This window comes from Pseudochaenichthys georgianus, chromosome 12, assembly GCF_902827115.2.
Source record: "Pseudochaenichthys georgianus chromosome 12, fPseGeo1.2, whole genome shotgun sequence".
In the NCBI taxonomy this organism is placed as follows: Eukaryota; Metazoa; Chordata; class Actinopteri; order Perciformes; family Channichthyidae; genus Pseudochaenichthys; species Pseudochaenichthys georgianus.
This window is the reverse complement of record NC_047514.1, coordinates 2,406,839-2,467,786: the sequence shown is the minus strand read 5'-3', so window position 1 is coordinate 2,467,786 and position 60,948 is coordinate 2,406,839. Positions and strand designations below refer to the sequence as shown.

At 40.3% G+C, this 60,948-nt stretch overlaps 1 protein-coding gene across 2 annotated transcripts; it reads right to left on the bottom strand.

Moving 5' to 3' along the window:
- Positions 1-2,746: 2,746 nt before the first annotated feature.
- Positions 2,747-50,339, bottom strand: LOC117456430 (cingulin-like protein 1). Of its 2 annotated transcripts, XM_034096316.2 has the most exons (23): positions 50,245-50,339; positions 46,275-46,382; positions 41,676-41,806; positions 31,258-31,375; positions 30,426-30,616; positions 29,462-29,540; positions 19,649-20,149; positions 18,092-18,385; positions 17,367-17,465; positions 16,231-16,386; positions 13,238-13,384; positions 13,086-13,144; positions 11,800-11,947; positions 11,610-11,714; positions 10,623-10,775; positions 10,020-10,187; positions 9,105-9,278; positions 8,074-8,163; positions 7,883-7,966; positions 6,642-6,760; positions 6,074-6,182; positions 5,403-5,566; positions 2,747-4,736 (listed from the first exon to the last, which is right to left on the bottom strand). In XM_034096316.2, exons 1-23 carry the CDS (start codon positions 50,272-50,274, stop codon positions 4,613-4,615), a joined length of 3,351 nt encoding a protein of 1,116 aa, XP_033952207.1. In that variant the 5' UTR covers positions 50,275-50,339; the 3' UTR covers positions 2,747-4,612. The 2 variants fall into 2 exon arrangements, with proteins under 2 accessions (XP_033952207.1, XP_033952208.1); XM_034096317.2 differs by lacking the exon at positions 19,649-20,149.
- Positions 50,340-60,948: the final 10,609 nt, after the last annotated feature.

Here is a 60,948-nt window from a genome sequence, read left to right as displayed (position 1 = left end):
TATTAATCGCTTTTCAGTTTAAAACCTCACAAAGTTACCCGATAACAGCTGATCTCAGTGCCATATCAAAAACCTAATAGTGTTGCATTTTAGTTTATCAAAATATGAATTTGCTGGCTTGCATTGTATTCACTCTAAGTTGCACACGGCATAATTGATTTCCCTGGAAAATACATCTATAGAGAAGGGTATTCTTGTTTTTGCTGATCAGCTGCTTAATTTATTTGTGGTAAAATATGTAGATTCCACCTTTAATATTTAGTCATGTAATCATAGTGTACAGTTAACATGTTTCTTAACACTTGCAAAAGCAGCTATGTGAAGTCCTCAATACAAGTACATCTTTATGAAGTTAGTTCAACAGTCATTAAGCAGGTGGTATCACAGGAGAATTGTATTTTCTCGATCTTAAAGATAGTTAAGGCTGCAGCAATTGAAATGAATAGTGAATTGTTTGAACACTGACCTTATATCACTGTAAACCAGTTTTTAAAGTTGCATTTAATGTCATTGCAGCGTTGAGTTCTTCTGAGGAATACAGTTCCGGTGTCGCTGTCCTTTTTAGCTCTGTTTTGGTCTCCACCAACTGCGCCGTTAAAACAAGAGGCTAAAAGCTCATGCTGCATAATTCTCACTGGGGTCGTGTTTCTATCAAACGGTCAATTGTTACATGAAACATATTGAATAGTGCAACGTTGAAAAGTATTATACATATATTTTAAAGGTGTGGACAGACCGAATGCGGTTGACTATTTGACGAGGCACAATTACACAAGTGAATGCTAAGGGGCGAATAGGTGGAAATGCGCAGTACAACATTTATTCTCGCCTGCAGAGGTAGAAATGATTAATTTACGAGAAATATATGCGTGAGGATGTTTATAGAAATCCAATAAGTAGAGATGTTCCTGATTGCTGAATCGGAAGTGCAGGACACACTTATCGTCACCTGTTTTCCTGAGCTAAACCCAGACATATCAATTATTATCGGTGTACCTACTGCAGAACTTCCTCTGTTGCAAGTGGTAACTGTGGAGGAAAGGAGTAGGCTACCTGTTTAGGGATTATAGGGGGAATATTTGTGAATTGCAGCCATATTCATGCAATTAACACAAGGGGAGAAAGTCGGTCCAAACTCACTTTAAAGGTCCCATGTCACGGCCATTTCTACTGGTCATAATTCCATTGTTGAGGTCTACTAGAATATATTTACATTGTTCAATGTTCCAAACTCACATTGGTTTCTCAAACAGCATCTCTGTATAGTATGTGTATTCACTCTCTGTCCTACACGGCTTGTTGGAGCTCATGCCCCCCCCTCCCTATGAGCCCAGTGGCCGTCTGTGAGACAGCGAAACCCAGCCCGAAACCAGACCGAACGTGTGTTCGGTCTGGTTTCGGGCTGGGTTTCGCTGTCCCGCAGCCTGGCTGGGAGTTTGTGTGTGCTCACACACCGACTCACAGCCACGCCGCGTCCCGCCGTCTCAGGGAGGAGAAATCGGCGGAGCTGCAGCTGAGAAAATAATGAGTGTGTGAGCTACGTAACAGCTCCGCGGATTGGTCCATTTGGGTATGGGCACGTCACCATACCCAGGAAGAAAACAATGGGAAAAGAGAAATGTCCAACGAGGCGTTCTGGGGCAGCAGACAGGTCTTCTGTGTTAGAGTTGTACTCGCTACAGGGTGCACTTTGAGGGTTTGTGACTCTGCAGACCGGTTACATGCAGAAAAAGCTTCATAACTCACAAGGGGACGGGTGATAACCGGAAAAGCATAACATGGGACCTTTAAGGTTGCCAAGTGTTGATTTAATTTAAGCAACTAATCTGGTTTGTAACTTTAAGAAATGTTAAAAATAATGAATTTATGATAGAAAAATAAATTATTTCAGGAATAAAGCAGCCTCTTTGATTCATTAACTTTAATCTATTTAGGAATATAACATTTAGATGAACTAAATGCCTCCAATCAAACGATACAAAGGCACGAATTGAAAAGGCATCAAAGCCAGGTTAACGGTAGCTTTTAAATCTATCGAGTCAAGAGTTCTAATGTGTCAAAACCTCTCGATTGTTTTTCCTAACTTTTTTGAGCCGATGCCTTTTATCGGGACAATCTTCTGAACCAAATTGTCAGCTTTTATCCGAGCCTTTCTTCTTACGTTGCTCATTTTATGTATATTTTCTGTATTTATGTTCCATTTACACTACATTCATTTTTCACTGCCTTGAATCACGCGTTTCTCGCAGCATCTCTTCCATACGTCTTTAATGGTTTTGGAGTTCACTTTGAAAGTCTACACTGTTTGAAGAGTCATGTTGTGCCTGCTATTAACTCGTCTGTCTGTAAAGTGTGTGAGATGGATTATAGATGACAAAGCAGAGGCAAAAAGAGACCAGAAGTTGTGATGATTTTGTGCCCGATTTATCAAAACAATGAATCAATCGAAGTACCTCGAAGAGCTTTTATTTTTGGAAAATCCTCTGAACTCTCTGATGCCTGCGGGTTGTAGACGTTTCTTCAGTTCTCACTGCGTGTATCAATGCCTGTGTGTTTGTTGCACCGTCAGCATGTTTGACATTATGAGAATGGAATGACCCGTGATGCGTTTAATGTTTCTGATGTCAGAGCTGCAAATAAATCGGTTTGTTTTATCCCGTGGTCGTTTTTTTCCGGATGGAACTGCGTTGGTTTCCGTTCGAGAACATGATACACATTTTAAAAGAGACACACACGACACCACATGTCACAGTGCATAGGAGTTTATTTGCATTTTGTTATAAGAAACTTCTCACCAAAAGAGAGAATGTGAAAAATAAATACCCGAGAACGGCAGAACCAGTAGAGTGTGAAGTGAAGTTACAAAAATAAGTCAATGAAATCTATTTCTTTTTACATATCTGGAGAATGTTAAACGCAAAGACATTTGAACGCACATTCAAACAGCTGGGAAACTCTTTCATGTGATTAGTGTTCCTGTTTCAACAACACATCTAAATACACCAACACATGTAAACATAACGGAGAATCCAAACTGTATGAACATTAGCCTCGTGTGTTTATCACACACGCAGGGAACACGCAGGACAGTAGGAACAGGGCTGGGTTCAATTTAATAACTCAATCGGTGAGTTATTTTCAAACTCAAGTCCCTATTGGATGCTTGTCGTTTTGTTTGGATTGAAACCAGTTCATTTCCTACTGATTTGAATTTCGCAACCCAGCCATGTTCGTCTCTGTCCGTACACGTGATTTTATTTTGAAAAGTGATTTCCTTTCAAAATAAGAGCATGCCAAACAATGAACAGACAGCGATTTATTCTTCTTCTTCCACACTTTGCATTAACACACATCTTGGATCCAAACCCTCTGTAGACATTACTTCTGAGAGCTAAAACGTCTCGGTTCCTTTCCTTTCTTTGAGTCTGCTTTGAGTGACTTGAATAAAACACATAACAAAGACGCCAAGTGTGAAACAAAAGCCCTTTTTGTATCATCATCTTTGCTGACACAACATATCTTATCCCTTAATCTTATCACCTGGACAGAAGCGTATGTAGGAGGAACATTAAGATACATCAATACAGCAGCAAACCCCCTAAAATACCATAAACTGCACTAAAATAATACATTAAATTCTCTAAAAATTATGTTTGCCCCAGAAGCAATTGCAAATACAGAATATTCAATAATCTTGGTATCATAAAAACATTAGAAACATACAAAATACGGTCAATATAAATAATTGTTGGTGAATCAAACGGCGATAATCACATGCAAAGATCACTTGTTGGAATATTTTCTAATTTAGCAGAGAAACACATGTTAAACAAAATGATAGAACATCCCTCCATATGAAAGAACTTCGCTCTAAATTGTCAAATTGACGTGGTAACCAGTTATTCTTTTCTATAAAAAATGAAATTAAAGAGGTTTTAAAGGAGTCCCCTTCCAAAGTGTCCGTTCAGGCCAAAACGCCTATTGGATGATATCGAGAAATTCACACTTCAATGTACTTCATGCTGTTTGAAGCACATTTATCAAATCCTCATCACGCCACTAGTAATATTTCCCTAATGCATCTCTTCGCACCAAGCATCTGTACATGCAAACAAGCAGATCATGAATTTATTTAATATTCCATGTAATAGACATTTTAGTTTCAACGTGTCGAAACAGGCATTCGACTTCAATGTTGACAGCCATTTGTTTTTAGGGTTTTTAATTGATAGCTGTAATTCCTAATAGTAACCACTAGAGGGCGACCGAAGAAATGAATTTGTAACTAATTCTAGAAAGAATACTGTTCACATTTCATTCAGTTAATTTGGTACAATTGCACTTAATAAAGTACATGCAATGTGTTAATTGAATTGTTTAACTTTGTCTCTAATTATTTTCTATAATTTGTTACCATATTAGATAATTTTTTCCGGGAACCTTCTAGAATATACATCAGAGATCAGTGATTATTTCAAAGTGTCAGAGCGTGGTGGACTTTTAGCTTTGATCACATGCAGCATTTATCCATCGGCAGCTTTAGAAAATGTCACCGCACCCTGAGTGCCAGTAGAGATGTGCTGTTATTGGCTAATGTGTGAAGTGGGAGGGTTCACACTTTGGTGACAGCGTTTGTTGTTTGTTCCCCCGGTGGCTGATCCTCCTCCTCATCGTCCACGCTCAGGTCCAGCCTCAGGTTATCCAGAGTCTGACGGATGGACAGAGTGTCCTTACGTCTGCGAGAGAGACACCACGTTTTAATGTGTGCTTTAATGTACCGACTTTGTGACGGACTGCAAATGATGTGTGCTTTTGATACAGAGGAAATCTGACCTGAGAGGCAAGTCAGAAAGGAACATGACTTTTTAATCAAAATGGTCGTCCATAGAACAAGTGTGATTTCTAAAAAAAAAAAAAAAGTACCTCTAACCCGTATTCGAAATGACTAAAAGTGACAGAATAGCACAGATTTAAATCAATGTAGTCGTCTGCACTTGACATTAATGTTACATAACTTGCTGACACACAATATTTATACCTTGTGTTTGGAGTGCAGTGAAAATTAAACTCTCCTTGAAGATAACAGGTTTTTAGTCATATTGAAAATGTGGGACAGTGGTGCAGCATTACAACAACAAGGTCTCGTATTTTAAAGATAACTTTTTTAAGACCCTTTAAAGGATTGTCCTGGCGTAAAAAATCTTAAATCAGTTCTCATACCCCGAAAACAGGAGAGAAAACAAAGTAGATCCGACTTATTGTTTAATATTCATGTCTATTTTTACATATTTAAATTGATGCTTCATGTTAACAAAGGATAACATGCACGCCTGTTTGTGTGTATGTTTCTATGTGTGTGTGTGTGTGTGTGTATGTTTCCGTGTGTGTGTCAGAGTGCGTACTTGTACTGCAGGCTGTGGTCCAGCGCCTGCCTCTGCAGCCGGCTGCTGGTCTCCCTCTCCTCCAGCAGCTCTCTCTGGGTGTGGCGGTACTGCCCCTCCCTCCGGCTCGCCTCCTCCTCCGTCTCGTTCAGCTGCCGCTTCAGAGAGCGCATCCTCTGGGTCATCTGGGGACCAATCACAGAGCTCGCTCAGTTTGGGCACATGGGGCGGGACCAACATGTTATAACAGCTGGGACAAGAAACCCCTCTCGGTTGTTTCAATGTGTTTAAAGAACATTTCAAACGCTATCGATTGCTGCTGTTCATTGCCACATGCTGCATGTATTCAACGGCGCCTGTGAGTCAATGACTGTCAGACACAATAATACATTTGAACATTTTTCAACAGACAAGACTGAACAAATCCAACAGAACTATCTAACAGAGTATTACATGATAGAATGTAGTATCTTTTAATATCACAAAGCACAGCCTCAAGAGCCTGTTCCCAAGTTCAAGTCAAGTGTTCCTCGTGAATACAATAGGTTCAGACATGTACCGTACTTAAGATTATTAAGTGTGTGTGTGTGTGTGTGTGTGTGTGTGTGTGTGTGTGTGTGTGTGTGTGTGTGTGTGTGTGTGTGTGTGTGTGTGTGTGTGTGTGTGTGTGTGTGTGTGTGTGTGTGTGTTACCAGGTCTTTCTGCTCATTAGCTATCCTGTGCTCCTCCTCCATCTGGTCGCTGAGCTCGTTGATCCTCCTCTCCAGTTTGCTGACGGTGTTGGTCAGAACAGATTTGTTCCTGCACACGTGAACACAATGTATTGATGTATTTAGTTACACCATGTGTACAGGTAACGTACAGCAGGGAAGCTAAGGCTGCAAGAAGCTGCAGGTTTCGTGTGAAGCACTTCTACTTGAATGAAATGACCCTGCTTAAACGTCTTTTTAATTCTCTGTTAAACGAAAGATAACATCAGGTTGTTTTTACAAAATCCTCGGCAAACAATGGGTGAACTTGTGCTCGCCTTCTTTCATATGCTTGTCCACTTGTTTTGTTACTTCGCCTTATATCTGCTCTGTGCTATCATAATGTAGAATTGTTGTAAAAGTGATTTCCAAATGATTTGCGAAGCTCCAAACCCCAGGTGTGAAAGTGACCTTATCATAAACAGAATGCCTAAGGAACAGCTTTTTAATAAACGCCTGTTCAAACATTGATACAGAATAAAGTGCTGATGGAGTAAGCGTTGTGACGGACCTCTCCTCGTTCCTCAGCGTGTTCTCCATCTCCTTGACTCGGCTCTCCGCTCTGGAGACCACATCCTCCTGAACCCTGGAGCTCTGGAGCTCCTGCACCTCCAGACGCAGCTCCCGCAGCTACGCAGAGAGAAGCTTCCATTAGATGTGATGCAACCTTTCTGCTTCACTTCAAGGTTCTTTATCGTCAAACTGACATAGCTACAGAGTAATGATGTTGTTTGAAAATCTTAGGTCACAGGCCTCTCCAACAATGCAACACAATAATACAGATAAGCAGACAATATTAAAGTATATTATATTAAGTAATACAAAAAGAAAAATAGTTTTAAAAAAGTGAAATACGAGTCTATTTACGAGTTATTGGAATGATATATTAGACAATAGATACATAATTAGTAATAAGTAGCAGATGAATGTTATGAAATTGTTTCAGCAGTTCAGTTGTTCAACAGTCTTATTGCCTGCGGGATGAAGCTGTCTCTGAATCTGGTTGTTTGTATCCAGGCGGCAGCAGACTGAACAGTTGGTGGCTGGGGTGATGGGGTCTTTTGTAATCCTGAGGGATTTCTTCCTTACTTTCTTTCATTCCCCTTCATTTACATTATTTACGTAGCCTACTTAAATGAACAGGCTTTTTCAAACCATGTTCTTGTCAGTCCATTAGCAGCTTGGCACAGATATACCTGAGTGCACTGTATATCAGCCAATAACAAGAAGTATCAGTGTAGAGATGTCCAAGAATTCCTTCTAATCAGTCTTGCCATTACAGCGTCTCTCCACCAGAGGGCACTGACGAATCCTTTATTTATTTATTAAGCTTACAAAATCGATGCTGTTTAATAAATCTTTAACAGTTTTTTCCCCTAATTTTAAATATCAGTATATCCAAATGTGATGGAGAGATAAATACTTAATTGTGCTGTAAAGCTGTGAGGAATGCTTTTACCTTTTTAATTTCTAAGTTTATATTTGGCTTTCGGATATATATATTTTCAACACAACAAAAGACTTGCAAAACATATATAAAATAAAAACCCTGTGAGTATGTGAACGTATAAGTGGTGTTTTATCTATTCGTTACACCCCTACTGTGTTAAACATATACTTGTAGAACAAGTGGACACACACACACACACACACACACACACACACACACACACACACACACACACACACACACACACACACACACACACACACACACACACACACACACACACACACACACACACACACTACCTGTCTCTCGGCGGAACCCTTCTCCATCTCCAACAGGTCGTTGAGGTCTTTCTCCTGGATCAGCTTCAGCTGCAGCTGCTCAGTCTGACAGCACACACACACACGTCTTAAACACCAGCCATAAGACTTTTGAGATCCAGTTCATGACAGAATATGTTCCGTTAGCTCACTTCCTGTTTGCGTGTGTTTACCTGTTCGATGGCTCTCTTGTGTTTGGACGCCCACCTCTGCTCGCTGTCGTGCAGCTCCTCCAGGTCGGTCTCCAGGTCGATCATCTTCTCCTGGAAACACAATCATCATGAATAAAAAGTCATGGTCCAAACTAAACTTCTGATCCTTCTTCTCATCAGCAGAAAGCATGCAGGTTATTTAGAAAGCGGCACGGATTAAGGATCCTCAGAAATAGCCACATTATGAATATCTGGGATTATGGCATTAGCACGCTGATTGCTGAACAGGATTTGCATGAATAATTCCTCATTAACCCTAAAACTCTGATGGTTTGCATGACTGATTAATTAAGTGGACATGTCTCTTTGAGTCATGAGGTCGCGTAACGCAGACACATGGATACCGTCTGATAGCTGGAAACAGAGTGTACTTCAAGGAGGTCAGGAAATATGAGCTTCTTTTTTGTATTCATCCCACAAAAAATTGTTTTTCTCCTATAAATACTTTTTCCCCTTGTTATGCGTCTAAAATAATATTCATATTTTATTGTGTTGATGCTTCTCACATATTGATTTATTGTAATGTTAAACGGATTATATTCTACATGCAGTCTTTAGAAGGAACCAATGGGCTGTCTCAGAAATATTTATTTTAGTATTGTTTGTATTTGTAGTGATATTAATTTGTATAGTATACTTGAAGTATCCCACAATGCATTGTGAAAATAAATTGACCATACAGCCAACGGTCACCAACCAAACATATATACCAGCATGCATTGTGCTGAGGGAAAGATGGCGGAGACACAATTCATTTTAGAAAATACTGCACTACACTTAGCATGATATTATGTATCACAGAAAATGCAGGATTTTTTTAATTAATGGTCCACCAACACATGTTGCCAGCCTTATCTTTTATATCAGTCATTCATTTGATATACAGAAATCTAGGGCCAAATACCTGACACTTGATCCTTTTTCTGGAGAAATGGTTTCATAATCTTAAATTGTCATTGAAAGTGAGTGAATCTGAAGAGGTGGAGCCGTACCAGGGACTGTTTGACATGTTTGGCCAGATCGTCTTTGGCCTGGTTGGTGGTCTGCAGCTCCATCGTCAGGTCCTCCACCGCCCTCTCCGCCTGCTTACACTGCAGCTGGATCTTCTCTCTCAGCTGGATCTCCTCCTCCAGAGTCTGCTCCCTGTCAATCAGCTTTCCAGAGACCTGCACACACACACAGATACACACACACGTTAAAACACAAACAGGTCCTGAGGCTCCATCCCAGCTATTATTAAACGAGACACCCGCAGGTGAACAGGGGACATTTATATGAAGCAGATAGAACCAGGAAACTATTAGGGCGATTGTTTGTTTTCCCTTTTATTATTATCTTATAAAATGTGCTGATTTTCATGCGTTATTTTGTTGATGATTCAACGGGTGTTAAAAAGGGAAATATGGATATGTTTTTGTAACTCTCTGTTGGGAAAATACTGAATGTACTCTTCCAATATCAGAGTCCACGTGATAACAAAGGTATCCCAACTGTAGCTGTGAACATGACAGGATGTGTGATGACCTAGAAGAGCATCAGGACTGTTTGAGGCAGATGATAGCTCTGTGATCAACATGATGATTCAGCCTCTATGGAGAGAGACATCAAGCATGCTCATTTCTGACGTGGCGCTAATCTGAAGTAAACATTGAATACTGCTTTCTATTCCTCCATCTTGTGACTGTGTGACTCCCTCTCTTGTATATCAGCATGTGAAGGACACTGCTCAGGAACTACTTGATGCTCTGTATGTGAGGACTACTTCCTTTCTGGAGAGGATCACAGATACATGGATCCTGAGGTTGAAGCTCAAGCCGGTGACGAGTGATATTTATACAACACACTGAATCAGAAATGACTGTTAAGTTAGTGTAAAAGAATGGTTGTACTGATCAGTGTTTGCTCACCTCCCCCTGCAGGCGGCCCACGAGGCTGTGCAGTCGCTGCTGCTCCTGCTCCTTCTCCAGCAGCTCCTCCTCCAGCTCCTCCACCCTCTGCTGCTCGTCCACACGCAGCTTCTGATGGAGGCTCAGCTCGACTGAAGCCTGCGTGGACACCAGCAGGGCCTCCGCCAGCTGGAAACACACACACACACACACACACACACACACACACACACACACACACACACACACACACACACACACACACACACACACACACACACACACACACACACACACACACACACACACACACACACACACACACACACACGTTAAGGTACGTACACACACCAGTGCTTATGGCTTCACCAGATCAACTCTAAATAAACACTTGAGGAACATCACCTCTGTAGGAGAGGAGTGATGTGATATTTAGGAATGATATTGTGTCTTTCTCTCTGGTAAACAGAGGTAGTATTCACCTAACCAAGTCTCTTTTAAACATCTCCTATTAGTTCATTGAAATGTCTCTACGTTTGTATTCGGAGCAGAGCAAGTCTTCTATTCTAATATTCAGTTTGTCGTCGAGTTTCCTCTAATGGTGGGAGGAAAGTGTCTCCGTACCTCTGTCTCCATCCTGAAGAGGTTGCTGTTGAGTTCGGTTGTCCTCTTGTCTCTGGTCTCTTTGTCCACCTCCAGCTCCTCCAGCCGTCTCTCTGTCACCCACAACTTCTCAGACAGAGACTGGGCATGCTGCGTCTGCTTCTCCAGGTTTTCCTGAACACAACACACACAGCATTGTCGTTTGGTACTCTCAAAATGTACTTAGATCAGTGTTTCTCAAACTTTTTCATACCAAGGACCACCTAACTCCACAAATATCCAAAAACACATCGTTTTTTACAAATCGCCTGAAAATGGTACAAACAAGTGGCCACATGTGTGATGAAGGTGTTTATCTGGGCTATATCATGCAATCAAAAGTTAAGCTCGCTCCATTGCGGAGATATTCCCGCGAGAGTGCGGAAAACTTAAATGTATTTATTTATTTCAAATGTGAAATTTTACCAATATACTCACGGACCACTAGGGGGCGCCCACGGACCACCAGTGGTCCGCGGACCACACTTTGAGAAGCACTGACTTAGATGATCATTTGTCTGTGAAATATTGCTATCATGAGTTAGCTAGCTAGCTGTTGTGGGTAACGTGTATTCTGCTAGACGAGAGATGTAGTTCACTGAGCGTTTTCACATAAAACTAAATGCTACTAATCAAATAAATTACAATACAATTCATTTAGCTGATACTTTTATCTCTAGCGACTTGTGGCACGCCATTGCTACTGGCGTGAAAAAAGCCTAACACTTTTTTACCGCTACATAGCTAGCTAGCTGCCTAGTTAGCTACATTGAAAGTAATCTATTAAAGTGAAAACATGTGTAGTTTAAAGCTAATTTCAAAAGGTGTCAAAGAAGTATTTGTCTCCCGATATTCACTTCTGTACGTTGTCTTCCAAATGGCACTAAATGTGAATTATCTGTCCTAACGACAAGTGCCACACACTGCAGTTGCTGTAGACATTTGGAAGTGGTAGTTGCTGCTGTGTACCTCAGCGTCCTGGATCTTGTTTTTGAGGGTCTGCTGGAGGAAATTGAAGGCGTACTCCTGAGTGTTGGCCTCCACCATCACGTCCCGGGCCTGCTTCACCTCGATCTGCACAGGGCGAGGGAACAAGAGTCAGACGTGCAAACCTTTGGATGATACAGCACCATTCCCTTGCTTCTCTTTATCCTCACACCTCCATCTCCCCGAATCTCCCGCCCAGGGATTGGTGCTCTCTGTCCATCTCGATCATCTGCTCTCTCATCCTCTTCATCTCATTGGTCAGCTGGGTGTTGGTCCTCAGCAGGTCCTCGTTGTTCACCAGCAGGCCGCGCATCTCATACCTTCACAGGGGTTTGAAATGTGTCAAACTTTAGGTTAACGCTCAATATCATAGAGGGAGGAAGCCAAAGAACGACAAGAGTAGGAACAGGAAATAGCTCTGAGGTTACACGAGCGTCGATGACAACATTGAGAATGAGGATCGGTCCATAATTTGTAAGAAGAAGTGTGTTCGGTACACTGTGACATCATGTGCTGTTGTTACACATCCAAATAAGAGAAAGTCAATAAATAGTTCCAGCTTAAACTTAGTCTAATCTCACACCCGCCATAACATGTTATATTGTACTCACGCCCCGTCTACACTACAGGCATCGAAAAATGCTTTCAATGAATGGGGTGACGTAGAAGACTTTTAATCTTCGCCGAACTGCATTGTGGGGAGCATGGCATGGCTTTGCAAGCATCGTGAGCATCAAAAGTTGAGCAATGTTCAACTTTTGATGCTCCCGATGCTTTCGAAGCTGGCATCAGCCAATCAAATCCTGTTTATGTAAATCCCGCCAGTACAAGCGCTAGCCAATCAAACCGCGTGCAAGCTGGGAGAGCCAGACTGCAGTTCATTTCCTCATATTCCAAATGAGAAATTACGGTAGAAAATCACCCGGTTCTTTACGACCAGAACTATTAACGGGATACAAACCGGAGGAGCGAGGCATGGAGGGAGGTGGCAGTGGGTGAAACTGGTAGGTTTTCGACTGTTTGGGGAGTTTATATCCAGTTTACTTCGTTTAACATTGCTATTGCTGGCGGGAGATTCCTGATTGGTTGTTGGTCGCGAGAAATCGCCAAGCCTCAGACACGCCCAGCTTCAAGATTTTTTGATGCCTGTAGTGTAGACGGGCCGTCGTCACCATACCCACTTTACATCATTTCAGCAAGGGTAACCTTAGACTTAAGTTACTCTTTAAAGAGTTTCATCAGAATGAGAATCAGACCGAAATAGAGCAACATTAGGAAAGGAAGCATAGGAAAATCTACTCTAGTGAAGAGTGCGACAATTTAAAAAAGTATATGTATATTTTAGTTGTATCTTTAATTGTACTTTAAAAGTATTTTAATATGCACTTTCAAGCTGACTATAAAAAATATTCTCTTTTGGTGATATTATGTGGTGTTGACGTGACCCTCATGTCTGACCTTATCTGGTTCCTCTCCTTCTCCATCGCCACGCTCTCTGCCTCCAGGAACTGGTTTCGCTGGAGAGGACAAAAAGAAGCGTTCTTATACTTGCTGTAACAAACCTCAGTATTAGTGTGATTGTAACCCATAATAACTAGTATAAGTTCTACCTTCTGGCAGACGTCCATCTGTTTGGTCAACTCCTCAATGTAGTCCTTTTTATTGGGCCCTCCTAAAGTGTTCGAGCGCATGCTGTAGTGGACCGGAGCCATCTGGTTCATGTGGTTCATCTGTGGCATCTGGTTCATCTGTGGCATCTGCAACAAAGACCCACATTTAAAGGTCCCCTATTATACTGGTTTTCATCAATATATTACAGGTCGCAGTTATATCCAGAACCTGTCTCTGATTGGCTCCAAACACCAAACAGATCATTGCAGCATTACCCATAATCCCCTCTGTTTCAGCCCTGTTTCCAAAGTGCTGATTCTCTGTCTGTTACTTCAGATGAAAATAAGGAGCCCCTCCCCACGCCCCTCTGAGAGACATTTGGTTACAAAGAACTCAATGGTGCTCTAGGAGGAGGTTCAGGTGATAAGGTGGGGGGGGGGGGTTACCTTGGTTGCTGATTGGCTAATGGTTACACAAGACAACACATCGTGATGACATCATAAAGTGACCAAAATCTGATCAGCTCATTTTCAGACAGGTTTTTATAGAAATGGATCAAAAAGAGAGAGAATCTTTGTTCCTGAAACTTTCAGAGTCTCTTTCCACAGAGGGGACACATGTTGATGTAGAAGAGACATGAAGAAGAGGGGACACATGTTGATGTAGAAGAGACATGAAGAAGAGGGGACACATGTTGATGTAGAAGAGACATGAAGAAGAGGGGACACATGTTGATGTAGAAGAGACATGAAGAAGAGGGGACACATGTTGATGTAGAAGAGACATGAAGAAGAGGGGACACATGTTGATGTAGAAGAGACATGGAGAAGAGTGGACACATGTTGATGTAGAAGAGACATGGAGAAGAGGGGACACATGTTGATGTAGAAGAGACATGAAGAAGAGGGGACACATGTTGATGTAGAAGAGACATGAAGAAGAGGGGACACATGTTGATGTAGAAGAGACATGAAGAAGAGGGGACACATGTTGATGTAGAAGAGACATGAAGAAGAGGGGACACATGTTGATGTAGAAGAGACATGGAGAAGAGGGGACACATGTTGATGTAGAAGAGACATGGAGAAGAGCGGACACATGTTGATGTAGAAGAGACGTGAAGAAGAGGGGACACATGTTGATGTAGAAGAGACGTGAAGAAGAGGGGACACATGTTGATGTAGAAGAGACGTGAAGAAGAGGGGACACATGTTGATGTAGAAGAGACATGGAGAAGAGGGGACACATGTTGATGTAGAAGAGACATGGAGAAGAGGGGACACATGTTGATGTAGGAGAGACATGAAGAAGAGGGGACACATGTTGATGTAGAAGAGACATGAAGAAGAGGGGACACATGTTGATGTAGAAGAGACATGAAGAAGAGGGGACACATGTTGATGTAGAAGAGACATGAAGAAGAGAGGACACATGTTGATGTAGAAGAGACGTGAAGAAGAGGGGACACATGTTGATGTAGAAGAGACGTGAAGAAGAGGGGACACATGTTGATGTAGAAGAGACATGGAGAAGAGGGGACACATGTTGATGTAGAAGAGACATGAAGAAGAGGGGACACATGTTGATGTAGAAGAGACATGAAGAAGAGGGGACACATGTTGATGTAGAAGAGACATGAAGAAGAGGGGACACATGTTGATGTAGAAGAGACATGAAGAAGAGGGGACACATGTTGATGTAGAAGAGACATGGAGAAGAGGGGACACATGTTGATGTAGAAGAGACATGAAGAAGAGGGGACACATGTTGATGTAGAAGAGACATGAAGAAGAGGGGACACATGTTGATGTAGAAGAGACATGAAGAAGAGGGGACACATGTTGATGTAGAAGAGACATGAAGAAGAGGGGACACATGTTGATGTAGAAGAGACATGAAGAAGAGGGGACACATGTTGATGTAGAAGAGACATGGAGAAGAGTGGACACATGTTGATGTAGAAGAGACATGGAGAAGAGGGGACACATGTTGATGTAGAAGAGACATGAAGAAGAGGGGACACATGTTGATGTAGAAGAGACATGAAGAAGAGGGGACACATGTTGATGTAGAAGAGACATGAAGAAGAGGGGACACATGTTGATGTAGAAGAGACATGAAGAAGAGGGGACACATGTTGATGTAGAAGAGACATGGAGAAGAGGGGACACATGTTGATGTAGAAGAGACATGGAGAAGAGGGGACACATGTTGATGTAGAAGAGACGTGAAGAAGAGGGGACACATGTTGATGTAGAAGAGACAGTGAAGAAGAGGGGACACATGTTGATGTAGAAGAGACATGAAGAAGAGGGGACACATGTTGATGTAGAAGAGACATGAAGAAGAGGGGACACATGTTGATGTAGAAGAGACGTGAAGAAGAGGGGACACATGTTGATGTAGAAGAGACGTGAAGAAGAGGGGACACATGTTGATGTAGAAGAGACATTGAAGAAGAGGGGACACATGTTGATGTAGAAGAGACATGGAGAAGAGGGGACACATGTTGATGTAGGAATAGACATGGAAGAAGAGGGGACACATGTTGATGTAGAAGAGACATGAAGAAGAGGGGACACATGTTGATGTAGAAGAGACATGAAGAAGAGGGGACACATGTTGATGTAGAAGAGACATGAAGAAGAGAGGGACACATGTTGATGTAGAAGAGACGTGAAGAAGAGGGGACACATGTTGATGTAGAAGAGACGTGAAGAAGAGGGGACACATGTTGATGTAGAAGAGACGTGAAGAAGAGGGGACACATGTTGATGTAGAAGAGACATGGAGAAGAGGGGACACATGTTGATGTAGAAGAGACATGGAGAAGAGGGGACACATGTTGATGTAGGAGAGACATGAAGAAGAGGGGACACATGTTGATGTAGAAGAGACATGAAGAAGAGGGGACACATGTTGATGTAGAAGAGACATGGAGAAGAGGGGACACATGTTGTGTGTTTATGTGTGTGTGTGAGAGAAATCGTACCACATGGTTGTTGACCTCGGCCCTTCTCTTCACCAGGGTTTCGTAAGCGGAGTATCGGGGGCGGGTGAGGGTGGGCGTGCCAACAGGACTGGTGCTGCGGCTGTTGAAGCCGTACAGGTTCTTCTCTGAGGTGGCAGGAGAAATGCCCCCTGGAACCTGGAGAGGAGGAGGTGGGCACAGACGAGTGTCAGTACCGAGTGAGGGTCCGCCTCAGGACACCTTACATCACGATGCAGGAAAATGCGATGAGGTTTTCAATTTCCTCATAGATTGTTCAATAATTTGAAACACTTGCTAGTGCTGAAGCTACATCTAAAACAACGGTCTGACAGTTGCAAACGCATATTATCGTTTTGTTTATGGAACTACTTTTTAAGTTAATATTACACAATATGACATTAGTTCATACGGAAGCCCTGAAAGGCCAATAAGACAGAAGCAAAATTATCTGATCCAATTTGTTCTCTCTCAAGTGTCTCTGGCTTTGAACCTTTGTGACAACAAGTTTATAATCCGTCTTATCTGTAAGAAGAGTGTTACTTGTAGTGCACATTTAGGCCACAAGAGGCAGAAGTACATCAATCTTTAAAATAGGACGAAAGAAGTCCTCCAAGTTTCTGAGTATTATATTCTTAACTCACTCTCAACACACGGACAATTAACTGTGTGGTAGCAAGAAAAACCGAATTGTCGTAAAAAGAACATGGGGTAGGGATGCACAGCAGCCTCGTGTGGACAAAATGAATATCACAACAACAAACATGAAAAAATATCATGATCAAAATATTATTTATACTTATTAAAAAGCTTTATGAAACACCTTTAATCATAGACGATACAACTAAATTAAGTTAATAAGAAAGATAAGCTGGGCAACGTTTTATCTGGGTTTAAGTCATAAATAGTTGATAAGACAACCAAGATCCAACTTAGAAAATAGATTACCAGAAATATTTAGTTTCCACTTGCCTCTCACGGCTACATATCAACACAGTATGTGGAAGCTTTCATTTATAGCCTGAACATTGTTGACTGTTATAACATAATCGTATCATGTTTTTGTGACAATTCTAGTCATTCTAACCCCACCTTATCGATTAAAGGTATACATAGGAAAATAGCTTCTCACTACTAACCTTGAACTCAGACATCCGGTGCATGGGGTTGTAATCCATGGAGGTGGTCGTGGAGTACGGACTGTTGAACACCCGGGGAGGGCTGTCAACAACTCCATACTGTAAACAAAAACACAAATGTGATGAGAGACAACACGATCAAAGGAGAGAGCAACTAAATAAAAATAGATAGACATTACAAAAGCAAAGAATACGGACTGAAGGCAGATTCAGAAGGGTTGATTTTATCGTTGGTTTGCGTGTTTTGCTGTTGATTAAATATTAAATAAATAAAAGCAAATACAATGTGGTAAACAGATATATTCATTAGGCAGCAATCCTGTTATTGTTGTATGTTAAACACTGATGATTAACAATTCCTTACTGATATTCAAATAGGAATTTTAATATACCTTAAAGCAAATACTTGTATTTCTATCATCAATTGACACTTTTTAATCATGCCATTGTGCAATACTTTGTGAACACAGTAACATTTAAAAAGATGGATTTATAATATTTAATTAGATTCAGGATCAAACACTTTTTGGAATTTTAAAATACTATAGATTGATGGAGATTTGCATGGGACATAACATATCTTAAAGCTGTGTTTAGTCCAGAAGATGGCGCTGTTTAATAACTGGTTCTGGAATCACAGATATGACACATATGTGATTATCAAAAACCTGATCTAAATCCCCCCCCCCCCCCCCCACACACACTCCTCGGTCCGCCTCACCCACCCTGTCAGACATGTTGTCCCAGTCCCGCGAGACCAGGGACTCCAGGGACCCTTGGTTTTGGTTCTGCTCCAGCCGGTTGCTCTCGAATCGGGACCGAGGGCCGTTCTCCCGTCCCGTCCCGCTGCCTCCAACTGGCGCATCTGCATCCTTGCCACTCAACCCGTTGACCTTGTAGTCGTTGCTGAGGAACAGCTGATATTTGGGGTTCTGGGTGGCCGGCACCGCTCGGGGTGTGGTGGGCTCATCCTCTGACAACAGGCTGTCCGGCTGCTTGTTCAAATCCAATTCTGACTCCTGCAGGAAGAGGATGGAAGGAACAATGAGATAAACCTGAATGATATGTGAAAATGGAACTGTTGGAGGGTCGAAGGACGTCTACAAATACCAAACGAATCAAAAGGAACTATGAGGGTAAATTCACTGAGGATATGCTGGTGTTGTCAGCAGGGAGAAGATGTATATATGATTCATAAAAAAACAACAACAACATATAACACAAAATGAAGGTGGAGGGGCAAAAAACTGAAAAGTTCCAGGGGAAAGAAATCACACTTGAAACTACCAATTTCAGTCTATCAACTTTGTCAGAAAATATATTTTCTGGAAGCAATACAAAACAACTTGCCAGACTTTGATATGTTTCTGCAATTTCTTCCCAAACATGTTCAGCTATAGTGCTTTTTTAAGTCGCCAACTGGGGTTTCTTTAAAGCAGACTTCAAGTTTTCTGACCACTAGGGGGCAGAAGAACTCTAACAGTAAACAGTCATTCTGGTTAATATGTTAGCAAGCAGCTACCTACTCCAACATCCAGACACATGGTCATCCCACTGGTGTTGGACATGTTGGAAGAATAATTTGCAAGCAGCCAATCACAATGCTTGAAAAAGAAGGAAAGTTGTGTGTGGCATACAGACAAGATAATTCACTGATTAAAGGTCTGGGGCTGAGGACGTGGGCTTTGCTTGAAACTGGTAACTCTTAACATGGGACTTCATAACCAAGATTTGGCTATGTCTTTATTGCAAAACAACGACCTTAACCCACCATAGGCATGCCACTATACAGTAGGCCCCTTATGTTTCACACCAAGCAAATTACCAGGTAGAAACTCAAGCCGAATTCTGAAATGCACACAAGTGTCATTAGTCCCAATCAAATTCATTTGTCCAAATTACTGCAATCATGCAGGAAAAAAATCAACACAGGCAGTTAAAATCAACAGCGTCAAATTGTTGTTATTTTTTTTAGATAAAAACAAACCTGGCAACATGTAAAGCTCATTTACAGGTAAATAATTAAAGAAAAGCAAGAGTTACATTTTGGATGCGAGGCCATTTTGATTAGTACGATTGAAGAATGAATCTTGCCGTAGTTTCATGCTTTTGATCTGCATCAGATTGTGAATGACGCCTTAATCATGCAAGGACATGCATTTTTGAAAAACTGCAATGTCATGCCTCGACTCTGTCTCCATACAGGGAAGATCCAGTGATTTTCGTTTCATGCAAAGACATGGAAACGGTCGGTCGGCCAGGACATTTAGTGTTTTGCTTACCGATCCCATGCCGGAGTCAGCTACCGAGTCTCTAGCAGAGTCTTTGGTTTGTGTTTTGTTCAGTGGAACCGAAGCAGTCTTCTCAGCCCTGACATCGACTGGACAATCGATCCTGGCAGCGATCTGACTGTTAAAGCTTCCTTTCATTGCCACTTTCTGACTGGTTTCCCTGAACGGAGGGGTCACGGTGATGCTGGGAACAGAAGCGTTGTCTTTTTCGACTTTGCTCAGTGTTGAAGGGCTTGACTTTGCCCTGGAAATGTAGAGAGCCTCTGTAGAAGTAGCTCTTAGGAGTGTTCCAGGTGAAAATCTCTGTTGGGTCCCAGAAGAAGGACCGGAGAATATACTGATTAGGTTTTTGACGCTGCCGGATCGGCTCAAGTTCGAACCACGGGACAGGCCTGCAGCGGGTTTCTTATGATTGGGTCTCCAGGAATGTTCTGCCTCTTCTTTATTGGTGGTCTGGTGAGGACTAGTTGGTGATTGGGAGGAAGGTGCATGCTGAAAGAGGTGAACACAATAACAGACCCCCGAAACACTGTTAGCCAAGAGTCTGAACCTCATGCAGCAGCTCTGATACATCACCCAACACTGAGTGATGTATCAGAATACACATGTATGTATTAAGCATTCAAAGGTGCATAAGATCATTGTGGGGAAATGTTGTAAATTAAAAGCAGGGTTACTTTATGGCAAATATTGATCTTAGTATGACTCGCAATATATACATATCTCGATACCACATGCTTGCTTCTTTACCAGATGATAGACGCTAGCGCAAAATATATAAAGAAACTCAAGACAAGTGTACTCAAAACAGCAACAGAGGACCCAAGTGGCAATGCAGGTACAGCAGATTGAACTTCCTGTGATTTGCCAAGATTCCCATATCTAGTTGATTTAAATGGAAATACATCAAAGTCTCCTTAAAGGCCTTCGTTAAACTGCTGCAAATGTGGAATACGTTTAAAGCTTTTGTGGCTTTACGGGGAGCTGCGTAAAATGTGATGGCTTTTCACTTGAGTCAGCATCCGTTGGTGCTGAAGACCACATGGTTAATAATTAAATAAACCTGGATTGGAGTAGTTAAGAACTTATGGCGCATTTCCACTACAGCGCGGAGCTCGCTTTAAGCGTGCCGTGCCCGGCCCGTTTTTGGTTGCGTTTCCACTTGGCGTAGTTCCGGGTAACGGGTACTATTTCACAGTTTTCCTGGCCCCATAAAATCGAGGTTCTTTCCGGGCCGACAACCAGGCTGAGTCGGGCTGAGTATGCTAAACTAGAGAGAGAATCGCTGGCAAGGGGGCTACAACTACAAGAAGATGAACATATTTGACCGTGATTTAATTCTAATACACGTTTCAAAATGATGCCGAAGTAACAACATACTGATACTGGTAAGTCTGCAGACAGACGGCAGGCAAAAACACTTTTAAAATGCGTGTTTTCTAAATGGAGATCGGCTAAGCTAACGCAGTATATGCGTCGACCGTCCACACTCACAACAACGGCCTATACAGACATAAATAAACCAGCGACTGTATTCGCCATGACACAGGCAGTCTGTGGTTTGTACTTGTTTAACTTCTGTCTAGTTTCTGAACAGATATGCGGAGCTGTGAGCTTGAGTGCTAACAGCTAACGGCTGATGTTGTTTTTCTGTGGTTCGCATTGAAGATGACGTCACGGCTCCGCCTACACTGCGTTACTATAGTTACTGCCCCAGCTACTAAACTGTAATGGAAACGCAGCATAAAGTGAGCCAGTCCTAACAAGGCCTAGCCATACCGAGCGAGGCCGAGCGAGGCCGAGCGAGGCCCTCTAGTGGAAATGCTCCATCAGTAGCCCTCAGTAGCCCTCAGTAGCCCTCAGTAGGCCGCTCCTTATCTCTGCTGGAGGCTAAATTAGCTGCCACTAGCGTAACAAACCAGATTTTCCGACTTAACTACTTGCAGGGCAATATTTTTTACAAGGAAGAAGAAAACATTGAAAAAAGAGGAGTAATCTTTGATTTTGCTGGATAAGTATTTATGTTTTTCTACTAATTCTCTATTCCATTGTGACTGCAATATCGTTCTCAGGTGCAATGCTAAATCTAGTATTCCTTAAGGTGTCTTAATTGAGACCGTTATAATGGGACCCTTATGGGTTGAGGTGCATTGTGTATACTGTTTGAACAACCGTTTAGGACACTAGTCACCAGTCAAAAAACTGACTCCGCAATGTCAACAACTTGGCCATATCTGTCTAAATAACATAACGCTAACATTAGCTACTATTTGCTTCTGCAATACAAGAAGTATAGGCAAAACAAATTGGGGTAGTTCCTCTTTCTTTTAAACATAAGAAGCAGTTAGAATACACAAACACTAAGTACATCTCCAACAAGCAATTAAATTGAAACACATCACTCCATCACTTGGATTTGAACTTTAAATGAAGGCAGCATGTTAATAATGTGTTTTTTCTCCGTCTCTGTCGCCTGTCTTTACAGTCTGTGGATGTTGTTGACTGTTGAAATGCATACATAATGACATGAAGCCCAGTGTGTGTATGTGTGTGTGTGTGTGTGTGTCTGTGTGTGTGTGAATGTGTGTCCCTATCCTGACATAAATCCCTCTTGAGGAAGTGCAACATCTGCTCGCTCATCTGAAAAATCCCCACCCTCCCCCCGAACACACAACATCCCACTTTCTCACAGAAATTAAAAGCGCAGATAAATATATAAACAGACTCCAGCAAAAGGAATAATTCAAGTCAACTCAAAGACTACAAAAAAACAAACAGAAAATGAATATTTTACATGATTATTATATATTTGAGCTTAAAAGCCAATTAATTAAATCCAATTTTAATTAACGTTATGACGTTGGCGGATGCCACTTAGAGAAATGAAGTGGCGAGAGTCCAGGGGTTTAACTTTCGGGGTTTGAGGGTCCAAAGCGTTGAGTGGCCCTCTTCCAGGGTCTCGCCTGGTCGCCTCCCCCAGGAATGGTGATCCAATGCTGGGTTAGGAGAGGAAGCTGGGGTAGGGTAGACTGGGGGTTTGAGATCCTTGCTAATCACCACGGTATTAAAATGTTTACAGACAGCTTTGCGCTGATGATTTTTAATGTTATTATTTTAACCCCGTGAGTCTCGTGCAATGAGGGAACAGGACAGGGATACACTGATGACATGTGTGTTCTAAAACGTGCGACCTTATGTGTGGTACAATTATTGTGATGAGTTTCATAACATTCAGGTAAAGATCCCACGGAGGGCCAGTGGATAAGCAGCAAAGGTTAAACACTGATTAGTCAATATTAGTTAATATATTCAAAAATAAATGATTAAATATGTTGAGAAAAACAGCTTATGTTCTGCTATGAACGCCTGAATGTGTGTACTCTCAAAGCTACAATAATGAAAGGCCTTCCAAAATAAAACACTCCCCAGACAACTTCACAATGGCCTTAGAAATATTGTATACTGTATTATTGGTTTGAATTACATCGTCCGAGGTGTTACTATTCATCTGGTTAAATACAGCTAACTAAAATTCACATTTCCGCATTATTTTAAACAGCATTTTCTCAGTAATTTAGCAAATGTGGACATACTGCACAAGCTTTCTATTGGTTGAACAAAGGAACAACAATGTGTGCGGTTTTGTTGCTAACATATTATTTGTATTTTATTGAGGGTCCATCAATGAAAATATTGAAACTACTTTTTTTGTATTTGACTAAGCTTTTAAAGCCGTAAGAGACGTGCAAATTATGAAACATTTCTCATGTTTTAGGAACACACACACACACACACACACACACACACACACACACACACACACACACACACACACACACACACACACACACACACACACACACACACACACACACACACACACACACACACACACACACACACACACACACACACACACTTCCCTGTGGCCTCACTACAGTACAGCCATATGGCATGGCGCTGTACAACATCTGACCCAGATATGACAGCACTGCATCCTGGGAACTACAGTGAATGCCTCACTGATGTTTGGTGAAGAAGTACTCAATGACCCATCAGAATAAATGTTCAGGAAAGGCAGGACAGGATGACGTGGGGAGGAGATTCAGTTTCCAATGAAGAAGATTCTGAATATGGGCGAAAGTCGTTTAGGGTTTGAGGAACACATCTGCTCCACTCGCGTGAGAAATACCCAAAACACATCGTGCAGAAGGCTGTCATTCAAGATTTGACGACACATGTTCTGGCAAGATGAATCGGAAAGTTAAGAAGCGTGCTAATAGACAGCATAATAATAGAATTGTGAAAGTAGAAGCATCAAGATAACCAGGTTTACAATTCCAGTTTCAAAAGCATCCCTTCCAATGCATTCTTTATTTTCCAAACCCAAGCTGATGACCCGATGACATCAATGTCACTTTCCCAGACTTGGTTTGTTTCCATCAACAGCATTTCAAACGTTTCCTTTCATGGTTTCCGGACTGATGAAGATTGCATCGAGAGCTTCACCATGAGCCTGATAGATATGCATCTTATTCCAATAAAATGCAACCTTCACGAAACTTAATTTTCCCCAGGGATTAATAAAGTATTTTCATTGATCAATTGATTTAGAGTTAGGGTCAGTGAAATGCCCCTTTAGCTGCCTTGGCTCCATCCCCGATGACACTATGAACATGTATTTTGCCGTGGGACATGATGAGAGTTTAAATGGATATGTCTGATGGACAGGCTGGCTTAGCCAAAACACAATTCCAGCTCATGGCCATCTGTAGACAGATTGTTGCTTGTTGTTTCTACAGTAGATTCTCCTGGCCGTTTCCTTCAGTAGTCCCTGTGGATTTCTGGCTTCGTTCCTTGTGTTGAATTTAATCTTCTTTATTTCACTGATGCAGGTTGACGTCTAGCTTCTTGTGGCCGTTCTTTAGCCTCTTCAAATATTCTTTCAAGTTTCTGTAGGTTTACTTCTAGCTTCTTCTGGTTATTTCGTAGTAGTTTTCTAGTTCAATCGTATTGTTTTCTGTTACATTGGGTTGCGTTACAGATTTTATTGTTTTCTTTCTCTGGAGTATCTTTTGATAGCTTATTAAATTGGCGCGCAGGGCGAATGCTAATGCTAATAATGCTAATGCCAGCAAATACAATGGCGGCTTCAAAACACTTTTCAGAGTTTTACGGGGGGTGGTTTGCAATTTGCCCAGCCAATCGAAATTGGTACTTTTTCCTCCCCAGGAAAGTCCCACCTCTCTAGCAGGCACTGACAATGGGGGTAAAAGTTCTCTGAATAAGTACTCTTTTTGGTGTGAACGCAAAATTCCAGGCACTATCGGAACTAAATGGGAAAAGTATGGGTAAAAGTACTCCGGTGTGAACACGCCTATAGTCTTCCTGGTTGCTCTTCAGCTCCCTTGTTTATTGTCCAGTTTTAATTGGCTGTTTTCTAGTTACTATGGATTTTTCCTCGGGTTGTGTTCCAGCTGCTTCGGTTTTCTTGCATCTTCCGTTTAACAATGTATCTTTGGTTGTTTTTCGCTTCTTCAAATGGTTTTCTAGCTCCTATAAGTTGCCTCTTAAGTTTTGTTGCTTGATTTCTAGCTTTCTTAAACTGTTTTCCAGTTTCTTCTGGCGGTGTTCGACCCTTTCTTGGTTGTTTCCAGTTGATTTGGGGCGGTTTGGCTTGTCGTGTATCTTCTTATGGTTGGTGTCCTCTCTTCTTTAGGTAGTGACCTGCTCTTTCAGGGCTGCTTTATATGTTCTCCTGTTTGTATCCACAATCCTTTCAGTTGTGTGCATGGAAAAATATTGTATAAGACTTTACGCAGCTGACTTATGTTAACATTCCTGGTGTGTTTGTCTTCAATCCAAATCGATTCTAACAATACTTTTACTCTCAAACATGATCTCACACACCTCTCTCTTTGAACCCACAGAGTTATTACTGTAAGACACTCGTATCGCCTCAACATCAAACCCTAAAATATTAAACTTAAAACTCTAACACACACACACACACATACACCAGAGCAGTGAGAGCACACACAACAGCGTAATAAAAAATGAAATAAATAACCAATTAGTGGCAGCAGTCTCGTGGACACGTACGTCTCTCACAGAAAGCGAAACGTCGAGCTCCGTTTGGCCCGAGGCAATCTGCTTGGCAATATGTTCCTGTGTTATTGTTGTTGCCCCCCACCCCCCAGGCCCCACCCCTAATCTACATGGCTGAGATTATTAACCAACCGGCGCTCTGTCCTCGGCCCTATTTCACTAAACCGACAACGATCCCTCCAACAGGAATATGTGTTACAGAGCAGGCTGAAATCTGGTCAAACTAATCTGGGATGTCTCTTTGTTTCACGTGGGAATAAAAAACATGAGCTCAGATGTATGATCACTGTAAGCCTGTCAAATATGTTGATTAGGGATATGTTAAATATGGGGAAATAAAAGCAGCTTAGTGAGGTCCTCATGGACAGTCTGTTGTCCTCGAATAGAGCAGATTTGTTCGGAAGTAAAAGAAAAGGTTTGATTTATCAATTACATAAAAACGAAACAGGTTTGGATCTTACAAAGCGGACAAATCCATCTTCAGCAATTTGACCAAAATAAATATCAGAATATATCGTGAAAATTAGTAAATAATTTAAGTTATTAATGCAAATAATTATCAAATGTGAGCTTCTCACAGCTTCTTTCTGTAATTGCAGACAGAATATTTTTAAGTTTAGGCCTTTTGTTCAAACCAAACAACATAAGTCACCTTGGACCTTTGAGGACTTTTGGACATTTATAGCCACATTTTCAAATAAAGGTTGTTGCTGTAATCTGTCTTTTTTAATTTTGGTTTATCTATTTTTTCTTTCTATCTGCTACACATTTCTTTTTAGTTTCTTCAGGTATACACAGTAATATATGTTGTCTTATATACACAAAACCATAACTGTAGATTACTTTGTGAAACTAATCTTTTTATATCATGAAAACTACTACGTACTACAAAATTGTTTGTTTTCTGCATACTTAAGAACCCATTTCGGCATCTGTCCTACACTAAAACTCTTTAAACTAAATGGAGCCAAATTACAATAATGTAAACTGAAATCAGCAGCACCTCCCGTCCCAGACTCATCTTTATAAAACATATTTACCCAAACATCTCCCCATGAGCATAAAGCTGTCCGCACCAGATCACGTATTGCACCTGTGTCCAACCTTTACTGTATGCATGTTTTGTTGTTTTGTATTCTTCTTATATTTTTGGTTCATGTTTTATGACAACTAACAATGTTTTTCTGTTTCTGAGTGCAGTTTAAATTCATTGTAACATGTTCACTCGTGCAGCTGCTCCGCCTTTAAAAACACAAACAGATGATGCTTGGCTTTACACTGTAATTCACTGATTAAAGTTATTACTGCTAATTAAAAAGAAATATCACATGTAGTCTATATGAACTTCTAATGCTAGAACCTCAAGTGTTTCGGCTTCTGTCTGATTTTTGTATTTCTTTTCAACCACTTCAAATGTATTTGTAACCTTTAGGGTTATGGAATGTATGCATTTCTGGTCGTTGGTTCATTATTTTTACCCACAATGCACTTCTACAATATGCTGCGCAGCTGAGACCTCAACCTGTTTTTATGTTGTTGTTCTTTTGAGTATATTACAGTTCATTAAAGCTTAATAATCAGTGTATTCTTATAGAAATACGTTGATTGAGCCTGAATGTGTGTGCGTTAGAAAATCGGCCAATCCAATCAGTGATTCTCCAAAAACCTCTTTATTAAATCTGATCTCAATCTATTACATTTACATCTAATCAGAATTATGTGTGATTATACAAATCCTGGCTCATTTCCTGATTTAACCTCCGATAATCTGATAAAAAGGTTACCGAGCGCCCCCCCGTTGGTTACAGCACTGAACAGAAACAACATGAGGTCGTTTGCCTCTTGCTCTATGATTTTACTTTACTTACAAAGCAAATTCTGTCAGCTGTTGAATCCAGTCTGCACTTTCCATTTAACTCCAGCTCCAAAGTGACTTCAGCTATCAGATGAATAATCTATTTCCAATGTTGATTTTTGACTATTTTCTCAATGTATTTTGAATTCTCCTGTTTTCCATTTCATTAATTTGTGTGTCAATGCTTGTGAGAATCACTTTTGAACTGACTTTAACCTTAACGTGACCTTTTGGTTATGAGTTCTTGTTGGATATAATCAAAACAAATCTAACAAGATGACGTCTGCTAGCTGCAACAATGTCAAAATAAAGTCAGTATGGGATTTCTTGTTGGGTCGAAATGATGAAACAAACCCTATCCAAGATAAATGATTGATTTTTTGGTAGAGTTTCAGTTGTAATCCCTGCTGAAGTGAAAAGAAGGGTGAGGCTGAATCATGTCGTCTGTGTGAGCAGAGATACAAGCTGGCAGCGGGCCGTCTGCTGTTTTGTGTTTAAGCTTCACGAGTTAAACTGTGCCGACACTTTGACAGATTTCCTGTTATAATAAGACTCCAAACCGCTTCTTCCCTCAGCGTTCCCTGTCACTACTGTGTCAGTCTATTATGGGAGTTTTTGTTGTTGTTCTTTCAGGGAAATTATGGTGTGTGTGTGTGTGTGTGTATGTGTGTGTGTGTGTGTGTGTGTGTGTGTGTGTGTGTGTGTGTGTGTGTGTGTGTGTGTGTGTGTGTGTGTGTGAGACAGACAGAGCCAGATGAGCAGGCAGATGTTTCCTCTGTCTCCTCGCCGACTTACTGAGAAAGACTGACAACAGCTGGAACACACACACACACACACACACACACACACACACACACACACACACACACACACACACACCACACACACACACACACACACACCCACACACACACACACACACACACACACACACACACACACACACACACACACACACACACACACACACACACACACACACACACACACACACACACACTTCTATCTGATTTTAGGTATTACATTTTGTCTTCTATATATTGAACTTCACCCTGTAGAACTGACATATTATATATCATACATGATAGGTAGGTATCGGGTTAGGTGTGGATTTCATGGGTTCAGGTACACCTAAAGTGTGAGATATTATTAAAAAAAGGTCTTGCGAAAAGACTGTTACTAGGCAAATAGAGCGTGAGACCATGTGATACAGAGATTTAACCAAGGTGCATTCTGATTGGACCAGGAAGTTGAACCTAAATGCACAGGTGCACTTAGTTTGGAGCTGTGGATGAACCCTCACAGAATGGCAGCTAGGGTCGTGTTTGTCAGCAGTCAGAGAAAGATGTCGTTCAGAACAACACGATCTTGCAACACTATGTTGCAAATGTATTATCTTTTCAATTTGCACACGGCATCTATAGCACGTCTGTCCGTCCTGGGAGAGGGATCCCTCCTCTGTTGCTCTCCCTGAGGTTTCTCCCATTTTTCCCTTTAAACTGGGGGTTTTCTTTGGAAGTTTTTCCTTGTACGATGTGAGGGTCTACGGACAGAGGGTCTAAGGACAGAGGGTCTAAGGACAGAGGGTGTCGTATTGTCATACTGATATTCTGTACACACTGTGAAGACCACTGAGACAAATGTAACATTTGTGATATTGGGCTATATAAATAAACATTGATTGATTGATTGATTGATTGATCTGAGATCAGAGTGTGTGTGTGTGTGTGTGTGTGTGTGTGTGTGTGTGTGTGTGTGTGTGTGTGTGTGTGTGTGTGTGTGTGTGTGTGTGTGTGTGTGTGTGTGTGTGTGTGTGTGTGAGTTCAGAGGCTGAGTTGTACCATGTTGTTTTCCTGCTCTGTCTTTCCCTGCATGCTGCGCTCTCTCTCTCTGCTGGTGAACGTTTCCTCTCTGTACGATCTGAAAGAAATATATAAAGAGACAAGTTAATAATTATTACCTTTGTATAAGATTGTCAGCCACAAGTTTTGTCTTCTGAGTCATTCGAACTTAACGAGGCATTTCACTGCTTTAAGCAAACTAAACTTAATTACATGCACAAGTCCTGAACATTCTCCATCGCAACTTTAACACAAGTTACACGACACCTATCCCAAAACTACCAGATGCTATACTTTATATTACCATCACATTACATTTCATTATTTAACCAATGATGTGACTTAGGCCTACTTATGTACATTGGGATGGCAGACACAAAGTCTGTATGGAATTGGCTTGGGAACCAGATGGTTCAAGTCTCGGACCTGACCAAGTATAACATGGTGGATGTTCTGGTACTTTGGGATGCCCTCCTGCGCAGGAGCAAGACACCAGACCCGAGCACTATATAGAAAGCATCCAACTGTTCCTTCAACTAGGATGGAGAATACATTTTAACCTGTTGTGTGAAACATTATGTGAAAAAGTATTTGATTCAAATCCTTTATTTCCATGTATGTAACAAATACTATAAAGGCATCTTGAAAACGTACCACCGCGGTTGTACGACGGACTAGCGTTCACCCTAATTAATTTTGTACGATACATGTATTCAATATACTTGCATGAGATTTATAACAGAAACATTTTGCAGGAAAAAAAGATTATTGCTAAAGGGCAACCTATCCAATTGAGTCCCACACAAGCATCCATATGCAAGGAGTTTGAAGTGAGTAAGGGCTGACCAGACATTTAGTTTTACAGGTAGTAGAAATGATAAATGATATTTCACATTGATGACCCTAGTGTACCCTAACCCTAACTTAACAATGCTTTCTTTAAACAGGATGTGGAGTTGTGTACCTGTGGGACAGTCCGAGTACTCTCCGTGTGAAGCAGGTGAGTCTGTGCGTCTCTTCCTGGTATCTCAGCTGGTCTCGGGTCAGCAGCTGACGCAGCGCGCTCAGGGCCTCCTGCTGGAACACCAACCGCTCTGATTGGAGCAGACGCTCAGTGACAGAGACCTGAAGCTCCCGACAAGCACACAGCTGAAACTGGAGAGGGAGAAAATAGATTAATACACCGCTGGTTTGTTTCTGATCAGTGCGTTTGGAGGAAGGAATTAACACAATGTTTGATGGTGCTGTAACGGCCGTGTGAAACAAAAATCTCATGGAAGAATTAAGTCAACTGAGATAATAGAACTAGTGGATGACATTTTTCAGATTTTAAAACCTATTCAATTTCTCCGACGGGTATTTAGATGAAAATGTAAATGGAACTTTTTTTTTTTTTTTTTTAAATTGTAATTATATTGTGTTAAAAACTCAAGTTCAATGTATCTTTATTAGATGTCTCACTCTATAAAGTTGTACATTCATCAGCATTGAGAAGCATGTTTGTTTGACAATGAGACACCTCTAATATTGATCATATTGTATATTATATAGTAATCTTTCATTGCTTCTCTTAAAATGTGAAATTTATAATCACTAAAAGCACATTTTGGCAAAGCCTGAGGTTCTCACATCGTCCATCCATAATATTTCTGACATTACGACTTTTTTCGTTTTGTTTTTTTAACCCATGTGTCCTGTGTGTGTCCTGTGTGTGTCCTGTGTGTGTCCTGTGTGTGTCCTGTGTGTGTCCTGTGTGTGTCCTGTGTGTGTCCTGTGTGTGTCCTGTGTGATCTTACAGTGGCGCTCTGAAGGCCGGAGCTTCTCCTCAGATCCCGTTCGCTCCGTTTCTTCTTCTGCTGAAGAATAAAAAGCTCAGCGGTCAGCAGCTGCTGGCGGCCTTCGATCTGCAAGAGTCTGAAAACACAAAGATAAAAACATTTAGGTTGTAAAATACGCTTCTGGAATTCACTCTGTGTGATAGCGGAAATGTATACTATCATCGTGTTTGTAGTATGACATATTTTGGGAATTGATGACTGTTTTTTGATTGGCTGGTTGACATTTTGGTGAATAATTCGCCTTTGAAGTTCTTATCAGCTCAGTATGTGGAAATGTATTCTTTGAAAACTGCAATATGGTCAGAGCTTCATAATAATAATTCATTTTAATTTGTATAGCGCCTTTCAAGAGACCCAAGGATGCTTTACAATGGGAAACAAAATAATAATAGTCACAATAATAACTATTGGTAGTACATGCATTTTCATTACGCAATACTGCAAATATTGTTAATTTTCCTATAATCATTTCCTTGATTTGCAGAAGATAAATACTAGTAAATGTGTTAAAATGGCCGTTCATGCAGACATCAAGATAAAAAAAGTATCTTTCAAAAATATTCTTTGATGCATAAAACAGTTATATAAAGACACATTTTAACAAGCTAACATGAAGTACATACTTGAAAATAAATTTACTTTTAATGAACACCAATTAATTAAAAAAATATGCAAATGTGCAGGATAGTGTTCCATATTTGAGATCATTACTACAAATTGAATTAATTATTTTGTTATGAATGCACACAATGGGAGCTTTTATCCCTCGGGTGTTTGCTGTATGACGGTACATATGTTTTCACTAAACACACAGAGCCCAGCAGCTGAGCCACTCGCCTGAGAAAACACCAACGAAAGATACATCACGATATTTGATACTCTAGTTTTTTTCAGAGGTTGTTCATGGGTAACACATAAAGGTTAGTTGTGGTGTTGGGATTTGAACCATCAACCCTCGGGTCTCCCATCCTGATCCCGACCACATTCCTGACTCTCATCACCCTCCCTGTTTGACATGAAACGGTTCCTTCCTTGCACAAACAGTGGCGTCTTCAAAGATCCACACAGAGCAGAACAGCTGACTTAGTGTTGGAGTAAGTGACTAATCTTCCGGTTTAAAGTCAACAGCGGCCGAATATTCCAAACCACAAAGCAACCACACATCAGCAGGAGTCACGCCATCATGTGTCAGGATCACATCAGGCCATTCACTGCTGTTATCTACTGTGCAGTGATAGCACTTAACAACATTTAGTATGAAAGTATGCAGAGGTAGAAACAAGTAGGGCTGCAGGATTCCAAAAAACTAATTGCAATTATAGTTGTCAATATCACTATCATTCGTGATTTTCGATACAAAACAAAACGATAAGAAACAATACTAACATGATCATAGTATGATTTTCTAAGAGGATATGGGCAGGATCCTTCAATACGTCTGTACAAATCTAATGTTTCACTGGATATTGCATCAATCAATATTGTGTTCTTAATAAAAAATTTGATAATTGTGCAGCCCAAGTAGGAGGGGTATACATTAGTAATACTTGCAGCAATGGAAGTAGTACTGCTAATATATGTACGAGCGACACTACAAGAATTGTCATACTCATATGAACAATTGTATAGAAGGGTAATGATACATGCAACAGCAGTAGCAGTACTTATAGTAGTCAGTCAAGCAGCAATAGGGACTTGGCTTGGCAACTGGAAGGTCATTCAAGTCCCGGAAAAACCAAGTGCTACCGAGGTGTCCCTGAGCAAGGCACCGTTCCCTACACTGCTCGCCGGGCGCCGTACATAATGGCAGCCCACTGCTCCTAACACTAGGATGGATCAAATAATGCAGAGAAAACCATTTTGTTACATAGTACCTGTACTGTGTAATGACAATAAGTTGAATCTATCTAATAGTAGAGGCAGAAACAACATAATGTAGAATAAGAGAGGGAAAACATATAGTATTCATATCTGTCTCGTGTATTAACTACCCAGAATAAGGTGCAAAGTGAAATGCCTGTATATATCATTCCAATAGCTTGCATATAGACTCTTATTCACTACTTCGCTTTTTTTAAACTATTTTCCGTTTTGTATTCCTTTTTAATATGTAGGCCTACTTGCACTATATTTTTCAGTTTTTCTGTATTATTGTGTTGCACTGTTGGAGAAGCCTGTGACCTAAGATTTTCATCGACATAACTACTCTGTAGCTATGTCCGTGTGACAAATAAAGACCTTGAACCTTGCTGCAGTGAGTGTAGTTCCCCATGTGTCCACTGGGAGGCAGTAAGCCTCTGCACAGCGTCAGCGATGAGAGGAAGAGAAGTGTTTTGTTTGTGAGGAAGAGGAGGAGGCTCTCATGAGAAGCCCTTGATGAACTCAGTGAAGAAGTGACATGAGACGAAAATTAGTCGAAGGGACGCAAACAACGGCAACACAAAGGCCCTCTGGGAAATATATCAATACTCTGTTCATGAGCTTTTCAAGGAGGCCTGGAAACTCCACCGTGTGTTATTATGAGAGGAAACAAAAACTACAGGACGATCGAGATCCTTCACCTTGTACGTAGCTACTGCTGGAACAACATGTTTTTGACACCGATATACAAAATGTGTGTGTCTAACAAAAGGGTTTGTATCACAGGTGTTCAGGCATTATAAAGTATCATGATTTTACCGAATCAATGCCAAATAATATTGAATTATTGAGTTATAAGAAAAAGTAAATGTTTTTGTAAGGGATTTTTGTTCAAAGACACATACTGTAACATATTCTCTAAAACACATATAGCCTACAGCTTCTTTTTTTTTTTACAATAATGTCAAGTCTTGTGTACAGATGCCCAGAAATCCAATACATTTATTTTAGACATAAGTCTGACATACATTTATTGAACGGTCTTTTTTTGTTGCTTCTATGCCAAATTAAAAGCAAATTTGGCGCCGTTTTTCATTTTCGATATGACACTATTGATGATATTTATTTCAAACTACAAATAAGAGGATGCCAGATTCAAGTAAATCACTAACTTTCTTTCTTGATCTGGTATGTCAAAGAAAAAATACAGATGACTACAATTTGGTTAATTGTGTTGAATCCACATTTCTGTATTCATTTGTATTATTTGTGTGTTTTGTTCGTAATCACTTTGAAACACAAACAACAGTAACAGGTTTTGAGAAAAATGAAGATTCACCTGCAGTAACAGCGATACCATGGCAACCTGTATATATCCTATAATATCTGTATTGTAGGAAATCTCACATTCATTCAACTTTAACTCCGAAATGTATAGCGGCGATGTTTCACTTTTATAAGACTATTAGCATCTTGAGAGGAATCTCCAGGAGGTTTCAAAACTTTGACGAGCCACTCTGTCACCTGTCAAGCAAACTGATCTCAGCCAATCAAACGACTTCATTAAAACGCTGTGCCGAGGAACATCATCCATTGGGTGTGAAAAGACAGTAATTACCAATGAATATCACACACACACACACACACACACACACACACACACACACACACACACACACACACACACACACACACACACACACACACACACACACACAACACACACACACACACACACACACACACACACACACACCACACTCTCTTTGCCAGCTGTCGGAGTGTTTTGATTAGCTGCTTACGTACAGAAAACGCGTGAATAGGACTCCTTAATTGCTCGAATGTATGTGACAAACACATTTCACTCCATAATTGCAGGTGAAACATGCAATTATGGAGTTTGCATATTACTTTCTTTTACATTAATGTACGTGCAGCCCGTCAAATATATCATTTTCAGTGTCAGGTCACGCAGAATATATACGCTTCTGCGCATTTATCCTGTGTTTATCGCAGGAAAATAACTCATCTGGATGAATAAAATCCAAGTGTTTGCATCGCGGACAAAGGTGATGCTTACAGACCTGTATGGAAATGTTCACGCATATTGATGCCTCTGCTTTACATGGTTTGTGTTATTATTGTTTTCATGCATATGCACTAATAGATACAGTCTGTTGAGAGAACGCAGGCCTATATTATCTCGTTTCACATCTCCATTGTGAGGATTTACTGCACATATCAGCATTTCAGCAACAACACATTACATTCACAATTTATCCTACAGTTTTTCTTTAACCGTTTTTGGGGCTGTTAGCATTTGGTTTATTGGAAAAACTAAATAATAATAATACAAAAAAGTCACTTTAGCTTGATGCATACACAATATATATTTATAAGAGATCAAAAAAATATATTTTTTTCTTTTTAACCCTTTAAATAAAAGTGCTTAGGATTCAAGGCTACAATAATTATGTTCATTTTCTTTCTGTTTTATTTATGCTATATGTAAAACAACACAAGTTTGTATTTTGACAAAGCACGTATGAACAAACTAATTCAATGAGAAAGTTAAAAAGTAGTTGTGTGTGAATGTGTGTATAGTTACGGTGTTAGATAACACAAAGACACAAATGAGAACGTGTTGCTGTATTAAAATAGTCCTCTTGTAATCCCTTGTTTAAGAATTCCCTCCATGTATTTAACTTTTACTTGTGTACACAAATAAATCTATAGGACTTTTGGTTACGAGACATTTTAAACCATGACAAAATAATAAGTCAAGGAAAAGAAACTCTAGTTGCAGATCAACAAACGGAAACATGGTGTGTGTTGTTTTAGTAGAAACACTTAAGTGGAAGAGGAAGGAGAGATGGAGAGAGGTTCAGGAGGGGCTGAGAGAAAGGGAGGAAATATGGGAAAACATCTTGAAACAAGAAACATTTGAAGGGGGATAAAAGAGGAAAGGAATGCAAGGATGAAGCCGACATATTAGGGGGAAAAGAGGAATCATGTTGAGTGTGCTTTTAAATCAGAATAAAAGACCACAAAGCTGTCTATGAAAATTGCTTATGGACCATCTGAAAAACTGTGCATCTTGAAAATGTCATCTGTATATTTCTGGTCAATACGTCTTTTTAAACTGCCACAGCTATTCTTTCTTATATAACGGTTGCATTGTTGGAGGAGCTCGGGACATACGATCTACACTGTAGCATATGACATTAAAACCTTTGAAATTACATTGAAATGTAATCTTTGATCTACTGCCAATATATATATATATATATACTCTTTTTGGCTTTTCCCTTTCCTGTGTAGCATGCAAGTGATCTGCAAGGCCTGACACACCGCCAATGGACTTTGTTTACTTCAGTGACATAGTGACATCACTGTGTTACTCTCGCGCTTCTATTGGCTAGCGCTCCAACACATTGCATGTGACAGGCTAAGGGGAGCGGGACATCTCGAGAGCAGAAAGTAGAAGACACCTCTGATTTCAGATTAGAAGTGAATGAGGCGTCTCAGCTTTTCCCCTTGAGAGATTTATGGTCGATATCAGATTTTCCGATAAGCAACAGATGAACCTTCCGAAAAGAAGAAGAAGAAGAAGAAGAAGAAAGAAAGAAGAAGAGAAGAAGAAGAAGAAGAGAAGAAGAAGAAGAAGAAAAGAAGAAGAAGAAGAAGAAGAAGAAGAAGAAAAGAAGAAGAAGGTTGGCAGAGTGGGTGTTTTCCAAACTGCCTGTTAGTCTTGTCAACAGACTGACGTCTCCTTGTATAACCCCACCAAACACTGACTGGGAAAATACCACAAAACACAACACCATCACTCTTCATCTACTACTGTGTGTGTGTGTGTGTGTGTGTGTGTGTGTGTGTGTGTGTGTGTGTGTGTGTGTGTGTGTGTGTGTGTGTGTGTGTGTGTGTGTGTGTGTGTGTGTTGTGTGAAAGCTTTCAGTCCATCATGCACCGCTGCCGCTAATAAAGAACGTATTGTTGCTTTTAAAGGAAGCGTGGCAGGATTTCAGGTTTGTATTACTTTGTAAAACTTCTGAAGGATAATATCACTGTTCACAACAAGATATATAGAAATAAAGAACATTTTCCAATTGTAGTCCGGTTCCTACATCTGATGCTCAGTTCCTATTGTCCAAATAGTTTTGTCAAGGTCTTTAAAAATCCACAACACAATGGAGCTTCATAGTATTTAGTCTGAGGCTGCTCACGGTCAATTTAAAGTCAATAAATACATTAACGGAAGGAGCTACACTATTAGTAGATCAACTGATAAGTCAACAATTTCAGCCATTTTGGCACAATTCATAAGACTAAGTACTCTATTGCCCCTTTCACACCAACGCGTTCCAGTTCTAGCTCCGTGCTTGCGCTCTTATGGTTTGGAACCAGTTTTTCTTTTCAGCCTCCGTTCTGTTTACACCGCCCAGAGCCCGACTGGTGCTGCGTCATGACGTCACCATTTACGTCGCTGATTTTCTCCCCCAACGGCGCTCACAACAACAACAATGGGGGACTGCGTTGGGTCGATGATCGTGTTTGCTTTTAATCGCACAAAGCCAGATTACATTAAATAACTACTTCTCAACCCTTATACTTTTCTCCAGAGTGCCGTGGTTCCTTGTTTATTAATGTGTTTTCAGCGGCATTTACCGACGGCTGCAGTGCTGCCCGCTGTTTGGCATCACAACGCTGTTATGAAAGTTTCTTTGGTACACTGTAAAATGGGTGATGTTACCATAGCAACCGAAACCTAAACTGACTATCTTGACTACTTGTGCTATCCTTATTGTGCATACGCCGTTTCTACAGGCACATTTTACCGGCGTATTTTCATTATGATTCTACTTGTGATAGTCGGACATGAAACCTGTGCAGCCCATATATTGATTCCCATCCGACCAGCTGCTATAATACAAAACGTCTGCCTGCCCTCCCAGTGATGAATGACAGCGGATACGGATGGTCAAAGTAAGGTACAAATAAACAGAAATCACACGAAGCCTGGTAGTGTTGCCTGACTCTTATAAAGTGTTGTGGTTGCGTTCTAGTCACTTTGCTCAGCGCTACTGATTGTTACAACTTGTATTTGCCGTACTCGCCATAAACGGTGATCAGGTTGATCCCGCCTCCGACGTAAGCGGTAAGAACCGGTTTTCGGGGAAAGAGCCGGCTCCGCTGCGCTGTCTGGTTCTGTGAAGGCAGGAAAACGGTGCTTATCAGGCTCTAGTCCGAACCGGCCCTGGAAACCGCGTTGGTGTGAAAGGGGCATAACTAACCAGTTCCAGTCTTCTCCATTGACGTTTTTTTTAAGGTATTTTGTTGACCAATATCTTTAGCTTTTGGGCTCTCCTAGATACTTTATTAGTAGAGTATATATATGTTTAATTAAACTTTTTAGATGCATCACATCACAAAACAACATTTAACTTTTCCTCGTTAATGTGTTAAAGTACTTGGAAGCTTTATTCTTGCGTGTTTCCCAACTTCACCGGCTGGAAGGTCAAAATCTCTTCAGCAGGGCATGCTGGGACACCTGCCTGGGAAGCTCCAGTAAGAATAAACTGTATTTATAAAACAGATTCTGAGGGAAGTTGGAAGATAAACATAACAGGAAAGTTAGCCATAAAGGGAGGAGTTTAAACGTTTAGTTTGCTGTATGTCAACGGTTCCAAATAAACAGAGCTTAAAGAAACAAGTTGCACAAGAAGCCTTCCTGAGTTTTTTTTGTATCTGAACGTGATGCCTTTGCTTTTCTTCCTATAGACCTTAATATACGTGGCATTTCAGATGTCAGCCTCCATCTCCTTTTGAGGCAAATGTTCTCTATAGATGTGGGTGAACAGACGTCTATTTCTCAATATAAGTCAATGGGAAAATGTATTTTTTGGGCCCAACGGCATCACATGACTGGCACCACCGTGAGGCCAGCACAAATACTTGCTTTGACGCGCTATCACTTCCTGTAGGCTTGCTGAACGAGCATTACAGCTGCTTTACCTCTCGCACAGAAACATGAAGGTTGTAGGGACATTATATTGTTGGGATTATGTTCTCACTTCTTACAGACAGCAGAAGAGTTGAGACTTTTTGGTGTTAGAAGAGGCATTATTATCGCATACACTGAGGAACTGTTGCAGGAGTTCTTGCTGTGAAGCTGCTTCAAGAGAAAGAGACTCTCCTTATCTCCTCTGTTAAAAGCTGCAGAGGTTAGCTCAATCCTCTTCTCCGTCACAAAGCCCAACCCCGTCTTCTTGGCACTGACTTTACTATAATCCTTCCTTTAAAGCGGAGGAAAACCCCCGGCAAAATGAAAGCAGGGTTACGTCTTCTCCCAGTAAGCCAAGTGGCTATTAGAAGTGGAATCCATGTAGGGCAGGGCAACATGACGGAGACGTGCAACAGAAACCATCTTTCTCCTCTCATTAAGCCTTTCATCCAGGAGCACGTCTTGGCGACGAGCTCAAACGTTGGAAATGTGTCAGAATAAGGTGTGTGTGTCTGTGTGTGTGTGAGAATTAGCACACCTTGTAATCCTGAGATGTGTTTTAGCTTGTCTCGTCTCACAGACCTGAGAGCAGTGTTGCCAGACTGATCGTCATGGCAGCAGAACAGAGAGAGTGGAGCGGCATCAATCTACTGACACCTGACATTTACTGTCAAAAGGGCGGAGGCACAATACGTTCATGTTATATGATCAAGATTGTTATCTCATCTGAGATTCTGCAACACTATGCAAACCATCCGTTTCATTCTTCTAGAAAAGAACCCAGATATTCGACTGATATCGAAGTTGCGTCACGCATTATTGTGTGCCGTGTTGAACAGTCACGCACAATAACATGATGAGAGCGTCATTTAAGGTAAAAAGTGTCAAATTGAAAGACAAATAAGCAATTATGCTACCTATTTTAATACTAAAACAAGCAATATTTGTATTTTTTGTCTAACTTGAACTTGAGTAAGGTTTAGGCTACAGTTCTTTTTGTATTTTTTCTATTTCTATTATTGAATCTTTTTGTGTTGGGTGAAATGTATGTGTTACTTTGAAACCTATGAGAAATTATCATGTCTTTCTTTTGTCAATACATTTTGATTTTTTGTTTGTTAGAGATCGGTAAATGTGTCAAGCTACTTAACAAAGAAATATAAAGAAAGATGGACATTCATGCTTCACTTTTGGGAATAGCAGGCTATAAATAGAGGAACAAATCAATCAGTTTTCGGCTAAATTGGGTCCTCAAACACACACACACACACACACACACACACACACACACACACAGTCACACACACACACACACACACACACACACACACACACACACACACACACACACACACACACACACAACACACACACACACACACACACACACACACACACCACACACACACACACACACACACACACACACACACACACACACACACACACACACACACACACACACACACACACACACACAGGCGGGATCCTGTTGTTCTCTCCAGCCGAGCAGAACCTGCTGCTGTTATGAGATACAGTAAAACTCCCATGCGTGTTTCAGCTCTGAGACAAACCCCCCACACACACACTCAGAGCTGCCGCCCACTCCCATGTTCACACACAACACACACTGCTGTTTATAGGAAGACAGGAGGCCGGTCACACAGAGAAGAAGAGAGGAGTGGGCCATAATGGGACACAATCTATAGGGATATTATGTTTACACATGCCAATGGTCGCAGGATGTGCAATATAAGTAAGGCTGGTTTTAGTCAAAGACGTCATGCTTAATTTCTTTTTCTGCTTTACATTACTATTCCACAGAGAAGTCCGTCTGATGGAACATCATGTACTCCCATGTAAGGGTTCTGGGATACACATGGATTCTTTAGGTGGCTGCTGAAGTGAAACGGACACAAAGAACCACCAATCAGCCATTCTTAGAAATGTATCATTAAAAAAAGCCCCGCTAGTCATCAAGGGTTGGAGAGAGACAGAACATTGTTTGTACAAAGAAACGTGTCCGATTGAAGTGGCAATATTACAGCTGCAAAACAAGTACTTTGTTGTCGTCTTGTTAAAATTCCTGTTGTCGTCTTGTTAAAATTCCTGCTGTTTTTATATCGTAATATGCCATTTTTTGTTCAATACAATGCAGCCCTTATTAGTATTATAGTTGCTGTATTTCCTACTTACAAAATAAGCTATTTTTATGACCAAAAACATGCATGCTAACAGTAAGATAACACTAACAGTTGAGTTAAATGCTGTATTAGTATCACCTTCTTTGATAGCTAACCTTTTCCTTATGGAGTTCCAAAGTATTTACAACCGTAAGAAAAGTTAAAGCATCAAGATAATGGATCCTGCTAGCTGCACCCTGCTGAAGAGTCCTGTGCTCTGTGATCCAGGACTCTGTGATCCAGGACTCTGTGATCCAGGACTCTGTGACCCAGGACTGCACACAGCAGCCTCCGCCGCGTACCAAACACACAACATGTATCTGACTCACTGAGTGTGGATGTTTCGGAGCTCCTGCTCTGTCTGTCTCTGCAGCTGCTGGAGGTGAAAGGTCAGATCTCTACTCAGAACAGCAAACCTCCGCAGTCCTCCTCTCTCTGTGTTCTCCTCACACGCCAAAGCCTGAACACAAAAAAACACAGAACTTATAGAAGTGTGCAACACACTCTGGCAGCCGGGCAGTTAGCCTCATCTTTTCATTTCTCAAACGAGGGCATTTAAAAAATAAAGTTTCGACCTTGAATTTGTTATTTTTGAAGCTACAGTACTGTGGAACGCTCTGCCCCTGGAGATCAGACAGGCCTCCACACTACCTGCTTTTAAATCGCTTCTTAAAACCCACCTCTTCTCCTTAGCGTTTTAACATTTGGCGTTTCAACATCTGTTGAGTGTTGCTTTTTTTGCATTTAAATTGTTTTTTGTTTTACTTGTACTTGTTTTATGGTGTGTGAGCTGAGCTGTATTTTATCTATTTGCCTGTACAGCACTTTGGTCTGGAGGTTTAAAGTGCTTTATCAATAAAGTTGTATTGTATTGTACTGAGAATTGAGAAATGCTAATTTTGATATGTATTAGGTTTGTAACCTAATTTAATAATTTAATGACCCATTAAACATAATTAATGGACATTAATGGCTGACAGGAAGCACAAATACTTTCACTGATGGATGATTTTGTGTTAGAATTATGTAATTTTGTTAATTTAGCTGGCCATAGTGAGTGCTGCTCAGCTGTATATCATGCTAACGTACAGTAAGCTAGCACATTATCATGTTACATTAGCATGTTAGCATGTTACGATGACTTGATTGTCTTTTTAGTGTCGGTCTGCCTTTACAACAACATATTAAAGCCATCGCAGGTTTAAAATAAATATGTTGCGGAGCCTGGGGAGTGGAGTACTATTCCTAGTAAAACGTTTTTTTTTAAAAAAGGGCAGAAATGTACAATAAAAACTAGAATATTCTCTGAGATCAACATCACTTTTTTGTGAGAAGAAAACATCTGAAAACGGTGGGAACCAGTATACCAAGGGTGCAAATAAGAGCCCTAATGGACATACTTCTATTGAGCCCACACATATCCTTTTCTTGAGTGGACATTGCTTACTGAAAACACACATAATCACAAGGGAAAAACACTTACTAGAAGTAGCCTACGATTAAGAGAAATTGAGGATTGTTTAGCGTTTTGAATCAAAGTGTTTTCCTCTGAGACCTAGACCTGTGTCTCATGCTATATTGAAATCATTTTGAGCAGTGCTGACGGAAAAAATACAGACACATGTTCCTTGAGTCATAGATCATATCATATTTAGCCCAGAGGGTATCTGATATGAGTACACTTACTAGTCTGCCGTATACATTTGTCAGACATAGCAACATGTTGAGTAAAATAGTGATGAATCACCGGATGAAGGAGCTCAGAGTGAGGGGAGACAGACAGACAGACAGACAGACAGACAGACAGACAGACAGACAGAAAGACGGGCAGGCGGGCGGACAGACAGACAGACAGACAGGCAGACAGACAGACAGACGGACAGACAGAAAGACGGGCAGGCGGGCGGACAGACAGACAGACAGGCAGACAGACAGACAGACGGACAGACAGAAAGACGGGCAGACAGACAGACAGACGGACAGACAGAAAGACGGGCAGACAGACAGACAGACGGACAGACAGAAAGACGGGCAGACAGACAGACAGACAGACAGAAAGACGGGCAGACAGGCAGACAGGCAGGCAGACAGACAGACAGACAGACAGAAAGACGGGCAGACAGACAGACAGACAGACAGACAGACAGACAGACAGACAGACAGACAGAAAGACGGGCAGACAGACAGACAGACAGACAGACAGACAGACAGACAGACAGACAGACAGACAGACAGACAGGCAGGCAGGCAGGCAGACAGACAGACAGACAGCAGGTGTAAAGAGGTAAAGAGACAGTGAGGAGTGAAAATAAAGTTGGTTGAATCAGGTCGTGACTCGTGAGTCTGAGCTGAAAGGAACAGACCGACTGAGTCATGCTGGCAGAACATGACAAACCCGCCGTCTGTCCGTCTGCCCGTCTGTCTGTCTGTCCGCCTGTCTGTCTGTCTGTCTGTCTGTCTGTCTGTCTGTCTGTCTGTCCGCCTGTCTGTCTGTCTGTCTGTCTGTCTGTCTGTGGCCATGTGTCTGAGAGACATACTGCCACTATGTTCACACAGTAGCCAAATCTGAGTCAGACCACAATCCCACAGCTTACGAGTGGAAATGTCATTTGTTTCTCAGACGAGTAATTATTACATGTAAGAGTTGTTGTGAAACACAAACACTCAAGAGGTTCAAGACTAGGACAACATCACACAAGAGTCATTTCTCCCAAATATTCACGCATTTCCTCGTCAGTATTTTGTAGGTATTGTGCCATTCCACAGTTGCAGGGTTTCTGACCAAATGTATGAAAGCCCATAGGGGACCTTATGAACATTTAAATGTAATTCAAATTAGTTTTTCACATTTTCACTCTTGTTTTATATGAAATAATCAAAAAGTGGAAATTGTACATGGCAGGAAATGTGTTAAAATAAACCTCAACATTTGCGCCACTCATTTCTGCCTAGCAACGGCTGTTGTTTAGTGTCTTCTGCACATTTCTGCCTAGCAACGGCTGTTGTTTAGTGTCTTCTGAAAAGCAGAGTGCCAGATAACGAGCTAGAGATAGATTTTATGGATAGATACAGACGTAAACACGAGTGCATTCCTTACGGCACGTATCAGACAAAGCATGCATAATCTCCATGGTGATATAAACACGATACCAACCAAACTATTTTTTACCTTTTTACCTAATATTCTTTATCCAGTAAGTAAATTAGTTAACATATTTGTTTTGTTTTTTGTTGTACCCCTTGGTTCATTGAATTACAATTAATTATTAAATAAAGTTGAGTAACTGTAATTTCTTTTTTAAAACCTAATAAAGTGAATTGAAATTGTTATTTTTTAAAGTTGTAATTAGTAAAACTATTTAAAATGTTTATAGCTTGACTGTTTCGGACAGGGTGTAAAAATGCCCCTTCACCCTCCCTGGAAGTTGGAGTGTCATGAAATATTGAGGCTTGTTGTTGTTGTTGTTGTTGTTGTTGTTGTTGTTGTTGTTGTTAAAGCCCAGTGAACAATATTTCAAACATAGAGCTACTTTTATTTGATTTAAGGGAAAAAGTCACATATGCGATTGAGTAGGGGAACAATAGATTTGAGCTGTGTTTCTGAACAGAAAGGGAAAGGAAAGGGCGAAAGTCAGACAGAGTAAAACAGGGAGGATCTCAGATTCCCACGAAGAAAATGGAGAGAAAACCACAAGCGAGAAAGAATGTAAAAACAAATCCCCGTACAAACCCGTTGGAGGGAATACAGTAAGACAGTGTTGAGCAATTAGTCCTCGAGCCGCAAACATTCATGTTTTAAGAGCATCAGAAAGACAGTCGATGTCAGCATAGACAGACTGATACTTGATGGCTTTGTTCTGCTGGTGATAACATCTAATCTCTTGTCTCAGATTCCTGCGAAGCTGCAAAGACACTCGTAGCGATTTAAATCATTAAAAAGTCATGTGTTTCCATGACATTTAAAACAGGGAAATTCAGCTTTAGGTCATGATGGTAGTTTTATTAGAATCTAATTGACTGTTATCACCACCTGCAGTATAATGCACCCCTTACGGTTTACTTGCAGTCATGCACTTTTTGTATGCTTGTAATGTCTATCATTTGTAATTAGAGCTTCAACTCACTCTAGTCGCTGAATATCTTTTAGATTTAGATTCATAATTTGGTCTAGGGATGTCAGGGTATCAGACACAATAACAATTTAATAATTGAATACTGAAAATGTGAACATACTGACTTTTCACTTAAAGGTGGGGGAGGTGATTTTGGGGAAACCAGCTCGAGATCGCTGGAATGTGAAAATACACAACTGGAGAAAATCTGCCACTTCCTCACAGAGCCCCTCCTCCAACACACACAAACGCACACATGACCAATGAGGGCACGAGATCAGTTTGTGCCCAGATGGAAGGCTGACAGGCAGGAAGGCCATCCAGTTACTTTAGCCGGGCCGGCTCAGGTGATTGGTCGTGCTTTTTACAGCGCCACGGCTTCCAAAGATGAAATTTTTTTATGGATTTTTTTGTCAAAGCATTTAATGTATTCATTGCTATCGGGATGTTCAGAGCATTAAGAGTCAAATTGTATTTGCAACTACCTTTGTAGAAGTTACACTTTATCATAACTTATAAACTGAATGTTTAATTACTTCGTATCAATAATACTATTCTTTCTTTTTTTTAACTCTTTCTTTTTAAAAGGGTGGCCATTTTTCTACAGAAAAGTTACTTTTTCATCTATAAAAAAATGCTTGAACAAACTCAATTGTGAACACATTGCATCACACATTAAAACTCACATAAAAGTGAACAAAAGTGTATTAAAAAACCCAGTAGTAACTGCTGTTCTTTAATTGCCTTTCAAGTACAAACTCACTTTACATAAGGGTTAATATAAAGGTGAGATTTACAAGATGTCTCATCATTTACCTGTAGCTCCTCAGCGAAGCGTGGCTTTAGGACGTGATCTTCTGTCGGCTCTCGTAGTGTGTCTGGAGACGCAGGGAAGTCCTCTCTGTTTCTCTGGAACTCTGCAGGCTTTAGAGAAAGAGAAACCGACTGAGTATTCCATCAACTTTCACCACAGTAACCCTCATACAGTCAATCTGCCAACTATTTCCCAATCAGCAGCGACCAAACACTACTGGGATCCTATTGGCTGTCGATGAAGTGATGCTTCTTTAAACTAGGGAGGCGTGTGGCGCAGTGGATCGAGCCTTGGTGTTGGGATCAGGGGGTCACAGGTTCAAACCCCACTGCAGTCAGCATGTCGTCGTGTCCCTGAGCAACATACTTCACCCCAAATTGCTCCTGTGGGGATTGCCCTCAGTATTGAGTATGTACGTCGCTTTGGATAAAAGCGTCTAACAAGTCACATGTAATGTAACTACTACTACTCAATCTCTATTCTAAATGTGCACTATGGTTGTAGACCTTAAGCAGAAGGACATTCTGCAAATAGTGTTTGAGTATGTGGACATCGTTAATGTTAAGGACTAAGGCAACTCCCAGCTAGCATGATCTTCCTCTGGTTCTGGAACAAACCCTTTCATTGGTGAGGAATGGAGACAAACCGGTAGGATCACTCTCCACTCTCTAGACTAAAATATGTTCAAGTGAGCAGCTCGAGGAATTACTGTAGATGTCCTGAATACAAACACACAGCTGTTTCCAGACACAAAACACAACAGTGGACCAAAGTGTGTCAGGAGAATCAGACGGATGGAGGAATCTGATTGGACACATAAAGTCCGGAAAGTTTGAAGAACAATTGAGGGAAATTAGGAAAGTGAATATGAGTGAAACAACATCACAGAAGTAATTGTCGTGTTAGTAAGTGACTATGTTCGCCTTCTTAGCCGTAGCTTCTTCTCTAATCATTGTTTTTTTGTATTGAAATGTCTGTAATCGTTATTTGCACTAAATATCATGTATGTCTGTTCTATCGACCAATAAGCATTTAGTGATACATGCTCAGTATATTAAAATGAGATGAACCTGAATCATTTCTTTGTTCTTTTCAGGATTAAAAGCTCCATCAGAGCCACATTAGACATCATTAAACGGAGGAGTCGACTTGATGACTGCTCGTCAATTATTACAATATTTAAATTGGAGGTCTGTGCTCTTCGAATGCCATTCCAGTTGTATTATCTTACTGGTTAAACAACTTGAAAATAAATAATTAGCCAACAAGGCCATTGGTGCATTCAGGTACATTTCCTGCGTATGGAAGTATTTTCTTTGACTGTGGGGTGTTCTTGAACTTCAAGTAACTGTTCAAGTATTAAGCAACACATAGTTTGTTTGTTTTTTAAAGTAAGCATGCTTTAGCAAACAACCTTTCCATTAAACCCCAAGCCATGGCAGGTGAATCGACGCAGTTCAACACAAGATATGAGTCGAGTGGCCATGTTTACTTAAGAAAAGTCATTTAGGAAGTCTTCATTGAGACTGCAATTTGTTAATAGGGTTGAAGTCATTGTTTAAAACTGAAGCAGCAATAGGGTTGACCTTCAAAGTTTAAAATCTCCAATGTTTCGGATGACTTTGTACAAAACAAAACGTTAGGCTAGAAAACCCTAAATATCTTTTCTTTTTGAAGCAAAATAGAATCAACTGCCAAATGTTTACATTGGTTTGAGCAGCTAAATGTCAAAGTAGGCCATAGTAGGTGTTGCTAACCACAATACAAGTCGTCCTACTGAACAGACTCTCCCCACCCACCACTGTGTAAACACACCACAGAGTGCCATTGTGAGACTAAGCTCAAGAGGCTCATATGTTCATCTTAAAAGGAAGGAATCAATCTGCATGCATATATATAAAAAACTACAGATGGACAGCAGGCAATTAATTCCCTTACTCTCCATATGAGTGTATGCATTCACAACACGAGTGGGCTGGGTGTTGGTGACACACTGGATCTATGTTGTCTGATTAAACGCAATCAAAACACGTCCATTGTTTTTTAATCCCTCTGAGAATGAGGACATGTCTCGACAGGAGCAGAGAGGAATGTCTCGTTGTTAAAAGCATGATGGAGGTAAGATAAACAACTCTCTGAATATACAGTATTTAAGGAGACATTGTAGACCCAACAAAGTCATTTTTTCAAATCTCGTTATAAAGTATAAGGGTGGCTTAAGAATGTGGGATGCCATCATTTCTCTCCTGGTAACTTTCCAACCCTTTAAATTATGTTTATATACTGCTCATTTGCTTTCTAAATTACATTTACCAGAAAAACATAATTGGGAAAATGGATTAGTCGTATATGGATGTCATTTCTCGGAGACTGACAGTATAACATCTGAATCAGAATATCGTCATCAGACATAGGTAGAACTAAATGTTGTTTAGGCAAAACATTTAGGCAATTAAAGATATTAAACACTTCTGTACAAATGTTTCTGTATCAATAATTAATCCCTTCTTTATTATTGGTAACCACAGTTAGAAAACACATTTCCTTTAGCAAACACCATTTCCCAGAAGCCCTAGACCAGGGGTGCCAAACTCAATTTCATCGTGGGCCACAGTAGCATTATGGTTGCACTCAAAGGGCCGGTTGTAACTATATAAATATACATATATAAAATAAATACAAAATAGATATATAAAATAATGTGTTGTATTACATTATTGCCTCTGAATTGGATTATTATCGGTTAAGGTAATAACTTAGTAATTATCTACGTCTGAAAGCAGAAGTCCAGGGTAAATAATTGCAACTCTCTTCAGTGTGCAAAACGAGATGCATTGTGGGACATGTAGTTTATGGGCAACCTGCTTCTGTAAAGTGCCATCTAACCGTATAATAAACATATTGTATTCTTTGCAAGCTCTTGTGGGCCACATAAAATGAAGTCGCGGGCCGGATTTGGCCCCCGGGCCTTGAGTTTGACTCCCCTGCCCTAGACGGTTATGAGCGAATCGTGGAAGTTCGACCTAAGACACTACTAGAACGTAACCATATATACTCTTTACCAAATGTCAGCAGGACCATACAGCAGTTCTGATTGCAGAGGTTACAGCAAAACCATTTTATATAGAGAATGTAATGGTTATGGACGAAACCAAGTTACGAGAAAGTACCTGCGCTTGAACGTTGTCATGGGACCGTATGTGTTGTTTCTTACAGGCGTTGACCCAGGGTGAATTTAGCTGATTATCTAAGTTTAAAACGCCATGACTAATAACTTTCACATTACATAACTTGTCCCCACTTTACTAAACGCAATTAAATTGTTAAAATGTGCAAAAGCTGTTACCTGGTACGTGCATGCCTCGACGCATTAATGCAATTACACACGAAAACCTTCACAACCTCTTGCCCTGTGTCATGGTGTCAGCCAAAGGGTAGACAATCTCAATCATCCTAATCCCTGCCAAAACAACACCAACTTCATCATTATGTCAAAACTACCAAAATTATCTAAACATCACAATGCTTCTTTATTAAATATGAGACATAGTAGACAAAGTAAATTACTTTTCTTACAACAACATTAAAAAGTTGTTAACTAAGGCTTTAAAAAGATTATGTTTTAAAACAAGAACATTCATCAAAAGTAATAATATGCCTTAAAAATAATGTTAAGCTAGCTAAAGTGCTGCACTTAGCTAGCTTAACACACTAGCTGCAGAACAAAACAAATGTGTAGCTTTACCTCACCAAGTATTCAGGCTATAAGCTTTGTTACTTGTCTTTAATAAATAAAGTTAAATCGAACATCTTCAATATAAAGATTTGAAAAGTTAGCTGACGGACCAAAGATCTGTTATCAAGCTAGCACGTTGTTTCAGCAGTGAAGCTTAGAGAAGACTCTTTCCCTCACTGGTTGAAGGCAATTAAATGTAGCTTGTTAGCGGTTACAATGTTCTAAAAAGTACTCACTGCAGGTCTCGGAGAGAGAGAAGTGTTCATGATGACAGACAGACTCAAAACTGACTTTCCTGACTGAGCTCAAACTACAGGGGGTTCCTGTGTGTGTGTGTGTGTGTGTGTGTGTGTGTGTGTGTGTGTGTGTGTGTGTGTGTGTGTGTGTGTGTGTGTGTGTGTGTGTGTGTGTGTGTGTGTGTGTGTGTGTGTGTGTGCCGCAGTCCTGTGTACATGGAGATGACCCTAACTACAACCTCAAACTGACCACAATGGACACGCAGAGTGAGAGAATGTGAGTTTGTTAGTTAATATCTGTCTAGGTGTCCTGTGCCCGATTGATCAGTGTACTCAACCTCTCGTGTGTGTGTGTGTGTGTGTGTGTGTGTGTGTGTGTGTGTGTGTGTGTGTGTGTGTGTGTGTGTGTGTGTGTGTGTGTGTGTGTGTGTGTGTGTGTGTGTGTGTGTGTGTGTGTGTGTGTGTGTGTGTGTGTGTGTGTGTGTGTGTGTGTGCCGCAGTCCTGTGTACATGGAGATGACCCTAACTACAACCTCAAACTGACCACAATGGACACGCAGAGTGAGAGAATGTGAGTTTGTTAGTTAATATCTGTCTAGGTGTCCTGTGCCCGATTGATCAGTGTACTCAACCTCTCGTGTGTGTGTGTGTGTGTGTGTGTGTGTGTGTGTGTGTGTGTGTGTGTGTGTGTGTGTGTGTGTGTGTGTGTGTGTGTGTGTGTGTGTGTGTGTGTGTGTGTGTGTGTGTGTGTGTGTGTGTGTGTGTGTGTGTGTGTGTGTGTGTGTGTGTGTGTGTGTGTGTGTGTGTGTTACACAGTGTAGGAAACATCACCTATTAATGAAGAGAGGAGACCAATAATTAGCTGATAAAATGGCGTTATTTACTTTATAGGGCTGAATGTGTGCCGAATAGAATACTTGCTACTGTTTGTAATGAGTAATTTAAGCTCCCAAACTTTTAGCATTCATCCGTAAGACACACATGCTAAGGTTAACTCGACACGGGGATTATCGTGCAAGTCAGTCACACCGTTGGGCAGCAAAAATGAAGCAGAAAGAGAGTTTAAAACGATGTTGAAAAGCCATATCAAATGATACACACTCATGATAGGGACGATGGATTGGGGACAGACAACATGTTCGATGTGTCCTTGGGCAAGATACCGAACTCCAAGTTGCCCCTGATTGTATGGCAGACAGTGTGTGAGTGTTTGTGAATGTTAGCTTCTTTGAGCAGGTGGCCTTGTCTTTGCTTCATCGTGAAAGGGTTTCATAGACTGGAAAAAGCACCATATAAATGCAGGCTATTTACAATTTAAATTGAACAACAATTTTCCTAATTTGGTGTTTTCGTTTCATAGCATAAGAGATGATTTTTTGTTGGTCCGTATTTCTATTTTTAAAAAACTGTTTACCGTGGGCGAAATACTACGTCAGTCCCCAGAAAGAGTTATTTGCAAATCTTTGACAATTTCAGTGATCTGTTAAGAATTACTGTGAAAGAAATAAATAACTGTCACCTTTTTGAAAACTGTGACTTGTTGTCTCCATGTGTGGTTGGTTGTCAACATGCTCTTTATTTGTTGTTATTCACCCGTCTGTCGTCCTGTCTGAAAAATGACGGCTCAGCCTTTTCGTTATTTTGTTGGGAGGAGCTCAATGTAAGAAGGTTGCAAAACCAGCCGTGTGTGTGTGTGTGTGTGTGTGTGTGTGTGTGTGTGTGTGTGTGTGTGTGTGTGTGTGTGTGTGTGTGTGTGTGTGTGTGTGTGTGTGTGTGTGTGTGTGTGTATTACACAGTGTAGGAAACATCACCTATTAATGAAGAGAGGAGACCAATAATTAGCTGTTAGCGTTATTACTTTCGTAGAAGAAAGTAGTGCATGTAAAGTGTAACATACTAAACAAAGTGAACCCCAAACTTAAGATATGACTACATGTGGGAAAATAATGAGTCTCAATTCCAGACTATTTTCAAAACAGTCCATCTGATCTGGGGATCTTTGGCGACCACAATGTTGAAAAGGAAGCTCAATATAAACGCACTGACATGATGGGAACCCAGTCGTCAAGTCCAGTCAAGTTACGCGCTCTGCAATAATAAACTATGACTAAACCTGAGGTTGGGTTTGATCAAAGAATTCAAATCTTTATCCCCCCCCCATCCAAGTCACAAGAGTCCTTCTTCCCACTCAGGGTGTGTCAGGGTGGAGCCCGATGACTGTGGAAGGATGCCAACTCACACACACCTTGATAAGCTGGCCGGTATGGAGGCATGTCTGCAGCTCTCTGTTCCTTTTTGTTGACTTTGTTCGTTTCATGCCTTGTGTCTGTCTCTTTACGACACACACCCACGCACGCACGCGCGCGCACGCACGCGCACGCACGCGCACACACACACACACACACTCAGCTGCCTGCTAGTAAATGCGCTGTAAAACCAAAACAATAAGCTAAAAAAGACTCAAATGCTCTGTAGAACTGCAGATTTGGTTATCACTTTTATGGATTTGTTACTTTATCATATCAAATTGAAAATTCTCTATTTGTCCTGCTGCCAGAAAAACAAGGTTCATGTAATTTTTTTGTATTTAACAACAGAAGGGAGCGGACTTATATCATAAAGAAAAAGAGACGCACAAGATTATAAAAAAGTTGCCGTATTTTAGATGTAAGTGAATGTATGAAAGTATTAAAAGGAGCCGGTAATGTTAACAAATTATGAATACAAACACACAATTGTGTAAATTGCACATTACATAGACTTATTCCACTAATGGTTTATTTTAAAAATATTGGTTTGTGGAGCTTTAAAGGTGGGGTAGGTAAGAAACCGGCTCGAGATACACTTGTTATATTCCATGAATGCTCTTAACATCCCGATAGCAATGAATATCTGAAGTGCTTTGACAATAAATCCATAAAAAAACGTCACCTGTGGAAGCCGTGGCGCTGTCAAAAGCACGACCAATCATCTGAGCCGGCTAAAGTAACTGGATGGCCTACCTGCCTGTCAGCCTTCCATCTGGGCACAAACTTATCTCGTGCCCTCATTGGTCATGTGCGCGTTCGTGTGTGTTGGAGGAGGGGCTCTGTGAGGAAGCGGCAGATTTTTTCCGGCTGTGCATTTTCACATTCTAGCGCACTCGAGCTGGTTTCTCCAAAATTACCTAAGTAAAAATAATTCGTCTTAAACTAACTAAGAGGTGAGTTTAGTTTATTTGCCACGATCGCAGTGAAGAAAATTCAATATGTCCCTATAAAATTATTTAGGACTTTTAAAATCTACTAATCTGCAGGGCAGTGCTTCGCATTAAAGTGGAACTCATTGTATTGCCTTCACTATAAAACTGTCCGAGAGGAGAGCTGCACGGAAAGAGTTGATCAGTATTTAGTTGAAGATGTACTTCAGTTGGATGAGACTGAAGAGAGTAACTTTCTCTCCCAGAGAAAACTCTGTCAGCGGCTCAGAGGAGCGTCCCATTCTGTTCAGATGAGACACTGCAGACTCTCCCTGTTTGAACAAATCATATTGTGCCGTCAGGTGAGGTTATGAATCACTCCATCACCTTTGTCATCCACATTACTATATGCCCTTCCTATCTTTCCTTTTAGAAATATGTCGATCACATTGTTGTTATGTGATTTTAAAGACATCCAATTGTATCAGACAATTCATTTGCAGTAAGAAGAGAAAAAAGGTGCGAAAGGTATACTGCGTCTTTTGTTCCGTTCTCATGTCTGTACATGGCGTCTTATCGGAGTTCAGAAGTCTCTTGACATGCACCGTCATGATTACTAAACAAGTCATTACTCAGCAAACAGATCTGAATGCGTGAAGTGCACCGGGAACCCCCTCTACCCAGCATGCCTTACTCACAGCTGTGGTATGTCACCTTGTGTGCTGGTGCACTTTGATCCAGTAGCAGCTCTAAATTGGGAGACGCCCTGCATGCTCATTAACTGACCAGGAATGTTCCACATAGAAAAGTATTACTATGGGGTTAAAACTTAGTTTGAAAGCTAAAAGTGAGTAGGACATGTTACCATTTGACACACCATCACTATTTTACTTATGAGTGAAATGAAAAGTGAAAATAATATTTTCTTTTTCTCTAGAGTAAATTCGATAATGACCATAGGTGGTGAATTCTAGCCATAACACTGGGTATATACAGGGTTGGGAGGGTTACTTTGTAAATGTAATCAGTTACTGATTACTGATTACATGGCTCTGAAAGTAATCCGAATACAGTTACGTGCCTTAAAAAAGTAACGTAATCAGATTACTTTTAGATTACATTTGGATTACTTTCTTTTTCCTGGGTATTTTTTGGTGAACAGGAGACACAAAAAGCAAAAGGAAACTGAACGTGTTTTTACTGTTTTAATGGCGTATCAAGAGCACACTGAAACATCACATCTGAAACGATGTAACAACATAATACACGTTTTGGGGATGCAGCTTGGGATGTGAGGAGAGGGACACGGCTTAGAACAGGCGTGTCGCCTTCTGTCCTGCCAGTGTTAGCAGGACATGAATTAAAATGTCGAACTCGGACTTCATTTTAAGGACATTTCGGCCAGGGGTGTAGAGCTATATTTGTTTAAGCACCGGATTGGCAAAACAGGAGAGTGTGCACCAGTCTGCCTTGATCTATGAATTCATGTCCGTGACTCTCACAGTATCTGCTGCCCACAGCTGTTTTATAGAAGGAACACCTCCTTCACTTCATGACATCTCTGCAGCGCCAGGAGGCAGCGGGAGGGTTAACTCAGCCTCTGAGAAGACGAGCGTGCTGCGCAGTGCCTTTCACGCACCGCCTTCACTGTGTGTACCTTCAGAAATAATCATTAGTAAGGCTAAAGAACGACCGCAGGCTGATGTGTTTTAACCACACACACCCATCAACCCTGTCTCCTAAAAATTACGTTCCCACAGAACTAAACTGCATTCTCAATTACGTTTAGCTAGAAACATATTTACTCCCACGTTACGTTTGTTATGAACGTATCTCAAATACGTTTATTTTCTACATATCTTCTAGAAACATGTTTTCTCCCAGGTTACGTTCTTTATGAACGTATCTGAAATACGTTTATTTTCTACATATCTTTGCCATTTATTGTCTTGCTTATAATAATGATAATAGTCATTTATAAATATCATTTTAGAGCACACCTTTGAAATCGACAATCGGGCTCGATATATGGTTAAATTAAAATCAGTAGGCGAGGCTGTAATTTCGCCAGCTGTTACTCTCATGAGCGAGGCAGAACATAATAGTTTTAACATGCCAAAAAGCTGCTGTGTCGTTCATTGCACCTCAAACATTAAAACAAATCCAGAGTTACGTGTTTCTGTACTTCCTCTAAGAAGAAAGGACAGTATCAGAAGATCTCTGTGGCTTCAGGCTTGATCGCCGTTCAAATGACAGCGTTGGTTTCCCCAAAAGTGGGCGGGGCTGTAAAGTGAAGTACATTTTACTCTCATCTATTATTCAAAACCATTCTATTTATTCTAACGTATTACATGCCAGTGTTTTATCTTTTTATTTATTTGTTTTTATTTTAAATCGTATAATGTCGGACTTTTTTTGTCGTCTTTGAGGAAAAGAAATGGGGTTTAGAGATTTAAAATACTGAAATCTGTATTTTTTAAAATCTCTTCCTTCTAATTTGTTATTCTTTTCTAAATAACACACTGTTATTTACTCAACAATAGCACACAATTATCCTTGTTTTTATTTATTCGTTTAATTCTATAATCTTGGGCATTTTAGCATGCTTTTTAGCCGTAAATAAAGTCACCAGAAACAGACGGGACATTTCGAGATTTAGGATGGCCCAAGACACTACACTACCCATAATCCCCAGCTATCGTTTGGGACTACAGTCCCGTTGACAAACCCCGTGATGTTGCGCCAAGGTTACGCCGAGCATCAAGCTCTTTGAAATGGAACGAAACCACGGCAGCCTATTCAAAACTGGACTCGAACGCCCCCCCCAGAACTACACATGCTGGCTATTGTGTTTCGCAACATGTTCTCTATGGCACGTCTCTACTGGGAATTGTAGTTTTAAAAGACGTTTTTTCCCAAATGTAGAAGTTGACAGTATTAAACTGTGTACAGCCCTGGAGGTTTAGGCGATAGGAAACACATTGGTGTGTACACATTTAAAACATGTAATTACTAAATGGGTGAAAATCGCTTGTATCCATAATGGGCAGCATTAATATATACCCACACGACAGCTCATTGTTACTTTGTTATTCTACTCCACTACAATTCAGAGGTTAACCTGGTATTTTTACTCCACTACATTTAGTTTAGTTACTTTGCAGATTCTGATTAATGATGTGGAATATAAACAACCCTTAAAGCAGACTTTAGTTACACCTGAATACAATTCAGGGAAGGTGATTGTCAAGTGCCAACTATCAGGAGAGATATTTGATAGTTGGTGCTTGAGAAGACTAAACATTTATCTGCAGATCTTTATAAAGTATATTCATTACTCGTTATTCTCTACTAATAGTTAATTAAAAACTGTATAATGGCTATTTTGCATATCCCTTTCAAGATTTCAAGGTTTTCTAAGGTGTATTGATCTTATACACAACTTGGGTCGCAGGTTCCTCAACAGACATCTATCAATATGTGTGTACTGTATACCTCCACCATTAAACTGTCATATTCTGCACATTTCTTATTCTATCTACATACATAAGAGTATAATTAATGTGTATAATATCATTTAAAATAAGTGTTTCAACATAGTTAACATTGCAGGAAAGCAATATTTTAGACGTTAAGTACTTTGTCAGGCTTAATATTCATCTGTAGATAGATACCCCCAGAGCTTTTTTCTTGTTTAAAAGAAGACCTTAACCTAAAGTATTTTTTAATGTGTTAATAAAGGTTAATTCGTTTTTCTGTTTTGCACATCCTCCTATTAATATCTTTGAACATCCAGCACTAAACTGTTTTATTGTAGAGATCACTTAGTATCTTCTTGACTTTTTATATTCTATATTTCTATCATTGACCTTCTACTTTCCCCCTATGAAAGTATGTACTCTTAATATTGTTTTGATCAAATAAGATTATTCAACAAAAATAATTCAATAACATGCTTTAACCACTAGGCGGTGCACACAAGGTACACACAGCATACTAATAATAACTTTGTATTATTAGTGTAGACACTTATGTATAACATCTGAAGATGTGTAATTTTATTCATGTTTTTACATAATTTTACAGGATATTGCTATACTATTTCTCTTGTTTTACTTCTTCACATTAATATCTGATTTGTAAAACATCGCAGACAGAAAGGCATAGGCTATCCTTCATTTAATAGTAAGCTATTGCAATTGTGATTCCATAGATGTGTCTCCCATCACCCAAATCCCCTGACTATTCTCTCAACTCAGTATTTAGATTCTTATATTCAAAGAAAATCAGTAATATCTTTAAAAACTACAAGTCCTTTTTTATCAGCTGTGCACCGTTATGGTGTAAATATAACCAATATACCAATTGGATCAAATATAAAAGTCAGCCGAATTACTATTGATACTGCAAGGAGACGTATTTTGTGAAAAGAAATTGAAGATGTTGTTTAATTGTTGATATATTTATGATCCACGTCAAGTATTCAGTTTTGGCAGCAGTTCTCCTGTTTGTCTCTCTCTATAAATAAAGAATTACGGCAGATGTGTAATATTTAATGCAGCCGAACCGTGTATTACAATGCCGTTATGTGATGACTTCCAAAGAGAAAAGCAAGCACACTCTGAATTAGGTATTATTTTATTTTTCGTTGTCGGATATCATATCTCCATATAATATCAACACCATATCCCAGCGTGCATTGCGGCTAAAACATCCAATCAACAAGCTTCAAGCTGAGGATCTTGGGTAATCAGTTTAGTGGGTTTGTGGTGTGTATCGCTCAAAATGTCCCGTCTGTTTCCGGTGACTTTATTTACGGCTAAAAAGCCCAAGATTATAGAATTAAATGAATAAATAAAAACAAGGATAATTGTGTGTTATTGTTGAGTAAATAACAGTGTGTTATTTAGAAAAGAATAATAAATTCGAAGGAAAAGATTTTAAAAAAATACAGATTTCAGTATTTTGAGGCTCTGAGCCCCATTTCTTTTCCTCACAGACGGAAAAAAAGTCAGACATTATACGATTTAAAATAAAAACAAATAAATAAAAGATAAAACACTGGCATGTAATTTACGTTAGAATAAATAGAATGGTTTTGAATAATAGATGAGAGTAAATCTACTTCACTTTACAGCCCCGCCCACTTTTGGGGAAACCAGCGCTGTCATTTGAACGGCGATCAAGCCTGAAGTCACAGAGCTCTTCTGATACTGTCCTTTCTTCTTAGAGGAAGTACAGAAACACGTAACTCTGGATTTGTTTTAATGTTTGAGGTGCAATAAACGACACAGCAGCTTTTTGGCATGTTAAAACTATTATGTTCTGCCTCGCACATGAGAGTAACAGCTGGCGAAATTACAGCCTCGCCTACTGATTTTAATTTAACTATATATCGAGCCCGATTGTCGATTTCAAAGGTGTGCTCTAAAATGATATTTATAAATAACGAATTATCATTATTATAAGCAAGACAATAAATGGCAAAGATATGTAGAAAATAAACGTATTTAAGTTACATTCATAACTAACGTAACGTGGAAGAAAATATGCTTCTAGAAGATATGTAGAAAATAAACGTATTTGAGATACGTTCATAACAAACGTAACGTGGGAGAAAATACGTTTCTAGAAGATATGTAGAAAATAAACGTATTTGAGATACGTTCATAACTAACGTAACGTGGGAGAAAATACGTTTCTAGCTAAACGTAATTGAGAATGCAGTTTAGTTCTGTGGGAAAGTAATTTTTAGGAGACAGGGTTGCACCCATACACACACACACACACACGCGATTTAAACGCAGACTTTTGTTCCTCCATGTTTCGTTGTTATTGTTTCACTGAGCGAGCGGACCCGCGATTTTTTTCCAAACGCTTTTTTGGTCCATCTGCGTCGACTCTGATGATTCGAATCGGCTGTACCTACTAGTAATGAATATTACATGTTGAGAGGAAATCTTTCCACCAATAATTCCAATAAGTAATCCAAAATGTATTCACTTCAGGTTTACTTAAGTAACTGTAATCAGATTACTCGTTTTTCAAATGTAACGCGAGCTGAATACAGTTACTTGAATTTTGTATTCTGATTACGTAACGCCGTTACATGTATTCCGTTACAACCCAACCCTGGGTATATAATACAGGAAAAACAATAGTAAACATCATATTTTCATATTTTCTTCTTGCATTTTTCTACAAAAAAACAAAATGTCAGCTTGTTTGTGAAACAAATAGTAAATGGCAACAGGAGAGTCTATGCCAAAAATCTAAAATGTCCACCTGATTGTTATACCTGAATTATTAAAAGTAAGTATAATCAATTTACTTCAGCCCCTCCGCTAACCACTTCTTATGGGCTGTTAATATGGGCATTCACACTGATGCTACCTGTGTGACAGCCTCTTTCCACCAGATGGTAAAACCTGCTGCAGAGATGTGTTCCCATTCAGCGATAGTGGGGTCCGACACTCATGTTTGGGGATAAGGTTGGGGATTTCGGCATGATTTTTCAAGGTTGTATGCAAGTCTGTGCAATAGGTGGAGACATTTTATTTTACAGGCACAAAAAAAGCTTGAAGAGGATAATTTTTCTTGGTTAGTCCTATTTTATTTATGAAAACTGATGAACATCAAACGTTTTGGGACGTACATTTATTTTAATGCAGTTTGTCTCATTTCAGCCACAACACGCTTAATTAAACCACTGCAAAATGTTCTAAATTAAATGTTTGACGGATTAAATAAAAAATGTTTAGCAGTAGATCTAATCCATTCTTTAGTAAAAAAAAAAAAACGGGGACATTTACTGTAGACCAAAAATTGACAACCAGCATTTCTCACTCGCATCTCAGGGCTTCCGTACTTGGCTCACAGAAGGCGTTCATGTTTATCCTTAGAAGGTGAAGCATGAAGGTGATGCCAGAGCTTTTAAAAACACTTTTTCTATGGATCTGGCTTTGTGCACAGAGGCATTGTCACATGGAAACAGAAAAGGAAACACAAGTTGATGGGACAAAGTTGAATGACCACTATAAAAAATATCATTGAAGCATTAAGAATTCTCAGTAAGGAGCCAACGACCAAATGATACACAGACTTTGGCCAGCATACTATGAGGTGAGAGACGCTGACATCTATGTTAGGAATTATAAATAGTTAACCGCTCACTTCATTAAAAGAACAAGGCAGGTTTGTCTTAGTTAAGTGGATTGTAGCATGCAGCTCTCTCTCCTTCTCAATAAACACACCAGTGATTAAACAGTAGAACCAGTTTTGTACTTAATGAAGCGGTGAATTAGCAACATATCACTCCTCCTGTACTTGCTCTCCTTCTTTGCCTCTCAAACGAGTTCTTTTGTGTTTAACAATTACACCAGTTTAAGATTGCTCCCCACACTATCGGTATCTGTGTGGAACAGAACAAAACAACCAGTCTCTGCAGCCTCGGTTTGTCTTGAAAAGCCACTCGTACAGAAAGTGTGTTGAGCTTGTCATGTTCTGTCACCCTGCATCACTTTCTA

Bases quoted from the DNA above. Each gene is read 5' to 3' on its own strand.
- LOC117456430 (XM_034096316.2), bottom strand. From the start codon at position 50,274: ATGAACACTTCTCTCTCTCCGAGACCTGCA. The intron at 6,761-7,882 runs GTAGTGTGTGTG...CTCTCTGCGTAG, and splicing joins AGGGTTCCGCCGAGAGACAG to CTGCGGGAGCTGCGTCTGGA. The intron at 6,183-6,641 runs GTCCGTCACAAC...TCACGTGTGCAG, and splicing joins ACGCTGAGGAACGAGGAGAG to GAACAAATCTGTTCTGACCA.